At 38.3% G+C, this 70,913-nt stretch overlaps 6 protein-coding genes across 7 annotated transcripts; 1 reads left to right on the top strand and 5 right to left on the bottom strand.

The window, feature by feature from the left end:
* Positions 1–9,549: 9,549 nt before the first annotated feature.
* LOC121987803 (galactinol synthase 1-like) lies at positions 9,550–11,062 on the bottom strand. Its single transcript, XM_042541528.1, has 4 exons — positions 10,667–11,062; positions 10,244–10,570; positions 10,033–10,167; positions 9,550–9,956 (listed from the first exon to the last, which is right to left on the bottom strand). The coding sequence occupies exons 1-4, from the start codon at positions 10,991–10,993 to the stop codon at positions 9,717–9,719; spliced, it is 1,029 nt and encodes a 342-aa protein (XP_042397462.1). The 5' UTR covers positions 10,994–11,062; the 3' UTR covers positions 9,550–9,716.
* A 5,093-nt stretch (positions 11,063–16,155) lies between these two features.
* On the bottom strand, positions 16,156–19,554 carry LOC121987802 (zinc finger CCCH domain-containing protein 3-like). The gene is made up of 6 exons (XM_042541526.1): positions 19,365–19,554; positions 19,213–19,289; positions 19,013–19,091; positions 18,182–18,259; positions 16,427–16,560; positions 16,156–16,333 (listed from the first exon to the last, which is right to left on the bottom strand). Exons 1-5 carry the CDS (start codon positions 19,492–19,494, stop codon positions 16,448–16,450), a joined length of 477 nt encoding a protein of 158 aa, XP_042397460.1. The 5' UTR covers positions 19,495–19,554; the 3' UTR covers positions 16,156–16,333; positions 16,427–16,447.
* A 5,318-nt stretch (positions 19,555–24,872) lies between these two features.
* Positions 24,873–28,874, bottom strand: LOC121985682 (protein ROLLING AND ERECT LEAF 2-like). The gene is made up of 4 exons (XM_042539278.1): positions 27,593–28,874; positions 27,303–27,487; positions 26,005–26,228; positions 24,873–25,903 (listed from the first exon to the last, which is right to left on the bottom strand). Exons 1-4 carry the CDS (start codon positions 28,713–28,715, stop codon positions 25,108–25,110), a joined length of 2,328 nt encoding a protein of 775 aa, XP_042395212.1. The 5' UTR covers positions 28,716–28,874; the 3' UTR covers positions 24,873–25,107.
* A 451-nt stretch (positions 28,875–29,325) lies between these two features.
* Positions 29,326–31,152, bottom strand: LOC121985683 (peptidyl-prolyl cis-trans isomerase FKBP20-2, chloroplastic-like). 2 transcript variants are annotated; one of them, XM_042539280.1, is made up of 7 exons: positions 31,002–31,152; positions 30,859–30,925; positions 30,614–30,753; positions 30,349–30,458; positions 29,810–29,918; positions 29,650–29,726; positions 29,326–29,567 (listed from the first exon to the last, which is right to left on the bottom strand). In XM_042539280.1, the coding sequence occupies exons 1-7, from the start codon at positions 31,057–31,059 to the stop codon at positions 29,448–29,450; spliced, it is 681 nt and encodes a 226-aa protein (XP_042395214.1). In that variant the 5' UTR covers positions 31,060–31,152; the 3' UTR covers positions 29,326–29,447. The 2 variants fall into 2 exon arrangements, with proteins under 2 accessions (XP_042395214.1, XP_042395213.1); XM_042539279.1 differs by having other exon boundaries at positions 30,614–30,925.
* Positions 31,153–33,336: 2,184 nt separating this feature from the next.
* On the top strand, positions 33,337–34,304 carry LOC121986999. The gene is made up of 2 exons (XM_042540919.1): positions 33,337–34,022; positions 34,112–34,304. Exons 1-2 carry the CDS (start codon positions 33,337–33,339, stop codon positions 34,302–34,304), a joined length of 879 nt encoding a protein of 292 aa, XP_042396853.1.
* Positions 34,305–53,297: 18,993 nt separating this feature from the next.
* LOC121986998 lies at positions 53,298–55,667 on the bottom strand. Its single transcript, XM_042540917.1, has 3 exons — positions 54,857–55,667; positions 53,993–54,174; positions 53,298–53,921 (listed from the first exon to the last, which is right to left on the bottom strand). The coding sequence occupies exons 1-3, from the start codon at positions 55,665–55,667 to the stop codon at positions 53,298–53,300; spliced, it is 1,617 nt and encodes a 538-aa protein (XP_042396851.1).
* Between the last annotated feature and the right edge of the window lie 15,246 nt (positions 55,668–70,913).

Below are 70,913 nucleotides of genomic sequence, written 5' to 3'. Positions count from 1 at the left end.
AATGCAAGGACTCAATGACTTCTTGTTTTGCTCTCCCAGCCGATCGATGCGTCTTTGACTCAAACATCATCATCCTGATAGGGATCATGTTTCTTTTCCTACTTGGCCATGTTTTTTGGCATCCAACTCATTCGCTTAACTTCTTCAAGCCCCATTGAAGTCTCTCTAAACCGAAGAAAACGTTAGCAAATTTGTCTCAAGAGTAACCGACACTTGACTGATGAATAAGCTGCTGGCTGCCACTTTGACCAGCCGCCAAGGCGTGCCAAGTTTGTCTAATTAATTAATCAATCAACCACAGAGTAAGCAAAGCTAATGGTTTATGCAACAACTTCGATCAGTTCCTTACAGAAAATTAATCCACAATCTATTCACATTACTTTACCAAAAGCATATATGCAGTTCCACCCTGCATCATCAACAACATTATTTGCTCTCAACTCAATAATATATTGAGGAACTAAAGCATGCAAGAAGATGATTACTGCTCATCTGTCTGCAGTATTTGTGGACTTGATTGGAAGATCAATCTGCTTAGTAAACAGATATGTATATTTTTTTTTCCTATTGGTTGCGTGGATGTCATTATCGAGATAGGTAAAGTGAATTAACGAAGAAGGACAATGAATATATTATATGTGTGTGTGCCTGTATATACACAATCCTACACGCAAGTTAAAGACAATATTCTCAAGTCATCAACACCGACACACCATGATGAGGATGATGACTAGCTGAGAAATGAGCACAAGTAGATGGCAAGTGGATTCCAAAAAGAGAAGAGAGATGGAGATGTTTTTGAAATGTATAGGATTGGAGGAACTGAGCTAGCTAGTCAGGTCGTCTAGATGCAGTGTCAAATGTTTCAACCTTCTGAATCAGCAGATGGACAATTAGGGTTTTCAATACTGAAACCCTAGTTTGCATGATATTAGGCTCGTTGCACGGAGTCGATGACTCCTACGTTGTGCCTTGCTACCTACCATGCAATTGAATATTTCGCTTCGTCCATGTCCGCGTTCATATGTGCGAGGATGGCCGGGAGATTGTTTTAGGGTTCATGGGAGACTAATTAAGGAGCTAAATTTTGACAAAAAAAAAAAAAGGGTTTGGAGGGGTGTTTAAGGGTCAACTTGAATGGTGATGGCATGAAGAATATTGTTGTCTCAAGTTAGTGAGGCACACTGTGCATGGCTTAATAATGGGGAGAAAATTTAAGGTGATGTGGATTGTCTTATTCACTTTAACTTAAAAAGTTTGACAAATTTCGGGTAGCTAGTCGAAGACTATTGGATAAGCTCTTGGAGTTAAAGAAGGTTGGTGGAAAGATATCCAACAACGAATGACTATTTGAACAGCACGAATGAGTGCCAACAATTATGAAGAAATTATCCCAGGGCTTAGTGTGGCGGTGAGTCAGGAATTCAGGGTGTATTTCACGAGTAATCAGGATTTAATTTTCGGATATTGCTAAATGGTCAGAATCTGGTCAGCTAGAATATATGCATGCATGCATATGTATGAATATTTTAGTAATTTCATATGGCCACATTAATTATATGCATGTCCATGCATACATTTTAATTGGGAGATAGAGATTTCTAACTGACCAGATTCTGACCAGCAAGATTTATCTTAATTTTCATGCACTGCACACATGTTAAGAGCCACCATACTTTTTGTATTTATTTAATGGATAAAAGGTGAGATCAGACTATCTACTCTAAAATTAATCAGATTATAAAATCTTTATATCTATATGAAATGTTTCCCAGCTCGTCGCTCGTCCGTGAGTAAAATCTTTCATGAGTGATTTGATTCGGTCAAAATTTAATTTTTTTAATCTCTCATCTACTTTCCTTTTTTTTCTTTTAAATTAAAATAAAATTCTCTCTCCTCTCTCCTATGATTATATACAACAATCATAGTTACTATATAGTAGCTGCTACAACATTATAGCAACTAATACACAGTAGTTGCTAAAACGTTGTAGTTGTAGCAGCTACTATATAGTAACTATTATACGTTGTAGTAGTTACTGTATAGTAACTACTATAACGTTGTAGCAGCTACTGTGTTGGTCCAGTGTGATTGGCTAAAGAGGCAGTGAATAGTCTAAAATAAAATAAAAAAAGACAGCCCGGTGCACGAAGCTCCTGCCATGCGAATTCCCGAGAAAAGATCCATTGTACGCAGTCTTATTCTCTTTTTTGCAGGAGGCTATTTCCTGGATTCGAACTCATGACCTTTTGGTCACATGACAATAATGTTACCGTTGCGCCAAGGCTCCCTTTCGATGAATAGTCTAAAATAAGAGTTAAAAATTTCTCTTGCTTAAAACTTAGCAAGGACACAAATATTTGATAACTAACATAAAATAAAAGATGCAAAGATTTTTATTTGGTTATAACCTAAGTAGTTGTTAATCCAAGACAATTACAAAGTTTCACTAAAAATATTTTCTTTGTTGAAGGCAGAGAAGCCTCTTATACTCTTTGAAAAGCTCGGGTATTAGCTAAAAATTGAGTACAGGAGTTGTTGTCTATTTCTTACTTCTAGGGGTCTTTTTATTACCCTTGAAAAACTCTATTTGAAGCTGGAAGGCGCATTCCCTGCGGCAGATCAACTACTCAGCTGATCTTCTTCGAGTGGGTGATGCTCCAGTCAACTAGAGTTGAGCTCACCCGAACTCAACTCCGACCTTCTCCTCGAGTAGGCTTCCTTCCATGCTAGCTTCTCGTCCCTTGAACGTCGCATACGTCCTTCTCGTCCAACGGTGTACTCTTTCCCAGTATCTCGTCCCTCGAATGCATCGAGTTTGTTGGCTCCTTTTCTATGTCATTCTTCTAACTAGTTGCATATTCCGTTCGACTTCTTGTGTTTATAAGCTCTTGTATACTTAGACACAAGGATCAAAACTTAATTTTAACTTGGTTATCCACATCAAAATTATCATGTGATTACTTACAATTTCTCATTTTTAATGTGAGCAACTCAAGTTTGGATTAAATAAATAATAAAATAGTAAAATAATTACAAATAATAATCATGATATGCCATTAATAAGTATGTAATTTAATAATCATATTAAATTAAAACATTTAATATGAAAAGTAAAATATACCTAGCTAGACTTAATCAATAATTTTTCTCCTTTGATCATATTAAAAATAGAGGTAAAAATTCTAAAAATTACATAAATAGTGACTAATACTTAAAAAATTTTGGAAAATAATTTTTGAAAAGCTGATTTTTTATGATTTAAAAGTAAGTTTTAAAATAAATAATTTTAAAATTATTTTTAATAGCTAAAAAACTTTAAAATTTTGTGTAACTGTTAACTTACTTATCTTATCTTATCTTAAAAAGTGATAAAACTTTCATGAATAAACAAAATTAATCTAAATAGTAATAAATTATTGTATACGAGAGATTTATTTTGAAAAGAAATTAAAATAAAATAGATTTGGAGCTCAAATATTCTTAGATTTGTAGAGACTTTTTCTCAACATGTAAAACCAAAATTATATCTTTATAAAAATTATTTTTTAAACATTAACATTTTGATATTTTTTTTAATATTAAAAATTAATAGTTTGGTAAAAAATTCATAGAAAATAAAATAATAATCGAAAAAGTTTGGAAAAATTTTATAAGACAGATAACATGATGTTTTATTTAAAAAATAAAATTTGTAAAAATAATTCTATAATATTATTTTAATTTCTCAAAAATAATATTTTTTAGAAAATTCAAAAAAATAATACATCAGTCAAAGAATTTTAAAATGTTTTTTACAAATAAATAATGAAATCATTTTTCTTGAAAAATTAAAATCTAGTTAATTTTGAACTGAAATAATGTTAAATAATTTATTTGAAAATATTAGACAATTTTAAACAAAAAAATATTAAATCAAATTAACAATAAAACATGCATAAGGATTTAATCTTGACATGATTTTGTGACCCAATATTAGTTTCTACCTACTTAATTAATTAGAAATTTTCTTGGAATATACTTTTTATTACTTTTTTTATTTGACCCTTATGGAATCTATAATATCAATTTAGACCTTCAGAATTTCTAAAATTTGAAGTAGTAAAATTTGAACATGCAAAATTTTTAAAATTTTCTATTTGTTCTTTCAACTTAACATTTTTAATTTTCAATTTGTCAAAATCCTCTATTAAATATGATTGTACTAAGATTATTTTTATTTCTAAATTTTTCTTTTTTATTTTTAATTTACAACTTACACATGAATTTTATTCCAAAATACACTTGATCAGGTGGTAAGAGACATACCTCACTTACCATGTCAGATCTGAAACTAGATTCTCTCCCTGCATCGCTGCATTCATCTGATATGGCTCCCCCATCATCGATGCTAGCTTCTAAGTTACTTGGTTCTTCGTGACTAGCTATCAGTGCTAGTCCAGCATATGCTTCTATTTCAAACTCGGATGACGAACTTTCGTCCCAAGTGGCCTTGAGATTATTGTGCTTGTTTCGCCTTAGCCCTTTGCCTTTCTCCTTCTTAAGCTCTAGACAGTCTTCTTTTATGTGTCCTTCTTTTTGGTAATGGTAGCATCTAACCTTTCTTTTATTTCTTGGATTATTTATGTTCTGTATTTTTTTAAATTTGTTAGATTTTAAAAAAATAAATTAAATTTCCTTACCATATAAGCTTCTTAGTTTACATGAATATCTGAATCTGACTCGGGTTCATCCTTCTTGGTGGCTCTTAGTGCTAGATTCTAGCTTCTCCTTACTTGTCCCTACACATCTAGATTCATGCAATTCTAAAGTTGAAAAAAGTTTTTCGAAGGTACTTATCTCCAAGTCCTTATAAATGTAGTAGGCGTCTATGATCGAAGTTCACTCTAGGGTTCTAGGAAAAGCGTTGAGCACGTAGCAGACCAAGTCCTGGTTGGTTACCGTTTCGTCAAGATTGACCAGTCCAGTGATCAGCTCCTTGATTTTCGAGTGTAGTTGGGCTACCTTCTCACCTTTTTGTAGACGAATGTTTGTTAGTTGATTCCGAAGAATGTCTCATCATGCGAACTTCGTTTCAAATATGCTTTCATGGAGCTACAGGAATTTTTTCCAAAGTACTTTGGCCGAGGAGTAGCTTTCGATGCAGTTGACTTCTTGAGGCGGTAATACACTTAGTAAGTGATATTCTACTCTGCTATTGGCTACGAAGTCACTTTGTTCCTTCATCGTCCATTGATTTTCTTCTCTCTCTACTCCCTGTTGATCCTTCAGAACTACAAAACTGTATTTTATTATTAACAGAATTTTAAAATATGTTCATAGAAATACCTTCATTCGACATTTTCAGTGTGCGAAAGCCCCTTCGAACTTTGGCGGATTGAGGCTTGGTCTGGCCATCGATTTCGTTGCTCCAGTCGACGGTTAGTCCTTTTGAAGCATCTTTGCTTTGATACCACTTATTGGTTCCAGTGCGACCGGCTAGAGGGGGGTAAATAGCTTGAAATAAGAGTTAGAAATTTCTCTTGCTTGACACAAATATTATATAACTAACATAAAATAAATAAACAACATAAAAAAAATAAACAACATAAAATATAAGAGGTAGAGATTTTTATTTGATTGTAACATAGGTGATTGTTAATCTAAGATAGTTGCAAAGCTCCACTAAAAATATTTCCTTTATTGAATGTGGAGAAGTCTCTTACACTCTTTGAAAAGCTCAGGTATTAGTTAGGAATTGAATACAGAAATTGTTATCTATCTCCTACCTCCAATGGTCTTTTTATAACCCTTGAAAAACTCTATCAAAAGCTAAAAGGTGCCTTCAATTGGATTCAAGGCGCCTTCAATCAGATAAGTTTTATCACCGAAGATAAAACTTTAACTTCAGCCAACGATCATCTGAAGGCGCCTTCAACAGGCTAGAAGACGCCTTCGACATTGTTCATGGAATGCACCTTCCAAGCCATTAAAAGCGTCTTCCCTACGGCAGATCAACTCCTTAGATGATCTTCTTCTCGTGGGTGATGCTCCAATCAACCGAAGTTGAGATCACTAGAACCCAACTTCGGCCTTCTCCTTAAGCAGGCTTCCTTCCCTGCTTCTCATCCCTCAAACGTTGTGCATGTCCTTCTCATCTACCGGTGTATTAATCTTCCATAGCACCTCGTCCCTTGGATGCACCAAGCCCATCGACTCCTTTCCTGTATCATCATTCTCGTTAGCTGCGTCTTCCGCTTAACTTCTTATGTTCCTAAGTTCCTACACACTTAGACACAAGGATCAAATACAACAAGACCTAACTTTAACTTGGTTGACCACATCAAAACTATCACGAGATACTTACACTGTGTAGTTATAGCAGCTACTATATAGTAACTGCTATAATATTATAGCAGCTACTGTGTAGTTGTAGCATCTACTACACAGTAACAGCTACAACGTTGCAGCAGTTATTACTTTATAGTAACTACTGTGTAGTTGTAGCAACTACTACATAATAACTGCTACAACTTGTAGCAACTATTACAAAATACATTATATTGTAGTAGATACTGTGAAGTTATAGCAGCTACTATATAATAGCTACTACAGTTACAACGTTATAGCAGCTATTACATTGTAATAACTACTATATGGTAGCTTTTACACGTTGTAACAACTACACCATTTTTTAAAATAATGCTACAGTGATTGTCGTATGCAATCATAGGAGAGAGAAGAGATAATTTAATTTAATTTTAGAGGAAAGAGAAAAAAGTTGTTATATGCCGATGATAGGGATTAAAAAAAAATGGATTTTGACTATATTAGATCGCCTACATCAGATGTCGCTCACGGCTGCACATGAGGCGTTGAGCAAAATATCATATATATATAGAGAGAGAGAGAGAGAGGGGGGGAGAGAGAGAGAGAGAGGATATTAAAATAATTATGTAGAACTCGGATAGGGTTTTATGTCCATTAGCAAGGCGTGGAACTCGATGATCACATGGCACTTTTTTATATATATTTCCTAAACTAAAAGATTAATTTCCAAATAACAAAAGCATTAATTGTCAAAATTATTCTGATGAAAAAAAAGTACATTAAGTAAATTTAGATTATAAAATGGTCCTAATTAGAAAATTTGACCTAAACTTACCAAAAATTAATCAAAACAGTATCTTGTTGAGAGATTCAAGATAAATGAAGTGTATATTAAATTGAATAAAGCCCTCACACATTCCTACAAAGAACTAGCATGGATGAAAAAAATAAACTATACTAAAACAAAGTAAAAGATAAATTCAATTTGTGTCCTCTCTTTTTTAACTTTTTTCTTTCAATATGGACAAATCATTGAACCCAATCCTATGTAAAGCTAAGCAATAGCCAGGTGAAATAAGGAGAGCGAAGACAAATCAAATGTACAATAAATTAAATATGAGTGCCCAAAAATCCACACTAAAACAAAATAAAAGTCTCTCTGAGATAAGCTCAACTTATCCTCTCATTTATATATGTTTTTTTTTTCCTTCTTGCACAAATTATTGAAGTTGAAAAATGACTTTTGCAAAATAATAATAATAATGATAATTCAATTAACTCTTCTTAAGTCACTTGACCTAAACTTTGCCATTCCAATTCCCTTTTAGGCACCTATAGGTGAAACTCCAATCAAGCCACTTTGACCTACATATAAAATCAATTTACTGATCAATTCAAGCACATTGCATCTTGTTAAGCCATCCAATTTTAAGGTCAAGCCAAGTGACTTGAAATAGACAACTGATGGCCGGTTCAATGCATATGGTCCTTCTTAAGCAATCCAAGTTCAAGCCGAACTAAGTTGCTTGAACGATCGGATTATCCTCTCCAACTTAGTCACACTCAGTCGTCTTAAATCACACAAGCTCAAGGCCTAACCCAATCAATTGGCATGATGTTCGTTTTATCCGATCTATTGTCTTCTCTAAAGCAAGAAACATAGGTTAGAATAGATGGAATTTTTCGAAAAAAAAATCCTACCGGGAAATGAAACAAAGAGGCCAATTGAATTAGACCCATCAGAGCTGCTGCTGCTGTCACTGGAAGCCCAAATTGAACTGCTAAAATGAATCACTTCCAGTAGGAGTTCAAAGGACATTATCATACTTCTCAGTATGGATGGCAATTAAGCTTAAACATCGACATAATTTGCCCCACAGCACTGAAACGCACTCTTCCTCCCATAATTTTGTTTGTAGCTATTTTTCATAATGGGATATATGTGGATGCTTTGAACACACTCGATGTTTACTGGCAGAGTGAGAAATATATGGAAGCTTTGGAAACACTTCAAATCTTCATAAATAGATATCATCAATGGCGATGTTTCAGCGATTTGATTCTTATATGTGACCTCTGCTGTTCTCCTTTTACGCTATCATTGTGCGGCTGTGCAGCCCAATCAATTGCAATTCTGGACCGCAGCCATGCGTTGTTTTTTATGGTCGAGCATGGCCCTCACACCCCTACTCAACTTAATGGTCAGATATAAAAAATTGATCCCGTAATTCCTTAGAGGCACCTCATAATCATATTTTAACTACCATTATAATCAAACATAATTATAGTCAAACATAATTTTACTACAATCATAGTCAAGCATGCATAATTACAGTCAAGCATGCAATAAAATCATTAAATATTTAATCTGTCTTAAAACGGAGAACATATCCTGTCTTAAAACGGAGAACATAACAAATTAGAAATACAGTTCTAGGACTGATTGGAAGTAGACTACTCATTGTCTTATAAAACTAGGATATTAGTGTCTGATCAGAAAGAAGTTTTCAGTTCAAGTCAGTCCTTCACTTAGTAGAGTAGGTAGAATTATACAAATATCTGATATGATATGCTAGAAGTTTTTAAAATATGATTTACCTATTAATCATGTTCTACCGTCAGTGGCACAATTTATAAAAGAATACGATGAGATATCTAGCTAGATCCCCCTTAGACCAACAGGAGACTGCTTGGCGGGGACGAAGGCTGTTCGACGGGGATGTCCTAATTTAGTCAGATTGAACAAAGTTAATTTCCTTCACTCGACTTTCCTGTTATCGGAGGATTACCTTTCATCCGACATGTCATGACGTTCAATCAATCGAGACAATGGTCCGGAAGATTTATTTACCGATGGATGGACTTAGGCTTCTGAATATCTTAACTTTGACCTTTTGACCTCTATGACAATCGCTGTTCTCTGTTTTGACCTATCAGTGAAACCTATTTTCATCACTATATGAGATACTTTTTCAATTGTAAAAGCGAGAACCTAAACTAAATTTGTTGAAACGATTAATTGTTCTTGATAATTTTTTTACGAATTTGAACTTAATTTTCAAATTATTTAAAAATTTTACAATTTCAAACTTCATTTTAATTTTATTTATTTCATCAATTTTATTTTTATTTATTTATCACGAACATGATTTATTTACGGTTCTAAATATTTATTAACGCAACTAAATTTATTGAATTAGCATATTTGAAATTTAAAAGTAGGCCTAGCAACCGATTAAATGAGTTCGGAAATACGACGCCAAATGCATTATTGTGGTGCAAACCAATATTAGTTACAGCAGATTCACATTAGCCTTAATACACAACAAAACACCGTCGACCCCAATAAAAAAGAGGATTAAGGAAAGATAAAAAACGAGGGCATAAATCATAACAAACACACGTCGTCACGCTGCCGAGGGAGCCGCCACGTAGTTAGCCGCCCCGGCCTTCGACAGCGCCGCGAGCAACGGCGCCTGCTTCAGCCCCTCGTCCACCTCCGTCGTCGCAGCGACCATCGCCAAAGCCGGCGGTTTGTAGTCCAGGCTCTCGTCGTTGTATACGCCCCACCATTTCTTCACCAGCGATTTGATGTCCTCCCGATCCATGTTCGCCTCCTTTCCAGTGTACCTCCAGGGCTTCGACCCCTGTAGTTCCATTCCTTCATCAATCGACTGATCGATTAACTCAAATTGATTATTTAAAGAGAAGTAGCATGCATACCGCAGCGCAGTAGTGAACCACTTTGACCTTTTCCAGTTCCACATTCTCCGGATGCCTCCAGAGCATCGCCAACACCAGGTTGTAGATCAGAGGGATTGGCTCGTAGATGTCCTCGAAGAACATGTTTAGGAAATCCTGCAACGACGCCTTAATTATCAGTCTCGATACGATAGCCTATATCCCCGATTTCGATTAAGAAACCCGTTAAAACCTGCTCTGCAAAGGGGGTGGGAGGTGTGATCTTGAGGGTGGCGAGCAGAGACTCGCAGGTGGCGAGGCTGGGCTCGTGCACGAACATGCCGGCGTTGAAATAGAGGGAGGGCGGCGGCCGCCCGAGCTCTCGGGCAGGCCATGCCACCTTGTCGGGGCACTGCTGGCAGTAGCCGATCTCGTACTGCGGCGTGTGGCTCCACGTCTTCTCGCAGAAGCAATCCATCACCGCGTAGAAGCGGCCGTCGGGCAGATCGAACAGGTAATCGATGTTCTCGTACACCTGAATGTCCGCGTCCAGGTACACGATCTTCTTGTACTCCACGAACTGCCCGACGCACGGCGCCATTGACGATCAACTCCCATAATCCAAAACGAAGAAAACAGAGCTAGAGGTTAATTAATTAATTAATTAATTAATTACCTCCCATATGCGGAGCTTGGAGTAGTTGATGACGTAATACGCCATGGCGAACTGGGTCTGGCTCTCCGGCGGGTAAACCGGCTCGATCACACGCACGATGCATCCCTGAGAGACGAGGAGACGGCGGTGGCTCTCCGGCACATCGGGGAGCATGGCCACAACCAACGGGTACGCGGATCCTACCTTCCTCAACCCCTTTGCCAGTCCCACAACGCCCTTCACGTAATCGACGTCTCCGGCCAGGAACGTCACGTACGCCGCCGCCGTCATCGGCGCCTGTTTCATCTTCCCGAGAGGCGACACCTTATCAACTATCTCCCCCGCCATCGCCCGCACCTTCGAAAGAAGAAGACCGAAAGAAGAGCTATCACGATTCGAGAATCGTCACTGTGAGAAGGGAGGGGATCGGGGGCTGCCTAAATAGGCGCGGAGATGCGATGGAAAATGGAAAGCATTAAAGAGGATCACGGGTGGCTTAGCGCCACGTGTCTAGCCATGGAGATCGAACGGATGAGTAGGACGCCAATGGAAGCTTCTCGATAGGTAATATCCATTTAGGGAAACTGGAAATTAAAAGAAGACACCAGATCTCGCGCTGATCCCTCACTCGTAGACCAATTTTAATAACTTGATCCGACCGTTCAAGAGTATGAGATCGGGCAGTCGTCGACTGTCCATCGTCAGATTGGACGGGGAAAAGTTGATGTGGAATACTAGATATAGATAGGTCGTCTATAGGAGTGAACTTGTGGCAATGGAACCAAAAAAGTGACGTTACACGTGTTAGAAGAGTCGAGTAGGCGTTTTGATTAAAAAAAAATCATACATTTTCTTATATTATTTAATATGATTATAAGAATTTTTACTTAAATACAACTTAGAATTAAGGGTTACTTTTAAACCATCCATTACAAATATTCTTGATTTATTCTGATTACTAAATAACAAGTTTTCATAAAACCAAATCGATCAACCTAGACTTAGACATTATCCAATATGATTAATCCTCTTATTGGCCTTTCAACTTCATCATATATATATATATATATATATATATATTATACTATAAGTGTCTTAATTAATCTCTTACCAAATCTACGTTTACTTTTTAAATCTTTCTATTATCTTCAAACTCTTATACGGCAATATATCACTTTATTAATATATCAACAAGATATTATTTTCTCTTGAAACTTAAAAATATGATGAAATTAATGAATAAGAGATGGAAATGGATTAAATTAAAATTTATTTTCATATTTTACTATAAATAAGATTTAACTCTTTAATAATTAATTTTAATAAAATTTAAAATAAAATTATGTTAATATAAAATATATTTGGTCATTATTCTCTTTTTCATAATACCCCTCTCTGTTTTTTTAAAAGAAATGATTTCCTAACCCTCCTTGTTTATCGACAACAATTATCCATGTGCAATATCAACAATCTCTCCTTAAATAAAGAATCACAAGTAATGATATTATATTATCCATTTTAAACCTAAGTCATTATAATTTTACTCTTGAACTATATCTAAAATGTCTTATATCAATAGAAATATTTTTTTTTTATAAATTTTTTATCTTTCCTATGTGTTTTTAATGTGAAATTATATTTACAATTTTATAATACGAACATCAAATTTCTACTAGCACAACGTAAGATCCTAGTCATGACCGACATTACCGCCGTTGCCCTAGTCTTCCATGTTGTCCTCACTTGGTTCCTCGTCGGCCACTTCAACCGCCTCACCGGTACGGTGATATCGCTCAACTTGACTTGGTGGTTCATGGTGGAAGATTAATCTACATACATTTCAAACGGCTCCTTCGAAATATTGATTTTTTATTATTAATATATTATAAATACTAAATTTTAAAATTATGTATATAAAAAAATCTATAAAATTATTCATGAATATATTTTATATATACTATTTTAACGCTTAAATTTTATTTAAATTAATAAATAAATTTATTAATTAATCTCATACCAAATCTATGTTTACTTTTTATCATCAAGGTGACAAAAAACGAATACGCTCGCCCCCAACGGGTCCATCAACCCGTCCCAGAGTCAACACGGAGAAGGTAAATCACGGACGACTACTAGCCTTTGGAACAGTGACTAGCACATAAGGGAGACATTTACCTCGACTTTACCGAGATTCGAACCCTAGACCTCACTCATGATGACAACACCTCATATACTAGCCACTAAATCCATCCGAGGAGATCTTTATGTTATCATCCAGCTCTTTATAGAGCAACGTATCAACATGACATTATTTTCACATAAAATTTAAAAAATACTGGTTAAATTAATAAATAAGAGGGGGAAATAGATTAAATTAAAATTCATTTTTATACTACACTAATAAGCCAACTTTATCTCATTAGGTGAGATTTATTATATGAATCTTTTTTACGCGTTGAGCTCTATCTTTTACTATATATATTATCATTTATATTTAAATAAATTTTATCTTATTTTATAGTTAATAACTAAGTCTTTTTTTAGTGATATTTGTGTTTGTTACAATTTCACATCGCCTAACTTGAGCATTTATTGATCGTCTAAGTACATACCTATATCATTTTAAATGCATCTTTCAGAGTTTTTTCTCAATAGATGTAACTCTGACTCTATCTAATATTTTCATTTCTTATTCTGTCCATCCTCATATGTCGACACATCCACCTTAACATTCTCATCTTTATAACTCACATCTTCTATTTATGTGCTTAAGTTATAATCCAATTAACATTCAGCTTCATATAAAATAGCAAGTCTAACTACAACTTTGTAGAACTTTCCTTTAAGTTTTAGAAGTAATTTACGGTCACATAAAACACCCGACGCTCTTCTCCATTTCAATCATCCTACTTGTATTATATATAAGATTTCTCTCTCAATTAGGGGCGATCATGAATCGAGTTAGTTCAGTTATTGGGATAAAAAAATATCCGACTGTACTAGATCGGATAATGCAATATTAGGATCCTACATCCGACCCTATATTCATCGATTCTTATGTATCAGATATCCGACGGATTGTCAGTTATTTAGATATCCAATGAAATATAAAATATAAATATAAATACAACAAAAAAAATATTTTAAAATGATAATAAACATTACTCATTACACATTGTAGCAGCTAATGCCGATTAGCTGCTACAATGTGTAGTAGCTTATCGACAGTAGCTGCTACAAATAGGGATGATCGCGGATCGGGTTGGTTTGGTTATTGAAATAAAAAATTATCCGACTCTACTAGATCATATAATGCAATATCAAGATCCTACATCTGACCCTATATCTGATAGGATTTTTTCGATTCGGTTTGGGTCAGTATGAGAGGGTTGGTTAGTTTAGCGGGTTGATTACTCACCCCTACTCTCAATCCCTTCATTATTTTATAAAAAGATCCTAAATATTTAATGCTCTCGGGTCCAAAGAACTCTTCATCTCTTATTTTAACAATTATCTCATTACATTTAATATTGCTAAACTTTAATTTATATATTATGTCTTTATTCTACTAAGTCTTAAACTTTTCCCTTCTAGTGTTTCCTACAAAGATTATAGTTTAGTATTTACTCATTCACGTGTTTCATCTTCTAAAATAATAGCATTTGTAAACAAACATATACCATGATATTATATCTTGAATGTGTGCAGTAAATTCGTCTATAATTAATGTCAAAAGATAGAGACTTAGAGTTAATCCTTAATGTAACCCTATGTTTATTAGAAATAATTCAGTGACTTTAAAATCTTTACTCTAATCGTTATATACTCTCACATATCTTTAATTAAATCAATATATGTTATGCTAACACATTTCTTTTCTAGAATTCTGTATATAATTTTTTCTGAACTCTATTATAAGATTTTTCTAAGTCAATGAATATCACGTGTAAATTTTATTTTTTTATTTCTAATATTTTTTTATTAATTATTTAAGAGGATATATATAAAAAAAATTGTACAGAAAACAGCTGATATAAACAAGTTCTTGTTAAAATTTATTTATTTACTTATCCAACTTATGAAAATTTATTTATTATAAATCTTATCAAATTCAAGCAATTACGACACACTACATGATATCATCTTCCAGTAGAAAGAAAAATTTGAGACGGCTGTTGACTGAGGAGCTACTTATAACAACGAGTTACTTGTACTTCTGGATCTATGATATTGTCGCCTTCATAGATTAATTGGACTGAAAGTCTCAAATGAGTTATCAAAATAAAATAAAATTTTATTCGAACTCAATTATCTTTATAAATAATTTTACAATTTTATTTTTCCATAAAATTTATATATATACATACACTAAATTTTAGAAATATGTATATAAAAAATCTAAAAAATTCATGAATATTTTTTATATATACTATTTTAACAATTAAAATTTATAAAAATTAATTAATAAATTTAGTTATACATTAACAATTCGAATTCATTAATATTTAAGTTTATATTTTTTATAATTAAATATAAACGAATTTTATTGAATGAACATCAAATTTATTTATAAACGTCCCATCATTTACGGCCCTAAACCTAAAGCTTGCCGTCTCCCATGGAACGTGTAAAGGTAATTGTAACCGTGCGGAGGAGTGAAAGACATCTTCTCAATTTCTAATAGTATCTACCTCAATTATGTTATTTACAAATTTTATCTTAAATTTTAAATAAAATCTTTCCATAAGCTATTCATCTATTTCCTAAATTTTACATTTATAAATAATATTTCTTTAATTTATGAAATAAATTTTATTCCCTAAACATTATATAAAAGAGAGAAAAAAATAAAAAAAACTGATATATGATATAGTAAAAAATAAATATCTAAATTTAATAAAGTAATTTTTTTAACTCAAATTATATATTTTTAATAAGAAAGCTTATATGATTACTCTAAATCTCAATTTCTAACTGATATCAACTAATTCACGGATAAATTTTTTATAATAAACAATTAACTTAAAAACACTAAAATGATAGGACATCAACTACGAACCCTATTGTCAGCTGAAAATTTTCCATCAGACAATGGCAACTAAAAATAAATAAAAAAAACATAATGCAAATAGTGCCTCCATTAATGCTCAATCAATTTTGACAACAATAAATTTTAATAATCTTATTATTATTATTATTTTAACAAGATAGATTTTGTAATAGTTACCTTTTTTATACATATATATGGAAAAAAATTAACGACTTAAATATATTTATAATACTGAAATTACATTTTGTTTATTTCACACTAGTTTTGTAAGAGGATGCGCAATTATCGATTGCTTTCTGATGTTAACTACTAGATTGTAATTTTTCTCACTTTGTTTTTTCAAAAACATCTCAATATCATCAGTTAATAGTATTATTATTTCCGAATTCTATATTTAAAAATAGCCAATAATGAAATTCAAGATCAATAATTAAATTACCATCCTTGGAAAAAATTGTAATTTGAGTCTTGGTGAGTAAGTCTACCATTCCATATGGTCTTAGTCAGCTAAAGATTTCATTTGAGTATAATTTTATATCTTCTTGGAAAATATTTTATGCAAGCTAAAAAGGAGTTTGCGAACTGCCCGTAGTTGCATAAATGCATACAAAGAAAAAGCCTTCATATTTCCAGGCCACCTGTGATGTCACATTTAACTTAATTTGTATAGATTTGATTGATCAAAAAGTTTTTTTTTTAAAAAAAAAATCATTATAGTTTGTAGATATTACCTCAAATATTCCCTACAAGATTTATCCCCAATCAACAAACGGAAGAGGCTGGCCACCATCTGGAGGTGGTGGTCTCAATGATGGAGGCAAGTTACCCCAGGAAATTCCTGCCTGATTCATGATAGTTGATGTGCCTGCCAAATGACAGCACTAGACAATGTTAAAAGAATTGTTTTTTTTTAAATTTAAAAAAAAAAAACAGATCGACATATAAAAACTAACCATAAGAGGATTAAGCAAAAGAGTGAAGAAACTTAGATGAAAGCTCTTTAGTTTATTGAAAGAAGAAGAATCATCATTGTGTTGCTATTCAAGTAAGCACCAATATAATGTTCATCATGTTCAAGTATACTGGAATAGAGGCTACTCTACTAAGTACTTTTTTGTTGAGCTGTGTATAGTTTGGATAGCTATGTAGTCTAATAATATACTATGAGTGTTAACTTGCTAGATCTAATTGCGACCTAGTGTATGCTGAACCGCTTCACTTCTTGGCTTTATAATTTCCAACTTGATGTTCCTGATCCAAGAGTTTCAGTGTCTAAGAGCAATTATTATAAAATTTCTGCTCTTGTTCAAGATCATAAATCGATGACTATTCTCTTTTAATAACACAAACGAAAGAGAAAAAACTATCATGTTGATGAAAATTTTGAATTGTTCAAGGAATTTCTTAGCAAAAATGACATGTATGAAGCATAAACAACGTTTCAATAGAAGAGAATAAAATATCAAATTTTAAACATTAAAGATGAAAGAAACAAATTCTCAAACCAAAAGTTCTTTGTTGATGCAAATCTAAGCTTTAGCGAACGTGAGCAAACACTATAAATTAAGAACATCACTGAAGGTGTACACTATTCAATGTGGACTCGATCTACATGTACTATAGTGAGGAGCCAATCAAAGAATTTAGAGGGATATCTATTGTCAAAATAGTATTAAAAATAACTCGAGAATGATCAATAAGGCACGGCTAGAATAAGTTATTTAAAAGGAAACAATATTAATACTGCAAATGCATCATCACTGTCCTTATTTTAAGTATTTTCTATCAAACAACTAACCGTAGATATCATATGCTTCAAATCACCTCACCAATTTAGCAAATGGGATTAAGAGGTATTTGCAAGGAATTCTTGATTGAGGCATTTAGTAATAGCACAATCAACTACTACAAGCTCCTTGTCCACAATATTAATTCTGGTTAGATTGGCTGATTTGATAATAAAAACGTACATGCAAGTCTGCCCCAGCATAAGCTCATGGTTGTCAAACAAATAAAGTTTGTGGTTTCTTTTCAGCTGAAATATAGTAACCGAAGCACAGCATAAACAAATTTTTTTTTTTGAGGACATTCATGAAATCACCGTGTTTAAGACAAAATAAAAATAAGGTGTGACGTCACTTAACTCACTTGTCAAGTAGGTTAGTTGGTAAAGGTGAAAAATGTGATAACAGAAACAAATTAGACTGTTTTAAACCACACCAAGGATTTTAGATCCTTCCTTCCTCGTAATGCAAAGGAAAAAAATATCAGGTTGCAAGTTGTCATAACCTGCTAAGCTAGTGTTTCTTCCTCTCTTGCTCTAATCGTTTTGCCTTTTAACTCTCCACTTTTCTATATTTAATTAACCATTTTTCTTCATTCACCGGATGCATTTCCAACTCGGAAGAGCCAGACAGAATTCCACTGATTATATAACCATGACTATCAAAATAAAGGCAAAAACTAAAAAAGCTAAGCAAACTCACCTGATAAATTCTCCCTTAATTGAAAATTAGTAACCGAACTATTCTGAAATGGTAGCATGTCTGGGTGGTAGCTCAGCTCTGCACAATAAGAAGCAATAATAGTAGGATATTAATGACATATCTTGACAAGTGAATGATGCAAAAATTTTGCCAAAGATAAACACTTTTTATTTACATTCTGACCGTGTAAATCTAAAAGCATCTGCAATTAACAGGTGCCAATGACAACCTGACTAGGCTTTCACTGAAACAATCCCTAAATCCCTCAACTAGCACAAATCATGAACAAACAACCTCGAGGCATGTGATTTGAAATGAAAATAGGTATATTAGAGTTAAAGACCTCAGACCATTTTACTCTGTATTGCACCAAAACACATATCAAGAGATTGTTTGACGTCATAGTAATCACAAAAATAAAATTGTCAATACCAGCAAACTTGAAATTAGATTTTTCTTTTTTACTTAGTCTGTACATTGTCAAACAAATAGTTAGGACTCCGTTTTTAATGAGGGCAACAATTTTTGAAAATATGGACGCAATATGATTTACAAAAGAAAAGCTGATCCATTTTCCATGCCACTAACAGTGAAACGCAAACAACCTAGTTGTAAATGAAGTAAAAAAGTAGGGAATTTTCATTAATAACTATATTATTTTTTCCTCGCCAATCTCTAAGCTTTCCACGGTAGAGAAAAATGACGAGATAGGTTTTATTCAAGGCTACAATTTACACGTCTCTTTTGACAAATTTTTCCTCAAGATTCAAACATTTCACGAAAAAAACAACAAGGAAGCGATTGTTTGAAATCGAATTATAGCCAACCAACCTGTCACGTAACGTGCGGGATTGAGCGAATCCTGCTTCGGGTGAAAATACTTGCATGCGTCCCCATACTTGCAAACCCCCTACGAACGCAGAAAGTGAAGCAATTAGTAGAGTTAACAAAGATGTAAGCTCTGATAAAGTGTTCCCGGGAACAAGCAGGTCCGATCTCGCTGTGGATGCTAAGATCGAGAAGGATCTTACAGATCGGACAAAGTGGTGGCAAACCCCCTTAGCCAGGCTTCCATCAGGCTGGAAAAGAGGAGATACTCCATGCGGCTCTGCGAACAAGGACCACGAGTTGTCTGAGGAAATGCTCGAGCGAGGAGGGGGAGGGCATGGAGCAGCAGCGGTACCTTTGAAGGAGTCGTACCAAAGGGCGCGGGCGCGCTGGTGGCTGAGGCCCTGGAGGTGGCGCTTGCGGGCGCCCGGCGTGTCTTGGAACTGCTTATCGCAGTAGTCGCAGTGGTACTTCCCGAGTGGCATCTATTCCCACCGTTCCTTCTTCCTCAAGCGTAGTTCTAAAAGGCTAAAAGCCCTAGACGAAGACCTATTTTTTTATAAAAAATAAAAAATATCTTTAAAAATACCTAAAATTAACCTATTTTTAATAGTTTTGGTGATTTTTGAATTAAAAATTAATTTAAAAAATATTTATTTTCAATTTTTTTTTAAAAAATAACCAAACAAGATTCAAACCTTGTATTAGTAAGCTATGCCGAATCTTCATGTATAGTAATACAATTTGGTAGTTTAGCTACGAAGGGTGGGCATTTTTGTCCAAAATTCAACGAGGGGAGGTTAAACCGTATGACTCACTCACCTCCTTTTCAGCACCGCCACCGTCACCGTCACCGTCACCGTCACCGTCGCCGTCGTGATGCTCTGCCATCGCTTCTCTAGCGGCTGCCTTTTCTTCTTCCATTAGCACTTCATCCATTTCAGCTGCCATGTCTGCCGCCGCAAGAGGCCTCCTCGCCCGCATCCGCCTTCTCTGCTCTGGTGCTAAAACATGCATTTTAGAGGTATTCATTTAAATATAATTTATTTATTGAAATGATCTGAGTTGATAATATCAATTGGTCAGTAAGGACTGATGTTTGTCGAGTGTCGACCGTCGAGTGCCACTATCGAGTGTCGATCATTGAGTGCCGATTGCCGAGGCTTAAGGCCGACCGAGTGTGGAGGCCAACCAAGTGAAAAGGCTGATCGAGCGAAGTTTGAGGTCGACCGAGCGAAGCTTGAGGCCGACCGGGCAAAGCTTAAGGCCGACCAAGCGAAGCTTAAGGCCGGCCGAGTGAGGAGGTCGACTAAGTAAAGAGTCCGACCGAGCGAAGCTTAAGGCCGACCGAGTGAGGAGGCCAACCGAGTGAAGAAGCCGATCGAGCGAAGCTTATGGCCGACTGAGTGAAGAGGTCGACCGAGTTGCAGGGTTTCTGCTCAGCGAGTTGTTGCCGACCGAGTTGCAGGGACCGAGGTCTGCGATGAACGTAGTTTCCTTGAAATAGATTCGTCCCACTTCCGACTGTGCTTCAAGGCTTTCTTGGGTCGCCTGTTTTCCAAAATACAACAACTAACTGTGATTCCCACCAAGCATTGGTGGTCACGACGAACTGAGAGGTATTCGATTACTATCATAAGCACTGAGCCGAGCAAGAGTTGCATGACAAAGTCGGAGGGGGAACGTAAGTGGAGAGCTTCAGCTTTTTGCGTGTGTAACCCTTTTGCTTGTAGTCGCAGCCGTTTTGATTCTGTATTAATCTTTCTTTAATGCATCCGTTACACAAGCAGCAAAACGGTTTACATGACAAAATATTAGTTGTTCCACTTGGGTAAATTTTACCCTGACTGGTCTAGCATTCGGCGCACACATGTCGCGCTTGCACACGAGTCCATTTGGTTCAATGCAATCCGGGCTCTAGATTTATACCCCCTACGTACCCACGCATGAAAGAAAGTCTCTCTCTATGTATTTATTTACATCATCAAAATATATGAATCAACGTAAACCAACTAATATATGAAGAAACTCCTAATATAAAATTAAAGTCTCATTCATAATGAAACTTCTATCTTCTTCCTCTTCTCCTGTCACTCATATTCAACATTTTCACTTCCTAATGGTGCATAAACAACTCACATGGCCCAAACATGGTCTTCATTTTCTCCTAAACATGCATTTTGGAATACCCACATCTTAATCGGGTCAAGACAAACAGACTGATTTCGGATCGACTTGCTTGGATCAAATTTGCACAGAATGGTCGAGGGGATCAGCTGTTAAAATATTGTCGCTTTCATTTTGGGAATATTCAAATCATAATGGTAGCTAAACAGTTCGCACTGACCCAATCTATGGTCATAAGCTGATTCTGAAATCAGCTTTCAACTAAAGCATGCATTTCGGGATGTTCACATCCAAATAATGCCTAAACAACTTATTTTAACTTTATAAAATGATTATAAATCATCTAGTGGGCAGCTTTACATAGGATTGTCAACAAGTTGATATAGAAGTTATCTTGTTACAATATTTTCACCTGAAATGTACATTTTGGAATGTTTATATGATTATATCCTAAAGATCTCTAATAAACTCACTTTTCCCCAAGCAAGCTCTTCTTAGATTCAGTTTATGCAAGATGAATCTGAAATCACCTTGTGACCTGTTTGCCTTTGGTGAAGCAAAAATTAAGATGGAAAGATACGATGGGATTTTTTTTTTTTTTTAAAAAAGAAAGAGTGGAGCCATTTTTTGGTAGTTAAAAATGAATACAGAGGTGCCTTTTCAGTTAATTCAGAACATGAACAGTTTAATTTGGTAAATTACCCGGAAGTTAAGAGTTTAAGAGATGGCAGTTAAAAATTAAGACACTGTTTAATTCGAGAATTAACTGGGGAGAGGGTGAAAATATTGACAAAATGGTTAAGAAGTTGGTCTAGGTTTGGTGCTTTCATAGACAAAATAGGGAAGAATTGAAGACTATATATATATCCCATTGGTCTAGGGTGGTCTTTACTAAGAATTAATGACCGAAACTTGCTCGAGATTTTGAACCTTTTAACCAAATATGTGTATGTATTCTGCTAGTGTTTCTCTAGTAGTGTTTATGATAAGAACACACAATAATTTGTTGATTTTCTCTTTGTCCTCCAAAATAGCTCTTACAACAAAACATGGGAGTGGAAATATGTGATACAATAGGCAAAACATTCCTTTGGCATAAACTTATTTAGGTAAGCTGAGATAAAAACCCTGCCATGGAAGTTGTTAAATTTTATTGGTGGAATTCATAATCGTTTTCTTTATTTTCTTTCATTTTTTTTGTTGGTTAGACAGCAAGGCGCCTCTTTCAAGGCTATGAATTATACTGATAGTAATTTTGGATTACATACAGAAAAGTCTGTTTTTGTTAAATTTTAGTTGTTTTTGCCCTAACCGTTGAATCGTTGCTAGTCAGTGTTTCTGATATACTGAACTGTTGTGCATGCTATACCTTGAGCTCTTAGTAAAAAAAATGCTTGTAGCCTTACTATAAGACTTTTGCGTTGACCTTAATGTGCAACTACAAATTCTTAATTTTGAAGGGATTCTTCAAGTAGCATCAGAGAAATCTCAAGATGCTTCCTTTGCTTTCAGTTCTGTTTTCTTAATGCTTTCCATCAAGCAACATAGACTACTTCTAAGATTGTGATATTTTTGCTATCAAATGAACCAACCCGACTAGTTTGGCTTCCGGTCTCAGGCTAACTGTTGAACCGGACTGTCTGATTCATTCTTGAAACACTGAATCGATTTTGTCTACAAAGAGACATCATTCTTATATAAAAACTTGATGTGCTGTTGAATAAATAGGTTTTTAAAGGCAAGAAAATGCCTGGACGAATGGGTGGAAAGCAGTGTACTGTAAGAATGTCTGGGTATACAAAAAAGACCCGTCAGAAACTTGATGTGGGCGAAAGGCCAGGTAAGCCTGTTACTTATCGATCGCATAGTATAAGCTTATCAGATTATGTACACTCTTCAGAGAAGACATCCAGGCATGATCTTATTCCTGAGAATACAAATGCAGGTTCCTGGTGCCAAAGGAAACTTCGTTTTTATCAAAGATGTAATGTACAAGAAGCCAGAGGTATCTTCACTACCATTTCCAACCCATTTTGGCCCTGTAGATGAAGATCCATCCACGTGGTAAAAAATGAATACGCTCGTCCCCAGTGCCCCTGCCAATCCGGAGAGCAGATCCTCTGGTCCGCAAATTGCGGACCAGGGATGGTCCATTACATAAGGACCCTTGATTTAGATGGACCCCATTTTTAAATAGATGGGGTCTATCCAAATCAAGGGTCCACATCAATGGACCATCTCCTGGTCCGCAATTTACGGACTAGAGGATCCTTACTGGCCAATCCGTCCCAGGATCAACACGGAAGAGTTAAATCATGTGACAAAGAAAGCAAGTGACAAGTGGGGTGGGTTTATACAGGTTACAGGGATTTACACCCGTCAGCCCTGAAATTTGACCTCAAGACCTTATGTACCAATCAACCTACCACTTACCAACTCAACTAAGCCCGTGGGGACAGATGAAGATCCATCCATGCTCGAACCACCAGTTGCCAACCTTGAAGAAGACGATCCTTTTATGGCGGCAGATTAACCATTCCTTCCCCATACCGCGAGGATGCCTAGGATCTTCCTTGTTAATAATTTTATCCTCAGTTTTCAAAGAGTTTGGGTAGTGATTGTTCCTTTATTAAGGTCTTTGGTTCAAGGAGTTTCTTTTTTTGTTTAGTTTCTACGACTGTAAAGGGGGAAAAAGGGGACTACAAATCTCTCTTCCCTATTCACTTTAGATGTAGCGAAAGAGTTATGTAATAATGCCTAACACGATTTTATATGTTATGAAAATTCATTCATGATCTGGAAATGAAGGATTTGTATCTCTTTTTACTCTTATAGTTTTTTTTATATCGAATATAATGTATTTTTTAAATTAATTTACTAATCAAAAAATAAATAACCTGGCATCATAGCTATGATGGTGATAAGGGCTGCCCCCAACTGAGCTCTTGGTCTCAACTCAATAATTGTGATGCTGCTGTTCCCAGACCCACCCACACAGTTCCTAGGGTTTACTTGGCAGGAGGAATCCAGAATATATATATGTCTATATATTCTCTTTTTCTTCCCTTTCTCTCTCTCTACTTTCTCTTCTCTCTTTCTTTTGCCTTTTAATCTCCACCTCACTAGGTAAACATAGCCAACAAAACCTGAGCGCAACTCCACACATGTATGACAATTGCTGCAGCTGGATCTCATTACCTAGAGTTGATAGGTTCCTTGTGTTTTTCTCATTAGAACTTTAAGAATGAAAGTAAACATCGTTCTTTCAAACAGGAAATTAAAGTAAAAAAGATAGACACTTCGCACTTTGAAAGAGAAAATAACTTTAAAAATAAGAAGAATCTTCAACTTACAACGGAGAAAAGGTGCAAGGGGGAATTATTTGGAGATGGATACTGCTTAGGTTGTCCTTTGGAATATAAAAATTCCTGCACATGGCAAACTTGACATATCAGATAAAAATTATGTAATAAAAGACTGAATATTCACTGTTCCTGGAATCATATCTTCAGATCAAACAGTAGCAAGAATGTTAAAGCAGTCCAAGTAGAGTTTATAAGAAACTTTTTGAAAAGGAAAAGGAAAAAGAAGCCTTACAAAGCTTTGGCCTCTGGATTCTTCATATGCATGTTTCTGAGATCAAAGCTTCAAACAAATGCTTCAATTGATCCAAGATCTTAGGCTTAAAAAGGAAGATAAACCATTTACCTGCTACTATCAATTGCCAACAAGATCATAAAAACCTGTGACAGTGAACTTTATTAAAGCACAAAAAGCAGCTCTCATCTGAGGGTACCATTCATCCCCTTGTACATTCCAGAAACGGGCAAAATATATCATGCCAAATTATATCTACATCAACTATTAGCCTAGGACCGCACGATAGAGAAACAATTTTCTGCCTGCCTGTAACTATATCTTCTTGATCACATAAATAATAAAATAGCCCAAAAAGTACAAAGGGAGTTTCATCAAGCCGATCCAGCTCGACGGCAAACACCTTCCATAGCTTCGACAACCATTCTAGAGAACCCCGTCAATGCCTGAAACACACCAGGGAGGCCAGTCTGTATATTGTTAAGGGTCAATGATCTTGTGACCTCAACTGCCTTTGCATGCCTTGTGATCTCCTCTTCGACCTTTCTCCGACATGCTGCAACCTCTGACTTTTTCTCAGCCAATGGATCACGCATGTCAAATACTTGTCCATCATTGTCATGCCCCCCACCAGGAAGCGCAAGACCAACCATTGAGTATGATTGGTAATATTTTTTCTCAATACTTCTCAGTGCTGTGGACTTCTTGTCGAGCTCTTTTGAGTAAGTTTCAGCTCGTTTCTTAATCTTCAACTCTTCTGCCTGCTTTGTGTAAATGACATGGATGACGTTCATGAAACTCTTTACAGCCTCAGAGAGCACAGTATCAGGCAACCTATCTAGAGCTTGCTTCCACTCATCACAGAAGGTGGTGAGTTCATTTGCGATAGGTGAATAATGATCTCTCTGAGGGTTGTCACTGCTGACTTGACGAAGTGTAAGCTTAAGCCAGCCATACAAGGCACGGACATAGTCACGATGATATTTCACAAGTCGGTTGAAGCTTGAATGCCATGCTGAGACAGCAGCCTCAAGGTCACGAGTCGCTAGCCTATGCAAGTTAGATGTTGATTCACCATTAGAAGCACTATTCACAAGACCTCGGACTTGTTGCACAATATGGTTCTGGGTTTCATGAAACTGGTTCACTTTCCTCCACATATTCAAAAGCCTAAAAAATATATGAACTTATTTAGACAGAGCTAAACAGATGTTTTATTAAATCATATAGGCACTGTGCAATGAAATATTGAATAGGAAAGAGAGACTCACGCATAACAGATCTGGACAAGTTGTGGAGCAAGTTCATCATCACGGACTTCAGCTATCGCAGTTGATGTAGTAGTGACAGCTTGAGATGTCACTATGATTAATGACTGTAACTTCTTGATTGAAGCCTTGGTCTTGTCCAGTTTAGCATCCACCTTTCCCTTGCATTCCAGGCTCTGTAATGTCGAAAGTTTCTTCTCATGCTCAATCTTCACGCCTTCTCTAGCCTATAGATCAAAGCGTCATAGGTGCATCCATCAGAACCATAACATCGGCGAAGAAATAACATACACGGAGTGTTCATCGGATGCAGATGCAGATGCATAGGAGATGGTATACTAGAACTGAAATTCATATAAAAGAAGAAAAATATCATACTCATAAAATGGTTTTTATTATAGAGGACAGCCTAGTGCATGAAACTCCTGATAAAGCTTATCTAGTCATTCTTAGGATAAAACCATTTATCACATCATATAGGCCTTTGCCATAACCAGATGTAGGCACACCTGCAGCATAACAAAGTGTGGTAGGATCTTAGAAATATTAATGCTAGAGCACTGTTTTTACTTCTAAATTTCCAACAAAATGTAGGAGATATTGTGTGATCACTTCCTAATACAGCTTATACCCAAAGAATAATTTCAGATGTGTATCAGTAACTGTAAGCAACTAAATAGGAGAAAATCCATAAGTTTTACAGGAAATTTGCACATGCTTCTAGTTCTAATTGGTTGGTTTACCAAACTTTTAAGTCACTTGCTTTATAATGAAAAGATTCTGATCTGGTAAACAGAGCAAGAGAGTTTTACATCAGTGGTTCGAATTTTTTGTTTGACTAAGGTTACTCACCCAGTCTACGATACAATATATGCAGGAAAGGAAGTCGCAAAAAATGGCAAAACTATGAAACGAAATAGTGAGTTTGGGCGCTAAAAAAACTAATTAATAAAAGTGAACCTGAAATGTATTCCAACTTAGTGTCCCATTAACTTGAATCCAGCCACCAACATCTAGGATAAGCCTGAATTACTATCCTTAATGAAACTTACAATTGACAATCTCTTATAACAAAATCAATCAGGAATGAAGAGGCCACACAGTTCTGTCTGTTCCATTTTAGCATAATCTCATAGCTTTAACATGCAACAGAAACAGAACTAACTACCAATTCAACTACATTAGAAAATTAAATGTATGTTTGTCATAATCAATGCTTAAGCAGCAGGAGATGTAGATCACCCGTTGAATCATTCTCAATGACAACATGAAAATGCAATGTTGCTAAAGATGGTTGATACCTTCACCTCCTTGTAGAGCTTAGTCTCCCAAGCCAAGAGCCGCTCCAAAGTAGATCCATGGCTCTTCCCTCGGTCAGACTCTTCCAATGCAGACGTGTCCAGGCTGTACCGAATTGCTAATGGTGGTTTGGACGTCCAGCTTGAGGATAGAGTGCTCAGCACACTGTTCGAGTGGTACACCTTCTCTAAAAGATGAATATAGTCAAGATAATCAATCAACTGAAGCAGTAATTTGACATAGAGGTTTGTATTTGAAAGAAGCATGAGGAATGGCTGCTCTCTCCACTTACTCTTAAGCTGCCGGAAGCTACCATCGAACTGGGCACGGCCAATCTCAAGGAGATCTGAGAAGGCGCTGCCTGCGTCGGCAGCCTTGACGAAGTACTCCTCGAGGGCTGCAGCAATTTCCGCCAGATTGTGGTGGCGCACTGCCAACGTCAACTCAGCGGTGGCGGAGGTGGATGATGTCTCCTCCCGACGGCCTCCATTCCATCTGGCCAACGACGATTCCATCACCAACCTCGGCCGCAGCCGCGACTTCGCCTCCGCGGCCGCAGAAGAAGCGATCTCCGACGGCGTCGCCTGACTAGATGCGAATCCGCTGTACTCAGATCTGGCGGCCATGTTCTCGGATCGGGAAAAGGTATTCCTCTCGTTGTCTACGTCCTCCTCTAGCTCCGGCTCGCTGTCGGATCTGGTGGATGAGCTGGTGGTGCTCCGGTAATGCTCGCCCCAGTCACGGCAGTGGACCTCTTCTTTTCGTTCTCCGTATCCTTCTTCATATCCCGGATCCCGCTCCTCGTCAGATTCGTCCGCTTCTTCTTCCAAGGGAACCTGGCGTTGCAGGCGATTCTTCTCCTCGAGTTCGGCCTTCCTACGCTCGTAGAACTCTGAGTCCGGGGGCGAAGGAGGGTAAAAGTTCTCCCAGTCCCAGGTGGATGAGGACTGGGAGGGGGTGGTAGCGTACGCCCAGTTCACCGGTGGGAACTGGGTGTGTCCGCCAACCGAGGGTATGCGGAAGTGGTTGGCGGAAGAAGCAGCGACAGTGGGAGAAGGGGAGCGGGAGGCCGAAGAGTGATTTTGCTGCTGGTGGCGGCGGAGTTGTGGTATCACCGGCGGCGGTGGCGGCGGTAGAGTAGAGGGAGTCGGAGGGGGAAGTGGGCTGGGCGGGGGTAGGGAGGCGGGGGCGGAGGAGCGGAGGAGGACGGGCTGGGCGTGTTCGGAGACGGCCAGGGGCTCACCCCGAGCGAAGCAGGTGAGGGCGGAGCCAGTAAGGCGGAGCGAACGGAGGTAGTCTGCGTGGGCGGAGGCGAGGTGGTGGCGGGAGTGGACGATCTCCGTCATCAGGCGGCGCCGCTCCTTGCAGCGCCGCACGCAGTCCTCGTTCTCCACCCTCGACGCCGAGCATCCCATTTGCTCTCGCGGTGGCGGCAACCAAACGACCAACGGCAGCGATGCGGAGAGATTTTAAGGGGAGATCAGAACGAAAACACGAATGTCGTACTTCACAGCAACGATAGAGAAAGTTCGATTTGATCAATTAATAGATCAATCAATAAAAAAATCACCACCAAATTATTTACTTATACACAGAAGGTGGGGCGTGAGTAGTAACTGTGACCGTCGGATCGCAGGAAGTCCAGATTTACGGTCGACGCAGCTACGACAGTATCGGTGATCGGACCGTATGGTTGTCTGATTGACTGCGCATGTCGATCACCAAACACCCAACTACTTTGTCATTCTTAATTTCAAGTGATGAAAAGAGTGGGCCATGTTCACCCTATCCAATGAGAGAATAAATCTTCTCCGTTCGCTGCTAAGGTATGACCACATGATCTACCAGTCATATTGTAACGCACTTAAAAAGTTAAAAATATATACATTTTTTTTAAAAGACAAATTCAGTGAGTGCCTCCGCCCAGCATATAATAACGAAGGAGGGCCCATTATCTTGAATGGTAGAAAGAGGGCTTTTATGAGCTCGTCCAATTGTGCAAACCTAGAATCTCTTGCACAAAACTGAACTGTTAAAGTGCTAAAGGTAGAAGTTACCACAGTCTACGAAGGGAGTGAGTTTGCACCATCCTATTGACATTATGAGGATGGCTGGAATTTATTTTGAACAGGAGTGTAATAAATTTCTCAATTACAGACGACATCAGAGTAAAATCCAATTGTTCTTCTCTGGCAATCGTTCACATCGAGAAGTTCTATATCAAAAACTTCAAATTGCTTTGCGCTGAAGAATGTCGAAGGTCCTACCTGCAGTGAACAGATAAATGACAAGTTTTACTGATGATCTACCAAAGGAAGAAAGAAGGGAAGAAATAGATTTGAAACTTACTGGAGGCCCTAGTTCTGGAGGAATAATGATTCTTCTTTTCCCTCCTGGTCTCATGTCCCTTATTCCTTCCTCAAATCCTGCATGGTGGTGACTTTATATTTTTCACTTCACAGTTCACAATTGAAGAGTAAGAAAGGGTTTTCCTAGATGTAGAACTCGCCTGGGACCAATGATTTATTCCCTAGTCGAATTTTAGCAGGTCGGTCTTGCAGGTAAGTGCTGTCAATACGACGGCCTGATTCATTATAACCAACATAGTGAAATGTGACCTGCGATCAAAGAGATTCAAGTAGAAAACTCATTCACATGTCAATGGAATGCAAACACCTCTACTGAGCAGTATGTGGACAAGGGAGTATTCAAGAATACAAGGTTTGTCATTATAGTTCATGAAATCTGTAATTGTTGACATGAATTGGTAGTAGTAGCATCCTAAATAAAGAAGAACAAGAAGAGATAAGAGTCTGGTTGCTGTCAATCTGTGTGCCCGATGGCCCTGATCCATATGCATTCGATAGAGACAAACTAGGTTAATAGTGGTATGAAATTATGATCATCAGCAGTCACCAAAAAATGCCACAACAGAGGTTAAGTGCATCAGCTAAGTTAGTAATTCAAAAGGGCAAATGGCAATTTAGATGGTAAAGATGTGATCATGGATTAAATGTATGAAAAAGTGAAAATTGATATAAGGATAACCTGCTGACCCTCCTTTGGGCAATCACCTTTACCAACCAGTATATCCAGATAGATGAGTCCGGAGTCGGTCCTCACATAGTTATCTGAAGTCACTACTTTAACTTGAAAGGCTGGATTGAATTCAGTTTGTCAAAGTCAGTTTCATATACTTTGTGCAAGCATTTCTTCACATATAAACTGGCTTTAATGAAGTAGCATGTATCAGAGATCTGGATAGATTTGCAGGCTCAGACTTAATTTATTGATGGATTGAAGAGACATTCACCTTCTCTAACGAAATTGGGGAAATCATCAGGAGCATTGTTGGCCGTTTGTATCTTCTTGTTCTGTTCGAGCAGTCGCTTCTCATTGTAAGGGTTGCTACCCTTCACCTTCCCGGAGGCAGAAGAAAGCGCCAGCATAGAGCTGTAGGAAATCAACGAAACCAAAAGAAGATCCCTCCTCCGGCTTCTATCCCTTCGATCGCCTGCCCAGGTACTGCGAGAAACAAAATCGTGTTCAAACCCTAACCTTTGTTCTTGCTCGGACGCTAATATGGAAGTCCTGACAGGAACCGCACTAGCGCCTGGAAAACTTCCTGCGAGCCAAGAAATTGTTGAACTATCAAGTGAGGATCCGACGAGAACGAAAACAAGGCGAAGATTAAAACGCACTGGAAGTTGATGAAGCGAGCACGGAAGAAGGCGAGGAGAAGGGAGAGATGAGGTACATCGTTCCTCTTCCTTGAGCTTCTCGCAGGTCGGTGAACGGATTGGATAGGCGAGGTTTTGAAAACCGGACCGGCAAGGTCGCGGCCCATTTAGAAACCGGTCGACCAGGAGAATCCGGTTCGGTTTAGTATTAATTTTGAGCAATACTGATCAAATTAAAAAGAACGGGCGAAAGAATATTTTCATTATCATCAAAAATGACTATCTACATCATTATTCAATTCATGTCAGTGAAAAGTTCTCTCAAACAGAAAACGGTCGTCGGTGTCGGCCGATGAAGTCGAACTCGCGTCGGCCAACAACTCGAGGAGGAGCAGAAATGCGGGTCCTATCACTGGCTGGAAGAGAGGCCCCGAGGCTGCAGGGCTCGGCGGCGGCTTTAAGAAGGGGAGGAGGTTGCAGAAGGCCGGCCCCTTCGTGGTGGTGGTGCTCGATCCTGGCAAGTCGCTTCTACTTGGTGCTCGTCGCCGTCGTTGTCGATTCGGCCTCGCAAGAGACGGCGATCCGCCACCCCACTTGTTCGCCATTTCCTCCTGCAGTTCGATCACCACAACTTCACCAGCCCTTCTCGGCTGAGGCGGAGGGACTTGCCGGTGCGGAGTAGTGATATAAATTTAAATTAATCAAACATTAAAGATAAAATCAAGTTGAATCAGAAAAGTTTAGCCAACCCACCGATTAATTGACGATCTCGCCGGCGGTCTGCAAGCAGCGGAGGAAAGTGGTGCACTTCCGCAGCCGGGCATCTCCCGATGCGAAACTCGACGATGTGATCAAGCCAACTAAACAAGGTCAATCAAGTTTTTCTTTGCCCGTCATATTTTAAACAACAACAAAACAAGAAATATTCAGTCGAAATAGTACTTCAGCTGTTCAGCATCACATGAAAACACAACAAGGTCAATCAAGTTGCACAAACATCCATAGTCGTGTCAAGAACGTAAAGGAAATTAATGTTGCTAATTGAATTTGAAAGCTTCAGTTCCTCCTCTGCTCAACCCTGCGCGCCCACACTTGTTTCGCGTTGATGGAGAACCTGAACACAGGCGAGTCGTGGAGCACCAGCGCCACGTATCCCTCCCTCTTGAACACCACCCTCGCGCAAAACTGAGCCATGGATGACGAAGCCGCAATCTCCTCAAATACCACTCGCTCCACGCAATCGCCCCATTTCCTGTTCAATTTAAACAATAAAGTAATAGAAAGAATTCTATAAAATTTCTCAATCAAAATCCTTTACTCTGCGAAGTAGACTGCTATCTCATGCTCTGTGAAGGGAGTAGTCGCTAGGAAGGTGAGGATGAGAGAACGCTGGTCCACCGAAGTCTCATCCGTCAAGGAGAAGGGCATGCAGGGCCTCGCTAGCTCCGGCGGCATATGTGGCGGTGCAGTGTTGCGTCGGCGGGCGTCCTCCACCGCCTCCTCATAACGACGGAAGGTGGCGAAGAGGGCGTCGTCCAAGAAAAACCTGCTGGCAGTAAGGGTCTCGGCGATTCGCTCGGCCGCCTCATGGCGATGGAAGTGGAAGAAGCCAAGGTCGATGGGGCGGGTGGTGAGAGAGGCGATGACGGGGATGGCGAGGGCGGACTCCCGCGGAGGGGAGTCGCGGCGGAGGCAGTCGAGGATGAACTCTGCTTCTGCGGTGAGACGGATGAAGGCGAAGGCATTGTTGACGTTGTTTCTGAGGTAAGGGATGACGTTGATGCCGGTGTTGTAGAGCCAGACGAGGAGCGCAACGACGATACGGGAGACATCGGGAGAGATACCGTGGGCAATCAATTGGTCGTAAATATCGCGGTCGACCTTGTGAAAGAGAATAAGATGGTATACGGAATCAAGATAGTTGAATTTGGAAGAAGAAGAAGCCATTGCTGATCTTGATCTCGATCAGCAAGCCATAGCAGGGGCTGAGTTCATATATAGGGTTGGAATGGGCGCGGAGTGAATAGACGCTAGCCTCCATGAAACAGTGCACAGCGAGAGTGGACGTCGGTTCATGGCAGGAACGTCGCAACAGATCGAAGCAGGGATCATGGAATTTGGATTAACGGACCCGATTAATTAATCACAGACTAATTATCATCAATGAGTAGATTAATGGTGATGCAAATTGGGTAAATTGAATTGGTCGATTAAGGCGAGAGGGATTGAACGTGAAGAAGCGCGCTCGTCGGTCGCCAAGAGGCGCGTACAAATTTGGTCGTACCCGTTCACACCTTACAAAATGCATCCCGATGGCTGCTGCTGTTGCTCGAGTTCGTCGATGGTGATCGACTAAATGGCTTCTTCTTCTTCTGCTTCCTCCTCCTCCTCCTCCTCGTTTTTCTACACGCCGGTCAATTTTGTTATTTCGGTCCGCGACCTGCTCCTCTTCCACAAGGCCGACCGCGCCGCCTACGACCGGTTGGTCACCCTCGGCACCTCCCCCACCGTCGCCCGCAATGTCGTCGCCCTACTCATGTGGCTCGAGAACACTGGCATCGACGCCCTCGCCCACCTCCGCCTCCACGCCAGTAACCCCGCCGTCGTTCTCCGCCTCGTCGCTGACGCCGAGGCCATCCTCAATTGCGTTCGCAGCGACGGGCCCCCACGCCAGCCCCCCGCCCTAGGAGCCCTCGGCGCCATCCCCCTCATCGCCTCCCTCGCCTCCCACCCGCTCGACCTCCACTTCTTCCACCGCCACCGCGATGCCGCCGTGCAGGGCCTCACCTACCACCTCATCCGTATCGGCCCGGTAATTTTCCACGACGGCCTGCAAGCCACCTTGACCTCGTACGACGCGGCGGAGGCGGAAGCCCGCAGGCGGAACCTGTCGCCGCCTCCTCTACCGCCGGAGCTGGCGAGGCCCTACATGGACGCCGTCGCGGAGCTGTCGACGGCGGCGGAGGACGAACGATCCATCTTCATCACCTTCTCCAGGGGATATCCTCTGTCCCAAGGGGACATCGAGGAGTACTTCAGTAGGTATATGCGTTCTCACCGATCGATCCTAAATCTGGTGAATTTGAAGCATGATGTATATAGCTAATCATCTGGATGGGTGACAAACGCAGTAAGTGGGGAAAGTGCGTGGAGAAAGTGACGGTGGCGAGGTCGGCGTCGGCGGTGGCGCCGGTGTACGGAAAGGTGGTGTTCAAAAACGTGGCCTATCTGGGACTGGTGCTCAACGGCATGGACCTGGTCAAGTTTACTATAAAGGGAAAGCAGATGTGGGCGCGCAAGTACGAACAGAGAGGGAATAATTGATCCATATCGTCGAACTACTCAACGTGGCTGCATCTTACTTAAATGCAAAAAATAAATATTGTTTGAAGAATTTTCATTGTAAATCTTCGAATTCCTTTGATTCACCAGAATTGAGTTGAGAGATTTAATCTGTTTCGGGTATTTGTGAGATTTTTCTTTTGGATTTTAAAGACCTCTTAGAGCTAATATGATAATCTTAAATTTAATTAACCAAAATATCACATTGACGCTATTTGTTTTTAATTGCAAGTGTATCGTACCGTTAATTCATTTGACACTCAATCTTGTCTAACGACCTTAAGAAGAGAACCCACAGACAAGCCCGAGAGAAGCTTAATAAGAAATGTTTGATTCATCAAAAATTCATTTTCTATTTTATTTCATAATCGCATCTTAACAATTTTTATTCCTGAACGCACACTCTATTATTGCTATAAAAACTGGAAGAGTAATCAAGATAGTAACTCTCTACCTTTTCCATCTTCGATAAGTCTATAAATATTATCAATGTTAAATGACTTTTATATTAGCAACAAGACTCCCAACTTGATTTTTCCCTTTTCTAGTTTCGAGCTCATTTACATATAACAATTCAGTAATTTGGGTGGCATGAGCCAACAAAATGTGAAAAAAAAAATGCTCAACAGGTAATAACACTTTGAGCTGTTGCTACTAATATTAATTGCAGTCAATGAACAGAAGCAACTTGAGGAGCATTTTCCAAAACAATAGAATGTATGAGAGCTCATCCCATTCCACTGGCTCAACGCTCTCCACGGTGGAAAAGTTTCTGTCGTTTACTTCATTAAAATTTTTCGAAAGAAAAGTAACGCAATCCATCAACGGATAATTTTGGAGCCAAAATCGATCACCTCAAAATCGGACGGAAAACAGCGGATGGAAAAAAAATGACGCATGTACCCTTTTTGCATTCACAAAATTACATCATATACTAAAAAAAATGACGCATATAGTCTTTTTAACTCACAAAATTACACTATGTACCATAAAAATGACGCATGCACCCTTTTTTATTTACAAAATTACATCACAAATATTCACCTTCCTCTATCAAGGTAAACAAGTGTGCAAAGGAAAAGATTTCTTCACCCTTTCTTTTCTCTTCCTCCAAAGATAACTTTCTATCGTTGAATTCTTTCTTTTCCTCATCCACACTCTAGAGTAAACATAGCATTAGGAGAATCAGAGAGGTCTCATATCAACGAGCTACCATAGATCCTTTAGTCAATTCAAAGAGAGACTTCTTAATAGGATTTCCAGACTCGACGGGTGGTAGTGGTATAAATGAACCAAGTCACTCATGAGCTATTCGAATCTCGATTTGATAAAAGCTCGTTTAAACTCGTTTAATGAGGCTCATTAAGATAAACAAATCAAGCTCAAGTTTCACAATACTCGACTTGTTAGCTCGTGAACATGTTCGTTAGTAAGCTCATGAATCAACTTTTAAATAAAATAATAATAGTTTTAATATTAATTTATAGATTTTACACTCTACTTATGAAAAATATAGACAAATATATTAAATTTATTTATTAGAATAAAATTATAAATTTTATTAAGAATATTATAATTTTCTCTAAATGTATAATTTAGTTTTTAATAAATATTTAAATTTATAATTTATATTTATTAAGCTCGTTGAGGTCCGATAAAAGTTCGAATAAGTTCGTGAACTATAAATATATTCATTAAATAAATCTCGAGCTCAGCTCTATTATAAACGAGTCAAACTCAAACATTCAAGAGTTTGACTCGACTTGGCTCGATTACACCCCTAGCGAATGGAGCTCATATTTGACTTTTGGACCTGGGGTCATTTTGCTTGTTAATAGCTCTATCAATGGGGTGAGAAGAGTTCATCAAATCATGAGCACATTTCATAGCTTTTTTGTGTAAAGAATTGGGACCACAACCTTCATGAATCAAGAATGAATAATTTTTACCATTATTCACTTTTTTCCAAGATTAAAATCCATCAATGGTGATCGGTGAATGCATTTGTCCCAAAATGTGCACTTGGCATTGTAAAAAAAAAACATTAAAGGCAATATACAGTATTTTTGGAAGGAGAATATTCCAACCAATCAAGAAATGAGCGGAAATCAGATAAGCACACCTAATTTCATCTCTTTTATCTGGCGGATAATCCGATATAGGCTTACATAATCCAGTATCTCGCTCAATATCAAGAATATTGACATGTTGAGCAGTCTTTGGAAATTTTGTTTGAGAAGATTTTGGAATAGAGGCTTGATCATTAGAAACATTGAGAACCATAGGAGAATTATTGTTCGAGTTGATTGACGAGGTCTCTTGGATAGAAGAATTAGCACAAACAATATTTTCAAAAAATCGTTTCTTAAAATAAGAATTATTTTTCCTATTACTCATTGTGACCTGCAGAAATCCAAAAAAAAAAAAAGTTTGATCACATCAATTGAATAGGTCGTGTAAATGGATACATTATAATTTAATACCCCATAAAAATAAAGATAATTAAAGAATGGAAAAACATAAAGCACAAAGTTAAAGAAAGCTAAAGGAGATGAAAAGTCAAAACAGTCAAAGAGATTATTAGGGTCGATTTGTAGATGCAGCGGAATGAAACATGAAATACATTTACAACGCTAACACGAAGGATTTACTCGGTATCTACCTAAAAAAGAGGTGACAAATCCAAAGATCCACACACGACATGCTCTCCACTATGAAAACTACTCATTCTTGGTAACTACCGAAGGCGGAGAAGCCTTATACAACACTCACACAACAAGATACAACACACGCAAGGAGAAAATACAAGAATACAAATGAAAAAACTCTTCTTGCTTGATCTCTTATTGATGAAGACTCCTCTAGACCCTTTGGAAACTGCAATAACACTTCTCTTCTAAGCTCTTAGTTCAGTGGTGAGTAGTAGTGAAGGATCGTGTAAGTGCTACGGAGAAGAAAGCTCGCCACAGCTTTATACTCGACGCTTCTAGGGCTCCCAATCGATTAGGCTTGCTCCCAATCGATTGCCACGTGAGATCCACGTCATCCTAGTCGTTCGTCGCTCACTACCTGCATAACGGTCATATCCCAATCGATTGACCAATAAATTAAGGAGGCTTGAATCGATCGGCTGATCGATTCAGGGTGCCTCTATACTCCCCTGGAAAAGGATTGAATCGATCGCCCGATCGATTCAGTCTTTCTCACGTCGCGCGAGATTTCCAACCCCCCAATTGATCGACTGATCGATTGGCGGTACCTAATCAATTGGATGATTAGGAAACTACGTTGAACGTAGACCTTGGTATCTTAGTCAATGAATTCTTTTCTTGATTCAACGATCGACTCTCTATTCTACTACGCACCGCATTAACTCCGTAACTCGGACCATCGGAAGCTTGGCAGAATCAGCTCCGCTGGCGACCTCAGATTATCCGCTCAAGTCATCTCAATAGATAAGTTAGAATTGATTTTTTGTAATTTCAATTCAGTAATTGTTTCCAATATCTCCGGTAATAAACTATCTAACAATCTTGAAACAAATTTTGATTCTGTTGAGATGGTCATAGAACAAAGTGTTAAGGTGCAACAGACTCAACACATTAAGGTCCGCTCCATCCCAATTGGAACCGTGTCAATCAACCATGGGAAAGACCAGAGAAATTCACTAAATTGAACTTCAAAAGGTGACAACAGAAGATACTCTTCTACTTGTCCAGGCTTAATCTAGCTCGGTTCTTGACCAAGGATCCTCCTAAACGTGCTGAGAATGCTGATGCTCAGACCATCAGTTCAATAGAGGCATGAACTCATCCTGAGTTTCTTTGTCGAAACTACATCCTCAACTGTCTTGCTGACTCGTTGTACGCTGTGTATAATATGAAGAAAATGGTTAAGAAGTTGTGGGAGCCCCTAGACAAAAAGTAGAAGACGGAGAATGCAGGGCTAAGAAGTTCATCGTGGATCGATTCCTAGACTACAAGATGGCTGACTCCAAGATGGTGATCAACCAAATCCAAAAGCTTCAAGTGATCTTGCACGAGATCCACTTAGAAGTTAGAATGGATGGTTCTAAGTGAAATGTTCCGGGTGGCTGCTATCATTGAGAAGTTACCTCACAGCTGGAAGTACTTCAATAACTACCTAAAGCACAAGTGGAAGGAGATGATAAATGATCTTCTATTGAGCTATGGACTGCTAGAGTTCATATAGAGGGAAGATGTGTTAATAACTAATTACTTTTAAATAAGGTGTCTCGAAAGAAAATATATAAAAGCCCTTATGAGTTGTAGAATTGAAGACAATCATCCTATAAATATTTACGAATGTGTGGCCAAAGTTTGGGTGTCTAATCCGAAAAGGATTAAGATAGGACCAAAGACTATTGATTGCATATTTATTAGATATGCATATAATGAAGGGCGCTGGAATTCCGTTCTGTTTAAATTTCCCTATATAAAAATTGTACAAGTACAGAACTTTTCCTAGCAACCCGTATGTTTGATCAGACATGTGTTTGATCAATCAAGCAAGTTCTTGACGGATCAAGCACATCTTGATCGAAGTATAAGATCGCTGGCTTCTTGTGTTGGTATTCCAAAAATGATACAAAGAAAACTAACTAATTACACAGCGGAATTAAACAACTAGTTGTACCTTTTCTTTGTAACTAAAGACCTCTTGATCTTCTGTCGTATTACTCTCCTTTTCTTGGATGTCGTGTGAGCGACGATCTACCAAGACAACACCACCCTCCTTCTCTTCTCGATTTCCAAACCACCGGCTACAAAAGGAGCTCTTAGGATGGGGCACATTCTCTTCTTCTTCCTCTTCTTCAAGTCGTCGGCCACCAATGGATTGCTAGGAAGGGGTGTCGGCCCTAGCTAGGAGAGGAAGGGGGGCGCCGGCCCTAAGCAAGGAGAGGAGGGGGGCGATCCTTGCAAGGTGAGGAAGGGGCGGCCCTAGCAAGGTGAGGAGGGGTGTCGATGTTAGAGTGTATACTAAAAAGCCTAGCTTTTGGTATAAACATTTATCTAGAAATAAGAATCACATTGGTCAAATGTCTACATTTATGATAAATGTAGTTGTTCAATTAATTTATATTGTAGATAACATGGTGAGTGGTGTCACACACAGAGGATCATGTTATCAGTACCTTATAAATTATAAACAGTAGCTCACGGTCATAATGGAAAGGAACAAACTATTGGAAGGTCGTAGTGTAATTAGGTATTAGTTTATCTTAACTATATAATTACACTAGTGCACTTAGAGTGTATTGAGTAGGACCATTAGAGGCCATTTCTTTTATACTGACTTTATAAAGAAACAAAGACCTCAATTATTATGGAAGTGTGTACTCTTAATCCTAATATAATAACAAGCACATATATTTGATATTTATTTCTTTAATTTATCAATGGGTGAGATTTAGTTCGATGAATTAATAAGCCTGATAAGTTGGGAAATGATATCACTTATAGTGTGTGTTGTTGATTATAGAAGGAAACTGTGTCCTAGTGATCTAGGTTGAGAATGTCCCCAAGAGGAGCTCATAAGGATTGTCATGTTAAACCCTGCAGGTGGACTTAGTCCGACATGACGATGAAGTTGAGTGGTACTGCTCTTGGAGCTAGATATTAATTAAGTGAGTTGTCAGTAACTTACTTAATTAGTGGACTTTTGTTATCTTAAACACAGGGAGACTAACACACTCATAATAAGAAGGAGCCCAAAATGTAATTTGGGATTGATGCGGTAGTTCAATAATAATTCTCTAGTGGAATGAATTATTATTGATAAAATTAAGTTGTGTGTTCGGGGCGAGCACGGGATGCTTAATTTTATCGGGAGACCAAAACCAATTCCTCCTCTCGGTCCCTATCGTAGCCTCTAGTATATAGAGATTTATACCCACCGCATACCCACCTTCTTACCCATCCAATGGGGCCGACCAAGCTAGCTTGGAACCCAAGCTAGGGCCGGCCAAGACCAAGTGAATGAGCCATGTAGGTGGCCGGCCAAAGCTTGGGTCCCAAGCTTAGGTGGCCGGCCACTAGAATATTAAAAAAGATTTTTATTAAAATTATTTCTTATGTGGATATCATGATTTTAAAAGAGAGTTTAAAAACTAAAAATTTCCTTTTATAGCTTTCTACAAAAGATTAAGAGAAGAGATTAATCTCTTTCCTTATTTGTAGTTTAAAAGGATGGTTTTAATTTTTGGTAAAAACTTTCCTTATTTGTAAATCATCTAACATGTTTAAAAGAGAGTTTAAAATTTGAAATCTTTCCTTATTTGTTGATTAAAGAGGATTTTAAATTTTAAGAAATCTTTCCTTTTTAACCATGTTCATGATTTAAAAGAGAGTTTAAAATTAAATATTCTCTTTTATAAGTTTCTACAAAAGATTAAGAAAAGATTTGATATCTTTCCTTATTTGTAGATTAAAAGAGATTTTAATTTTTAGAGATAACTTTCTTTTTATCCACATGTTTAAAAGAAAGATTTTAATTTATTAAATTTCCTTTTTATAAACCAATCATAAAGGGATTAAAATTATTGGAGAAATTTTTTATAAATTTCTGGAGACAAATTAGGAAGTTTTAATTAATTAAAACTCTCCTTGTTTGTAGCTTTTATATGGCCGACCAAATAAAATTGAGAAAGAAAATTATTTTTAATTAAATAAATTTTCCTTTTCAATGGCAAAAGAAGTAAGGAAGTTTTTATTAAAATTTCCTTATTTGCCAAGATCAAGGATTATAAAAGAGGGGGTAGAGGAGGCTTCAAGGCTAACGAATCTATTCTATTTTTCTCCCTCTTTTCCTTGGTGGTGTGGCCGGCCCTTCCTTCTTCTCTTATTCTTCTCTTTGTGGTCGAACCTCTTCATGCTCATGGAGTTTTAATTGGTGGCCGGATCTAGCTTGAGGAAGAAGGAGAGAAAGTCTACATCCCTTGGAGCTTGGTTGGTGGAAAAGATCTTCATCTTTTGGAAGCTTTGTGCTTGGCCGAAATTTGAAGAAAGGAGAAGGTGCTTTGGTGGTTTCTCATCTCGGAAGATCGTTGCCCACACAACGTCCAAGGTTAGAAGAGGAATACGGTAGAAGATCAAGAGGTTTTTCTAAAAGGTATAACTAGTATTTTTTCTTTCCGCATCATACTAGTTATTTTTGGAAATAATACTAAATACAAGAGGCATATGATTCTAGAGTTTCGAATTTGTTTTCGATATAGTGTTCTTTTGTTTTCCTTTTCCTTGTGATTTGATTGTTCTTTTCGGTTAACCTAAAGTTATTTTAGGAAATTAAATATTAGCTTTCCATAAAAGGTTTTGTCTAGTCGGTGGTGGTTGCTCCCATATTCAAGAAGGTCATGTGCCTCGCTACGTCAGTACTGGGAACCAATTATGGAAATTAATATTTAATAGAATTAATAACTTAAGGTGACTTGGGTCGAACGTGTTAAGCTCCGCAGGAGATCCAAGTCAAAACCTAAAAGAACAAATAGATTAAGTTTTGAATCAAGCGTGTTAAGTTCCGCAGGCGATCCAAAATTTAATTTAAAAGAACACATGGTATCTAGGAAAAGGTTCAGACCTTTGTACAAAATTTTTGTACAGTGGAACCTCTAGGTTTTCCGAGTAGTAACCAACAGTCGACCCTATCAAAGGAAGAGGGGTGCTGACCACAAGGAGAGAAGAGGATTGTGGAGAATTAGAAAAAATAACACCTACTCCTTTTTATAGGCCACCACCTACTCCTTTTTATAGGCTTGCCGTCGGTTACAAGGAAAGAAAAAATAACAGAATTTTGTTTAGAAAAAAATCTAAATCAAAACCAAGTCAAATCAAACTAAGTTAAGTTAAACCAAATCAAGTTAATTTAAACCAAACCAAGTTAAGTTAAACCAAACCAAGTTGTGAATGGGTGGATGCGAGGCTTTATATAGAAGCTACAACAAGGACCTAGAAGTGGAATTGGTTTAAGTCTCCTGATGGGCTTGGGCTTCCTGTGTTCGGCCCGAACACCCAACCCAAGTCCATCAATAATAACTCATACCACTAAAAAATTATTATTGAATTACCGCACCAATCTCATATTACAATATGGGCTCCTTCTTATCATGAGTGCGTTAATCTCTCCGTGTTTAAGATATCGTATGTTCAGTAATTAAATGAGTTACTGACAACTCAATTAATTAACATCTGATTCTAAGAGTAGTACCACTCAACTTTATTATCATGTCGGACTAAGTCCACCTGCAGGGTTTACATGATAATCCTTAAGAGCTCCTCAAGGGGACATCATCAGCCTAAATAATTAGGACACATATTCCTTCTATAATCAATAACACACCATATGAATAATACTATCTCCCAACTCATCGGGCCTATTGATTTAACAAATAAATCTCACCCATTGATAAGTTAAAGAAATAAATACTAAGTATACGTACTTTTTATTATATCGACATTAAGAGGACGCACATCCATAATAACATAGGTTCTGTTCTTTTATATAGTCAGTACAAATCAAACAACCTCAAATGGTTCTACTCAATATACACATAGTGAACTAGTGAAATTTTATAGTCAAAACAGACTAATACTAAATTACACTACAACCGTTCCTATGGTTTGTCCTAATCTATCTTGGTTGTGAGCTACTATTTATAATTTATAAGAGACCGATAACATGATCTTCTATGTGATACTATATACCATGTTATCTACAATATAAATTAAATGGACAACTGCATTGATATATATATAAATATAAAATACAAACATTTGATCAAAGTGATTCTTATTTCAAAATATTTCAAAACAGATGTGCATACAAAAGCTAGACTTATAGTATACATCCCAACAATCTCCCACTTATACTAAAAGACTATGCTATCATAAATACTGTCATACATCTGATTCTCATCCCCTGAACATGCCTATCAAAAGCTCTCACGGGAAGAGCCTTAGTGAAAGGATCTGCCAGGTTATCTATTGATGTAATCTTGGCGACAACAACCTCTCCTCGTTTTACGATGTCTCGTAATAGGTGATACTTGCGCTCAATGTGTTTATTTGCTTTATGGGATCGTGGTTCCTTCGAGTTTGCTACTGTATTACTATTGTCACAATAAATTATTATAACTTTGGGCAAACCAGAAATCACATCTAAGTCCATCAAGAAGTTTCTGAGTCATACAGCTTCTTTAGCTGTCTCAGAGGCTGCCACATACTCAGCTTCCATGGTGGAGTCTGAAACGCATTTTTGCATAACATTCCTCCATGCCATGCTTCACCTCCCAAAGTAAACACATACCCCGAGGTTGATTTATTACTGTCCCTATCTGATTAGAAGTCCGAATCCATATAACACACAGGGAGCAAATCATCTGCCTAGTAAACCAGCATATAATCTCTAGTCATTTTCAGGAACTTTAATATATGCTTTATGACAGTCCAATGTCTTGGTCCTGGGTTACTTTGATATCTGCTAACCATGGCCACGACAAAATATATATCCGATCTCGTACATAGCATCGCATACATTAGGATTCCTACAGCTGAAGCATAAAGAACTGCCTTCATCTCCTCTATCTTCTTTGATGTCTTAGGATACATCTCTTTAGATAAAGGTACTCCCTGCCGAAAAGGTAGAAAACCTTTTTGGAGTTTTACATGCTAAAACGAGCTAGGATAGTATCGATGTATGAAGCTTGGGATAAACACAACATCCTTTTCTTACGATCCCTTATTACTTTGATCCCAAGAATATGCTCATATTCTCCCAAGTCCTTCATATCAAATTGCTTTGACATCCATACCCTTACGTCTGACAACACTTTGACATTGTTGTCAATGAGCAAAATATCATCTACGTATAGTACAAGAAATATCACCATGTTTTCTTCACTTTTCTTATATATGTTGGAACCGCAACGTTGTTTTAGTGTGATCAACAAGTTAAGTTAGGTTCTGTGTGTTTCTAACCTTGTGTCTAAGTGTGCAGGAACTTAGGAGCACAGGTAGTCGAGCGGAAGACACAGCTAACGAGAAGACGGCACGCGGTGCGTTCGAGGTACGAGGCGCTGCGGAATAGTACACCGGCGGACGAGAAGGAAGCGTGCGGTGGTTCCGAGGGAAGAAAGCCAGAGCGGAAGATTGCTCGGAGAGCAAGAGACGCAGCTAGCGAGAAGGTCGGCACGGGGTGCGACCGAGGGATGAAGACTGCAGATGAGTACGCTGGCGGACGAGAAGGAAACACGCAGTGATTCCGAGGGACAAGAAGCCGGAGCGGAAGCCCGCTCTAAAAGACCGGAACTTGTGTTCGGGTGAGCCCTTTGTTGGTTAATCCTAGGAAAACGTACCGGTTCCACTGTACAAAATTTTTTTGTACAAGTGTCGAATATTTTCTTAAATAACCTATTGTGTTCTTTAGAAGTTAAATTAGGAATCGCAGACGGAACTTAACATCATTGATTCCAAATTTAACTTATCTGTTCTTAATGGTTTAAATTTGAATCGCAAGCGGAACTTAACACTATTGATTCAAATCCACATATGTTATTAATTTCATTAAATATTAATTTTCAAAATTGACTTCCAGGACTGCATGGCGAGGCACATGGCCTTCTTGGATATGGGAGCAACCACCACCGCCTAGTCAAAGCCTTTTAAGGAAAGCTAATATTTAATTTCCTTAAATAATTCTAGGTTAACCAAAAAGAACAATCGAATCACAAATTCGAAAAAGAAGAAAACACAAACTCGAAAAATAAATTCGATAAAGTAGATCTAATTGCCTCTTGTATTTAGAATTCTTACAAAGAAAATAACTAGTATGATGCGGAAGAAAATTACTAGTTATACCTTCTCTTTGTAAGCTAATGATCTCGAGATCTTCTGTCGTATTCCTCGCCTCGCCTTGGACGTCGTGTGGGCGACGATCCTCCAAGATTAACACCACCCAAAAGCTTCTTCCTCTTCTTTTAAAATCCGGCCACCACCACCACTAAGGATAAGAGAGCAAAAGGGAAAAGAGAAGGGAGAGGGTCTGCCACACCAAGAGAGCCTCCAAGCAAGAGAATAAGAGTTGTGTCTTATGAAGCCCCCTCACCCCTTCTTTTATATTACTTGCCCAAGACAAATAAGGAGAAACTTTTTACAAAAAATAAAATCATCCAAGAGTTTTTTCCTTTTTCTTTTTTATTTTTTTTTCCTCTTGATTGAATCAATCATCAATTTTAATTTTGTGATGATTTTTAATTAATTTATGATGGCCGGCCACTTGCTTGGGCACCAAGCAAGGTGGTCAGCCACCTCATCAAGAGGAATAAGGAAATATATTTTTTAAAAATTTTACAAGAAGTAATCCTCTTATAAAATTTACAAGCTCTCTTTCCTAAAGTAGGAGTTAAAAAAGGAAAGTTCTAAAAATTAAAACCATGTTTTAAAATTTAAAACTTCTCTTATAAAATTTCCTTTTTTAACATGATGATAGAAAATTTTAATTTTAAAACTTATCTTCCTTTTTTTCTTAAACCATGAGGATGGTTAAAAAAGGAAAGTTTTAAAACTTTTAAAACTCTCTATTAAAACATGTGACCTAATTCAAATAAAGAAAGTTTTAAAAATTAAAATCTCTCTTTTAAAACTTATAGTTTTCTACAAAGAGAATATTTTAAAAATTCAAAACAACCCTCCCTTTTTGATTTATTGTGGTCGGCCCCTTCATGCTTGGTCACCAAGCAAAGGGTCGGCCCCTATAGTAGAGGATGTGGCCGACCCTTGCTTAGTCACCAAGCATTAGACCGGCCCACTTTTTGGACACCAAGAAGAGCCTTACATTTTGATGGACTTGAGGCTATAATGAGGCTACGACAGTGATCTAGAGGAGAAATTAGTTTTGGCCTTCCGATGAGCTTGAGTATCCCGTGCTCGCCCCAAACACACAACTCAAGTTCATCGATAATAACTCATTCCACTAGAGAGTTATTACCGCACTACTGCACCAATATCAAATTACATTATGAACTCCTTCTTATTATGAGTGTGTTAGTCTCCCTGTATTTAAGATTACGAATGTCCACTAATTAAGTAAGTTACTGACAAATCACTTAATTAATATCTAGCTCCCAGAGTAGTACCACTCAACTTCATTGACATGTGGGACTAAGTCCACATGTGAACACGTGGTTTATTATTTCCTTAAAAACAAATTTACTTATGAGCACGTGGTTCATTATATAGTCCTTTTCTAAAAAATCAGTCATTGATGCTAACAATGACCTTCTGATTTTTAAGACTATAAACCTACTTTTGTTTATCTAGGATAACTTACAAACAAGTGAACTCCTATCCAACTTATCATTGTCTCTCTTTAACATATGTGCTGGATTACCCGAATCCGAATATGCTTCAAAATAGGTTTTCACCTATTCAGCAATTCTATATGAGTAGAGAGTTCTAACTTGGAAGGTACTATGTTCACTTTCATTTTCAGAGTTTATCCTTAAAACAAATTTGGTAATTTTCTGAATAACTCATCATCTATCTAATTATTTTATAAGAGTCCTTTACCTTCTTTCTACTACACCATTCTGTTGGGGTGTACCAGGTGCAGTTAGTTGGGATTGAATCCCTACTTTTGATAAGTGACTCCTAAATTCTCCCAAGAGGTACTTGCCACTACGATCTTACCATAGTGACATTTACTTTAACATTTCTCCGCATCAGCCTTGTACTCTTTGAACTAATCAAAGTACTTAATCTTGCGGTACATTAAGTAAATTTATTTGTATCTTGAATAGTTGTCTATAAAATAGACGAAATATTCAATACTACCTCTTGTCTGGATAGTCATAGGATCACACAAATCAGAATGAACCGATTTCAACATATCTTTGACTCCATACCCCTTGGACTTAAAAGCTTCTTGGTTATTTTCCTTCCAAGTAAGACTCACAGGTTGGAAAGATTTCCACTACCAATGAATCCTACTTAAGTATAACCTAGCTTTAGGTGCCAAAGATATAATTGGTTCATTTCCGAAGGTTGCTTTCTCTTAAAATTAGAAGATGTGTTACTAATTTCCATTTGTTGCATCATGGGAGTTATTGGATTATAAATTGTCAACCATCATACCAGAATAGATAACTTTCCTATTTTTCTTGATAACAACTTTGTTATCAAAATAGACACAATATCTATAATAGTTTAGAAACTGAAATCAGGTTCTTTCTAAACTTGGTACGTAAAGATAATTACTTAAAATCCATATTTTATTCTTATCAAAGGATAAACATCTCCCACTGCAACAGCTACCACTTTTACAGTAGTGCCCATGTGGACGGTGATTTACCTTTCATTTAGTTGTCGGGTTTCCTGGAACCCTGCAATGAATTGCAGACATGATTAATGGCATCTTGTATCTACACTCCAAGTTCTGGTAGATAACACCACTAGGCATGTTTCAACTAATGAATTAAATACACCTAAATTGTTCTTAGTTCTAAGAAGACAGTCTACCTTAATGTCCAAGTCCTATTTCCAATCATTACAATTGGGACTACTAAGTCTTTTCTATAGTATGACTACTAGGGATTGACAAACATCCTAAGAATCTCAAAAATATTTGGTCAAGATCAACTCCTTAAAATCTCCATGAATTTTTTGTACACAAAATCGAAGAGGAGATTTTATTCATTAATTTTATTATCTCGTCAACTTTACTTTATAATGAATAAAATTAATAGTTGATCTGCCTTTGATCAAATATTTGGTCAAAACTCTTTGAATTTAAAATAACATTGATTCCTCAAACAATATTATTTAAATTTACCAACACCTCAAACACCGTGAATTTTGCATGCCACGTTAGTGTGGACGTATACAAATTCATCATTTGTAAGAGGAGGATTTTACCCATTGACTATCTTGTCAATATAACTTTTTGACAAATAAAATTACCTCAAACACCATGAATCTTGTATGCCACGTTAGTGTGGACGTATACAAATTCAAACATTTGTAAGAGGGGTTTATTAATTTTATTATATTGCCAATCTAGTTTTATGACAAATCAATAGTTGATTTCCTTTTGGTCACACAAGTGATAGTAGTGACTCCGTTGGGGAGGATACTATTAAATGTGTCTAAGTGTATACCATTACTTGACATTAAGTCCATTAATAAGATTATGCCCCTTCCGTTGGGGAAGATCACACGCTCTTAATTAACTTCCTATAGTCATCCAAAAATGGAAGTCTGTTCTAGTGATTCACAAACAAGCTCATCCGTTATGGAGGAAGGCACTCAGAGCCAACGCGCAAGCTTGTTTGCATCACTTACAAACCAGTAATGGAGACCATGGGATTTACTTAAAAATTCCTCTCCCACTTAGTTATTTATAAATGAGGAATTTTAACTATGCTAGCCTACTAAATATGCATACTAACAAGCACACACAACACAGCATAAAAAGCAATAAATAGAAAAACTAATTTTCAACTATTATGGCTTTTATCTATTTCTGTCCTCCGTGTGTCACCAACCCTAGCTGCTGCCATCTTTGGCCACTGCCACCGGGTCTAGTTGTCGCATCCATCTTGCTCCTTGTTCCGCTGTGCCTCTGGTCCTTAAAAGGTTCCACGCCTTGCAAGACTCGATCCGCGACATAAATAGAATTTTACATTTTTCGATCCTATATTCCTCGAAGGAATGTACATGTATCTAGATCAAAAAATAAAATCCTAATAAAACTAAATACAGCTCCTGCTGTATTTTATAATACAATCATGCACACACAATAAAATGCCCTTGACATGTCCAAGGGTCCAATCACACACATAATAACTATAAGTCATAATAGTTGGATCCTGCATCCACAAAGTTAGCACATCCTACTATTAATCTGCCTAAATTATGTATGACATGTGCATAATTAAACTAATACCAAATACACAGAGGCAATACCCAAGCTCTGATACCAATTGTTGGTTGCTACTCGGAAAACCTAGAGGTTCCACTGTACAAAAATTTTGTACAAAGGTCTGAACCTTTTCCTAGCTACCATGTGTTCTTTTAAATTAAATTTTGGATCGCCTGCGGAACTTAACACGTTTGATCCAAAACTTAATCTATTTGTTCTTTAAGGTTTAGACTTGGATCTTCTGCGGAACTTAACACGTTTGATCCAAATCACCTAAGTTATTAATTCCATTAAATATTAATTTCCATAATTAGTTCCCAGTACTGACGTGGCGAGGCACATGGCCTTCTTGGATATGGGAACAACCACCACCGACTAGACAAAACCTTTTATGGAAAGCTAATATTTAATTTCCTAAAATAACTTTAGGTCAACCAAAAAGAACAATCAAATCACAAGGAAAAGAAAAATAAAAGAACACAACTTGAAAACATATTCGAAATACTAGAATCGTAAGCCTCTTGTATTTGGTATTATTTCCATAAATAACTAGCATGATGCGGAAAGGAAAAATTACTAGTTATACCTTCTAAAAAGACCTCTTGATCTTCTACCGTATTCCTCTTCTAACCTCGGACGTTGTGTGGGCAACGATCTTCCGAGATGAGAACCACCAAGCATCTTCTTCTTCCTTGCAAGTTTCGGCCACCACAATTCTCCAAGAGAAGTAGAGGTCCGGCCACCACCACCAAGCTCCAAGGGATGCAAGAAACAAAACCACCTTTCTCTCCTTCTTCTCCTAGCTAGAACCGGCCACCATCAAGAGCTCCAAGAGAGGTTGCCACCGGCCATAAGAAGAAGAGAAGAGGAAGAAGCTAGGGCCGGCCACCAAGGAGGAAAAGAGAGGAGAAGAATAATAGAGTTGATCACCCGTGAAGGCACCTCTACCCCCTCTTTTATAATCCTTGGTCTTGACAAATAAGGAAATTTTAATAAAAAATTCCTTAATTCTTTTGTCATAAAAAAGAAAAATTATTTTAATTAAAAAATAATTTTCTTCTTTTAATAATAATGGCCGACCACTTCTAATTCCCCAAAACAAGGAAAATTTAATTCACACAAGAATTAAAACTTCCTAATTTGTTTCTAGAAATTTATAAAAATTTCTCCAATAATTTTTATCCCTTCATGATTGGTTAATAAAAAGGAAATTTTATAAATTAAAATTCTTCTTCTAAACATGTGGATAATTTCCAAAAGGAAAGTTATCTCTAAAAATTAAAATCTCTTTTCAATCTACAAATAAGGAAAGATATCAAATCTTTTCTTAATCTTTTGTAGAAACTAATAAAAGAGAATATTTAATTTTTAAACTTCTCTTTTAAATTATTATCATGGTTAAAAAGGAAAGTTTTTCTTAAAAATAAAATCTCCTTTCAATCTACAAATAAGGAAAGATTTCAAATCTTTTCTTAATCTTTTAGAAAGCTTTAAAAGGAAAGATTTAATTTTTAAACTCTCTTTAAAACTATGATATCCACATAAGAAATAATTTTAATAAAAATCCTTTTAATATGATGTGGACACTAAACTTGGGCTCAAGCTATTGGCCGACCACCTTAAGGCCAACCTTTAGGCTTGGCCCCAAGCTTGAGCTTCAAGCTTAGGCCGACCCCTATTGGTTGGGTAAGAAGGTGGGTATGTGGTGAGTATAAATTTCTATATACAAGAGGCTACGATAGGGACCGAGAGGAGGAATTGGTTTTGGTCTCCGATGAAATTAAGCTTCCGTGTTCGCCCGAACACACAACTTAATTCCATCAATAATAATTCATTCCACTAAAGAACTATTATTGAACTATCGCACCAATCCCAAATTACATTTTGGGCTCCTTCTTATTATGAGTGTGTTAGTCTCCCTGTGTTTAAGATGTCAAATGTCCACTAATTAAGCGAGTTACTGACAACTCATTTAATTAATATCTTAGTCCAAGAGTAGTACCACTCAACCTTATCGTCATGTCGGACTAAGTCCACCTGCAGGGTTTAACATGACAATCCTTATGAGCTCCTCTTGAGGACATTCTCAACCTAGATAACTAGGACACAGTTTCCTTCTATAATCAACAATACACACTATAAGTGATATCATTTCCCAACTTATCGGGCTTATTGATTCATCGAACTAAATCTCACCCATTGATAAATTAAAGAAATAAATATCAAATATATGTGCTTGTTATTATATTAGGATTAAGAGCACACACTTCCATAATAACTGAGGTCTTTGTTCCTTTATAAAGTCAGTATAAAAGAAACGACCTCTAATGGTCCTACTCAATACACTCTAAGTGTACTAGTGTAATTATATAGTTAAGATAAACTAATACCTAATTACACTACGACCTTCCAATGGTTTGTTCCTTTCCATTATGGTCGTGAGTTACTGTTTATAATTTATAAGGTACTGATAACATGATCCTCTGTGTGTGACACCACACACCATGTTATCTACAATATAAATTAATTGAACAACTACATTTATCATAAATGTAGACATTTGACCAATGTGATTCTTATTTCTAGATAAATGTTTATACCAAAAGCTAGGCTTTTAGTATACACTCTAACAAGGGCGTCCCGATCAAGGCTATAAATATAGCCTTGGTCCAGAAGCTTTTAATCAATTTAGAACTGAAGCAATTCATTCCACACTTGTACACTCTCTGTAGTTTAGATTTTGTTTTCTACGCTTCAATGTTGTAAGAGGCTTCTCCGCCTAAAGGAGTATTTAGTGCGCTTCATCTTCCTTGGATTAACAATCTCCCCGGTTGTAACCAAGTCAAATCTGTTGTCTCATTTTTATGATTTACTTTCTGCTTACTTTAATTTACAAGTGTTAGTTTAAGAGTTCGAGAAGGGTGTTTCTTTTGCTTTATTTTTTGCAGGCTATCCAACCCCCCTTCTAGCCAGCCGCAACGGTCCTACAGTATACACAAGACTCATCCGGACACTGAATGAATCCATAAGACTGGATCACTTTATCAAATCGGATGTTCCAAGATCTCGAAGCTTGCTTCAGTCCATAAATGGAGCGATTGAACTTACATACAAGATGCTCTTTGCCCTTCGGAATGAATCCCTCTGGTTGCTTCATATAGATATTTTCTTCAAGACTTCCGTTAAGGAAAATTGTCTTGACATCTATTTGCCAAACCTTATAATTCATATGAGCACTGGTGATGTCGTCAATCTTTCCTTCAGCTTCTCAAAACTTTTCTTGCACTGGTCTGTCCACTCATATCTTACCCCCTTCTTAGTTAGCGAGGTCAGAGGCAGAGCAATCCGGGAAAAGTTCTGGATGCACCTCCAATAATAGCCTGCCAACCCCAAGAAACTCCAAATCTCGGTAGCATTCTTTGGTGTACCCCAATTCCAGATTGCCGCAACCTTGGTCGGATCCACTTTTATCCCTTTCCATGAGACAATGTGCCCTAAAAATGGTATCTGATTCAACCAAAAGTCACACTTGATAAATTTTGCGTACAACCGATGATCATTCAATGTTTGGAGCACCGTGGTCAAATGCAGACGATGCTCTTGGTAACTTCGAGAGTAAATTAGTATATCATCAATGAAGACAATAACGAACTGGTCCAAGTAAGAGTGAAAGACTCGATTCATCAAATCTATGAATGTTGTTGGGGCATTAGTAAGTCCAAATGGTATAATCAAGAACTCGTAGTGCTCGTATCGGGTTCTAAATGTTGTTTTGTGCACATCCTTCTCCTTCACCTTCACCTTCATCTGATGATATCTTGATCTCAAGTCGATTTTTGAAAACACTGTTGTTCTTTGTAATTGGTCGAACAGGTCATCGATCATAGGCAATGGATACTTGTTCTTAATTGTAACTCGATTCAGCTCCCGGTAATCGATGCATAGACGCATAGTCCCATCTTTCTTGCGTACAAACAACACCGGTACTCCCCATGGTGACATGCTTGGTCGAATAAATCCCTTATCCAGTAATTCCTGCAACTACTCCTTTAATTGCTTCATTTCGATTAGCGCCAGTCGATATGGTGCTTTTGACACCGGTGTAGTTCCTGGTACCAATTCTATTCCGAACTCCACCTCCCGAATCGGGGGTAGCCCTCCAACATCCTCTGGAAACACTTCTGGAAAGTCTCGCGCTACCTCCACTTCCTCTAAACTTGGTCGCCGAGTCTCTGATTTAACCGTGGTATTAACTAAGAGGCCCTTACACCCCTTGTTTAGCATTCGTCGAGCTTTACACATTAAAATCATGTGAGGAAAGGTCAGTCTTGGTACTGCATGAAAAATGAAGAATTCCTCGGTAGGTAGCTTCAACCTAACGGTCTGTTGTTTACAATCGATGACTGCCTCGTGCTGAGTCAGCCAATCCATTCCGAGGATTACAACAAATTCCACCATATCTAGTACAATAAGTTTTACACCCACGATACGATTTTGCATCATCATCTGACAGTTTCTTACCACCCTGTTACTATGTAATTCCTCCCCAGAAGGCAAAGAAACACTATATCCCTTAATCATTTGTGCAGGTGTAATTCCTAATTTTGCAATGTAAGCTGCAGATATAAATGAATGGGCGGCACCATTAATGTATGAGCTGGTATACTAGCAACAAGAATCATACATGTGATAATAGCCGTGTCTAGATCCACCTGCTCTTGAGTCATGAAAAATACCCTTCCTTTGGTTGGCTCCTTGAGCTGAGGACAGTCCCTAGCAAAATGTCCTGTCTTCTTACACATATAGCAAACATCGGTACCCATCAAATATTGTCCAGCATGAATTTTCTCGGACTTGAGGCATCGAACTTTGTTCTCAACCTTGGAAGCAATACCTTCAGTTGGTTGTGATTGTTGGTCTTGCAAGGTTGTAAATATAGTCTCACATTGAAAACACATGGGAAAGATCATGGGTTTATAAAGAAAAGATATCTTCATTGGTATGAGGCCTTTTGGGTAGAGCCCAAGAGCAAAACAATGAGGGCTTAGGCCCAAAGTGGACAATATCATACATTGTGGAGATATCTAAATTCTTTTCGATCCAACAATTGGTATCAGAGCCCGGACTACCAGAAGGTTTAACCGCCGACTGTGCATAAGATCTATGGTCTGATTGAGCCATGTGGGTACAATATTGACCTCGAACAAAGAAAGTGTGACATCCTATGTTCGGATCAAGAGGACTAGACACTAGGCAGGAAGTCCTAGTTGCGGCTAGGCAAGAAAATCCTAGTAGGTCTGGTGGACCGAGGGGCAGGAAGACCTGGTGGGTCGAGGATCAGACATGGGAAGCCTGTGGTCCTTTATTTGAGGGGGGGATTGTTGGTGTTGTAAGGTTGCAAACATAGTCCCACATTGAAAACACATGGGAAAGATCATGAATTTATAATAAAAAAAAAAGATATCTCCATTAGTATGAGACCTTTTGGGTAGAGCCCAAGAGCAAAACTATGAGGACTTAGGCCTAAAGTGGACAATATCATATATTGTGAAGATATCTAAGTTCTTTTCGATCTAACAGTGATTTCAGAAATTACTGACGTGGTTGTGTCTGTTTAGGCGGTTGCTTGCCCTGATGCTGGCTAGAAAATGACTTCTTCTTGCCCGACTCTTGTTGATCCCTTCCCTGATAACTTAATCTTTTGTTCTGGGCTTCCTTGATCATGTCGTTTCTGTCCCTTTCAGACATCAGTGCTTGGTCAACTGCCTCCCTGAAGGTGGTGACCCGGCTTAGTCTGACATCATGGCGAATGACAGCTCTCAATCCCTCTGTAAAGTGCTTCAGCTCCTCGACCGATTGGCTGGCAATCATGGGTACAAAGTAGCGTCCCCTCTTGAACCTCCTGACGTACTCAGCCACCGTCAAATCTCCCTGGCACAGTTCTAAGAACTCCCTTGTCAGTCGAGTTCTGTTGTCAGTAGTGAAGTATTTCCCGTAGAATACCTCCTTGAAATCAGCCCATGTCAATGTAGCCACATCAACTGTCAACCGTGCACCTTCCCACCATACTCGTGTATCATCTCGCAGCATAAATATTGTGCACTTGACCTTGTCTACATCTGTAAGCTGCATGAAGTCGTATATCATCTCCAGAGATCGAATCCATCCTTTTGCAATGATCGGATCCGTGGTGCCCTTAAACTCCGTTGGTCCAAGTTCTCGAAATTGCTTGTAGACCGGGTGTGCACTCGGGGTAGGACGTCTAGGTGTGCTCTCCTGTTCTCTAGCCTGCAATAGTTGCTGAATCTGCTCCCCATGAATACGATTCTGCTCCCGTAGAAGTGCTGTAAGTCCCTCTAGGAACTGGTTGTTCTGACCACCAATCTCACCGTTGTTCCTTCGACCAGCCATAACCTGTACATTTCCGGTTTAATCTCATTCATGCCTCATAAATACATATCAGTATGTCAATCATAGTATGACTAAGTTATCATATTAAATAAAGAACTATAATAATATAAATCTTACAAACTTGCTGGCTGAAGTGGTCGAGTTCCTGACGAGATGGCTTGCGCATGCTGTCCCTTAGGAGTGTGCTCTGATACTAACTAAAACATCCCGCGACTACCTCTCAAGTTTCTTTTTTTTTTACTACTCTCTCATCAATATTATTTGGACGATCATAATGCAGTACCAACAAGGAAACTATCATAACCAATAGAAATGACCATATCACTAAAGGTTTACCGAATAAGAATAGTAATTCCCAAAACATTCCCCTCTTATAAAATAAAGAAACAAAGTCCCTTGCGATGAATCCAATATGCTCTGCACTCTTGGACAGCGGATAGTATCATGCATCCATCCCGCCTCCTCGTCTACTCCGTCCAAGGGCCTTCCGTTATATTCTGAGAATCATCCTCACCTGTAATGTAGACATCATGAGTCTACGGCCTAGCAAACACAACCCAAAATGTTTAACAGGACATCCATGAAGTAGTAAGATTAGCAACTAGAAACCAAATAAAGAAAACAAAACACAACCCAATTACGATATAAGAAAGAGAGATATAACATGCACAAGTGATCCTACGTAGCTAATAGGGTGAATATGTCACATAGCCTGTAACCACAATTAGAGTCATTCAACAGTCACATGAACCTAGAGGTACCTCCTAGAAAACATGCAGTTACATAGCCGAAGCTAACAATAAATTACAGTAACAGTCATAATTTACGGTATCAGTCATTTGGAAGAGCCCTCCCCGAAGCTCATCCCGGGTCACCCAACCCGTACTGTCACCACATATGCTCATATTCATCTAACTAGCCACGTAAGAAATCATAACCTTTCTGTCAACCTCTTCAACATAATTCTTTCATATCATACCTCACATAATTAAATAATCTATAAGAGTAAACTACCTAAATCTAGACAGTGCTTATTCAGTGAAACATGTTGAGGAAGTAATGAAATTGCATTTATTATGAAAATACCACATCTCAATTTATCAATAAAGAAACGTCAGCAACTTAACACTAACCAATCTTTATCCTCAATTCCTGCATACAATCCTCTGTTCAATCCATTACTTTACTCAGGTAAAGGAAACAATGGAAAATAAACTACCATAAACTATAGAGCATACAGTTTCATAAAAACATCAACTGAAATCCAGATAGTGACCGACACAAAGACTCAAGGAAACCCTCAAAGAATCCGGTAATTATCCAGGTGAGTAGAAAACACCTCAATTTGATAAACTCAATTCCAAACAAATCTGCAATGATCCGACCACACAAAAGAACAGCATTCCAAAATTAAATGCATAGTCACACTACCAATCCCCAAGAGTAGAATCTGTAGCCAACACAAGATCAAAACTCACACAGTTCTTATTGTTATTGCCTACAATCAAATAAACAATTGCAGACTCCATAAAACTCAACAAGAACTTCGATAATTCCACAACCATCTTATGGTTTTGATGGTTATCCCACAACAGAAAATCCGCATCAGAAGCCAATCCCGTTCCCACCATTTGAAACCACAGATCTTCAAACCGAAATACTCCCCTCTTCGTGGACGGTTACACACCAAATCTGAGCAAACTTTCTGTTGGAAAACGTTGAATGGAAACGCGACTTGTGGGTTGTAGTCCCACAACGAAAGAGCGGCTTTACGACTAAATCGAGCAAAAGAAGTGAGAATTCAGGGCCCGAAATGCTCATACAAACTGATCGGGACATGAGATGTCCACGTAAGTTTGCCAAGTAAGGCCATGTGTCTCTTTCATTTTTGGAAAAGGTCATGTGTCTCTTTCATTTGCTCAATGACATTGCTCAATGACACATGTAAAACCACGTGTATCACTTGGAAGCAAAGCCACACGTTTGGCTTGCATGCATGCCACCTATGGTTGCATGATTCATTGGCTTGCCTTGCTAACAAGAAGTCACGTTGTGGCTTGGAAACTAAGCTATGGTGTGGTCTTGTGAAGCAGCCACGTTGTGGTTTGCTTGGCAAACATGCAAGCCACGAGCTTGCAATACTCTTGTCTATATAAGGTGGAGAAGACTTAAAGCGGAGAAGAGTATGAGTGCTTTGTGATCGTTTTCCACCATTCTTGTCTAAGAGCAAAACAATTTGAGAGCAAGAATCCCCTCTAAGTACTCTTTCTTTTCTACTGTGCATCTTTTGCCCAGTAGATATCTGTGAGAGTTTTCATGTATAGTTCAGATCGTCATGATAACCAGTGCTCAGTTGTGCTCGTGATCCTGTCGTTTTATCCTGGGAAAAAGACGTCCACCTAATCCTCTGAGCACGGCGGAGGGAACAAATCTGTTTTAAGGAAACAACACTCTGCTGGACTCGACATCCACTCAGTGTTCATGTTGCAGCTCTCGGCATCCAGTCGATATCTAGGAAGCATCAAACTTCGACTCTCGATGAAGAACGGGCAACAACTCACGGTGTCCGCTCGAGAAGGCGACGTATCACCTCGGTGCAAGTTCGGCTTGCTATAGCCGACAACTTGAGATTATCTGCTCAAGCCTACTTGTTTGTAAGTCGTATTTGTGCATCTAGCACAAACTCAGAAGTGTGAAGCAGAGCTTCTGACGATTGTAACGGATATACAACCCAACAAAACTTAAAACAGATTCGTCTTGTTGCCATGGCGGCAGAAAATGTTGAGATGCAACAGGTTCAACATGTGTCGGCCTCTTCCGCCCCGATTGGGAATGTGTCAATCAATCATGAGGAAAAGCCAGAAAAGTTCACAGGAGTGAATTTCAAGCGGTGGCAGCAGAAGATGTTCTTCTACTTAACCACGCTAGGTCTGGCACGTATCTTGACCGAGGAAACTCCCAAGGTTGTTAAGGGTGTATATGAGTTGAACACCCTCCTTCTGATCGACAAATGGAACGATTCTGAGTTCCTCTGTCGAAACTATTAGGATCCTACGTACTCGGCTAGAGAGGGGGGTGTGAATAGCCGCCCCAAATCACTCGTTTCTTCCTACAATTCGTTAGCGCAGCGGAAAAATAAACTAGAAACGAAAGGAAGAATATCAAACCTTAACACAGCGATGTACGAGGTTCGGAGATGATGCTCCTACTCCTCGGCGTGTCCGTAAGGTGGACGAACCCAATCAATCCGTCGGTGGATGAGTCCCCGAAAAATTGGCTAATAAAAACTCTCCTTCTGGGTGGAGAAACCTCGCCACAGAAACTTCTTGCAACAGCAAGAAAAGAGTACAAGGAAAACAAGAAATAAAGTACAATACAAATGTAAACTTTCTTGCCTTCTCTTCGACTGGAAGAAGCGCAGCAACTGTTGGTGACCCATAGGAAGCTCACGCGAAGCTTCAAAGCAGCTCAACAAAGCTCAGCAGCAAGCTTGTGGAAGGAGGAAGAAGGAAGAAGAAGAAGAAGGAGGCTCGCGGCGACCCTCCTTTATAACTGCGAAAGCGAAGAAACACGAAGAAATCTGGCGTTGCAATGGAGCAAGTCTGCAACAATGGCGCGGAGCGGACGACCAATGGCGGTCAGGCCGAGTCTTAACCTCGCTTCATTGGTCTGGTCCATGGACCGATCGAACCTCTGATCGGTCGACCGAACCGGGGTCCCGATCGGTCCCCGGACCGATCAGCCCCTCTTGCGCCTCGCTCTGATTCGAGGCTCGATCGGTCACCGGGCCGATCCAGTTAACGCATGATCGATCTGGTGACCGATCGGTCACCGGCCGATCGAGAATATTCTCGATATCGGATCGATCACGGATCGATCCAGCTCATGGATTTCGCCCAAACCAAGTCCAAACCAACATCCGGTCAATCTTGACTGTTGGTACATTCGCCTAGCATCCGGTCACTCCCTTGACTGCTAGGACTCCCTTATGTCGGTCAATCCCTTTGACCCACTTAAACCTTTCTCTCCGTACCAAGTATCCGGTCACTCCTGACCTACTTGGACTTCCCATCACCGGATGTCCGATCACCCTTGATCCATCTGGATTTTCCTGCGACTTCACTCACCGGGACTTGCACCTAGCTTCACTCACTAGGGTTTCACAGCTTCCTCACCAGGATTTCCAATCTGGCTTCACTCACGGGACTTTCCACCGCCTAACATCCATTAGGACTTTCCCTTACTTAGCTCACTCACCAGGACTTTCCACACTGCCTAACATCCCAGTTAGGACTTTCCCTCGTGCCAAGCTCCCTGCTTGGACTTTTCCAGTGCCAAGTCTCCATACTTGGACTTTTCCCGTGCCAAGTCTCCCTGCTTGGACTTTTCCAGTGCCAAGTCTCCATACTTGGACTTTTCCAGTGCCAAGCTCCCTGCTTGGACTTTTCCGTTGCCAAGTCTCCATACTTGGACTTTTTCCTGAATCAGGTCAACCAGGTCAACCTTGACCTACGGTTGCACCAATAATCTCCCAATCATCTATTCTTGTCTCACATCAAGAATAGAACTCTCTCACGAGTGTCAAACATCAACATGCAACTCAACTAGGTCAACCTTGACCTAAGGTTGCACCAAGTCAAACATCAAAATACAACTCGAGTCGGGTCAACCAGGTCAACCTTGACCTAAGGTTGCACCAACAATCTCCCCCTTTTTGATGTTTGACAAAACCCATATTCAAGTTAGGTTAACCCGATAACCTAACTTAGGTTTTCCAACCATCTTCCAATGTCCAATGTTCTTTCCTTGAACATTCTCTGGACATTCTCCCCTTAGGTTAATCCGATAACCTAACTTGGGTTCTCCAATAATTCTCCCCCTTTTTGACACACATCAAAAAGAATTCCAATGTTCTTCCTCGAACATTCCTTGACATTCTTCCCCTAGCTTAGGTTAACCCGATAACCTAACTTGGGTTCTCCAATAATTCTCCAATAAACACTCTCCCCTTTTTGACACACATCAAAAAGAAAAAGGAGGGTATCAAGGTCAAGAATTTCTTCCTAATGAAAGTCCCATACCTTTCATTGAAACTCTTAATTTCCCCCTTGATACTAAACTCAACAATCAACTTAGTGATAATCCCATATCACTAATCCTCAAAAGTCTTAAGGAGTAAAAACTCCCCCTAAAAGTCAACTCCCCCTTGACAATTAGGTAAAACTCCCCCTGAAGGTCAACTCCCCCTTTGACCATTGCACCAACAATGTCTTTGAGAGTTCCAAACCTTTAGAAACCCGAAACACCACTTCCATAACTGAAATTTCAGACAACAACTGAAAAATCAGAGATTCGGCACGCCCTGATCGGTCCCCAGACCGATCAGCCCTTTGTTGGAGTGTATACTGAGAGCCTAAGCTTTGTAAACATTCATTATGAATAAAGAATCACATTTGGTCTAATTATCTACATTTGTTTGTAGTTGTTCATTTAATTTATATTGTAGATAACATAGTATGTGGTGTCACATACAGAAGATGATGTTATCAGTACCTTATAAAATTATAAACAGTAGCTCACGACCAGAATGGAAAGGAACAAACCATTAGAAGGTCGTAGTGTAATTAGGTATTAGTTTATCTTGACTATATAATTACACTAGTACACTCAGAGTGTATTGAGTAGGACCATTTGAGGTCGTTTCTTTTATACTGACTTTATAAAGGAACAAAGACCTCAGTTATTATGGAAGTGTGTGCTCTTAATCCTAATATAATAACAAGCACATATGTTTGATATTTATTTCTTTAATTTATCAATGGGTGAGATTTAGTTCGATGAATCAATAAACCCGATAAGTTGGGAAATGGTATCACTCATAGTGTGTGTTGTTGATTATAGAAGGAAACTGTGTCCTAGTGATGCTAGGTTGATAATGTCCTCAAGAGGAGCTCATAAAGATTGTCATGTTAAACCCTGCAGGTGGACTTAGTCCGACATGATAATAAGGTTGAGTGGTACTACTCTTGGACTTAGATATTAATTAAATGAGTTGTCGTTAACTCACTTAATTAGTGGACATTCGATATCTTAAACAGGAGACTAACACACTCATAATAAGAAGGAGCCAAAAAATGTAATTTGGGATTGGTGCGGTAGTTCAATGATAGTTCTCTAGTGGAATGAATTATCATTGATAAAATTAAGTTGTGTGTTAAGCGAACACGGGATTAATTTTATCGGAGACAAACCAATTCCTCCTCTCGGTCCCTATCGTAGCCTCTTATTTATAAGTACTATACCCACATATACCCACCTTTTATACCCACCTAAAGGGGCCCAAGCTAGCTTGGGAACCAAGCTAGGGCCGGCTAAGCTTGGTTTACCGGCCCTAACTTGAACCCAAGCTAGTAGGGCCGGCCATAATTAAATAAAAAAGAAATTTAATTTTAGATTTTATTATTATGTGGAAGATATATTTTAAAGAGAATTAAAATTAAAATATCTCTCTTGTAAAAGTTTTACAGATTAAAGAAAGAGATTAGATCTCTTTCCTTATTTGTAGATTGGAGAGTTTTTTATTTTCTCTTTAAAATTATTCACATGTTAATAAAATTAAAATTATAGATATTTCCTTTTATTAACCATGAAGAGATTTTTAAAGAGAAATTTTATTTTTTAAAATTTCTAGAAACAAATAAGGAAAGTTTTAATTGTTGATTAAAACTTGTCCAATTTGTTTCCTTTTGATTGTGGCCGGCCATTACAAGTTGATTGGGAAATTTTATTTTATTTTTCTCAATTAATTCATGTCAAGGAAAATTAAGGAAATTTTATTGTAATTAAATTTCCTAATTTGCCTAGGCTAAGGAATATAAAAGAAGGGGTGAGGGTGCCTTCAAGAGACACAACATCTATTATTCCTCTCCATCTTTTGTTCCTTGGTGTGGCCGGCCATCATCTCCTTCTCTTCCTCTTGTGGTGGCCGAACCTCTCCCTCTCCCTTGGAGTTCTTGTGGTGGCCGGATACTACTCGGAGAAGAAGAAGAAGAAGGAGAGAAAGCTAGCATCTCTTGGAGCTTGGTTAGTATTTTGTTTTTCCTCCTTGGTGAAGTTTCCCTTTGTGGCCGAATCTTGCTTGGAGGAGAAGAAGGTGGTTTGTGGTTTCTCATCTTGGAAGATCGTTGCCCACACAACGTCCGAGGTTAGAAGAGGAATACGGTAGAAGATCAAGAGGTTTTTCTACAAGGTATAACTAGTAATTTCTATTTCCGCATCATGCTAGTTATTTATGGAAATAATACCAAATACAAGAGGCTTACGTTCTAGTATTTCGAATATGGTTTTTCGAAGTTGTGTTCTTTTGTTTCTTTCTTTTCCTTGTGATTTGATTGTTCTCTTTGGTTAACCTAAAGTTATTTTAGGAAATTAAATATTAGCTTTCTATTAAAGGTTTTGTCTAGTCGGTGGTGGTTGCTCCCATATCCAAGAAGGCCATGTGCCTCGCCACGTCAGTACTGGGAACCTTTTATGGAAATTGATATTTAATGGAATTAATAACTTAAGGAGACTTGGGTCGAACGTGTTAAGTTCCGCAGGAGATCCAAGTCAAAACCTAAAAGAACAAATAGATTAAGTTTTGGATCAAGCGTGTTAAGTTCATGAGATCCAAAATTTAATTTAAAAGAACACATGGTAGCTAGGAAAGGTTCGGACCTTTGTACAAAATTTTTATACAGTGGAACCTATAGGCTTTCAGAGTAGCAACCAACAATTGGTATCGAGCTAGGGTTTTGCCTCTGTGTATTTGGTATTTAGTTTAATTATGCACATGTCATACATAATTTAGGCGAGTTAATAGTAGGATGTGCTAACTCTATGGATGCGAGGATCCAACTATTATGGCTTTTAGTTAATTATGTGTGTGATTGGACTCTTGGACATGTCAAGGGCAGTTTATGTGTGTGTGCGTGATTGTAGTAAAATACAGCAGGGGCTGTATTGAGTTTTATTAGGCTTTTATTTTTGGTCTAGATACATGTACATTCCTTTTATGGAATATAGGATCAAAATGTAAAATTCTATTTATGTCACGGATCGAATCTTGCAAGCGTGGAACCTTCTAAGGACCAGAGGCGCAGCGGAACTCGGAGCAAGATGGATGCGACAGTTAGACCCGATGGCGGTGGCCAAATATGGCAGCAGCTTGGATGACAACACACGGAGGACAATTAAAGATAAAAGCCATAATAGTTGAAAATTAGATTTTCTATCTATGGCTTTTATATTGTCCTGTGTGTGCATGTTAGTTTACAAGTTTAGTAGGCTAGCATAGTTAAAATTCCTCATTTATAAATAACTAAGTGGGAGAGGGAGTTTTAAGTAAATCCCATGGTCTCCATTCTTGGTTTGTAAGTGATGCAAACAAGCTTGCGTTGGCTCGAGTGCCTTCCTCCATAGCGGATGAGCTTGTTTGCGGACCACTAGAACAGACTTCCATTTATGGATGACTATAGGAAGTTAATTAAGCGTGTGATCTTCCCCAGCGGAAGGGCATAATCTTATTAATGGACTTAGTGTCAAGTAATGGTGTACACTTAGACACATCTAATAGTATCCTCCCAATCAGTCACTGCTATTATTTGTGTGACCAAATAATACCAACTATTAATTTTATTTGTCAAAAAGTTAGGTTGACAAGATAATAAAATTAATGGGTTAAAACCCTCCTTTTACAAATGTTGAATTTGTATACGTCCACACTAACGTGGCATACAAAATTCACGGTGGTTTAAGGTGTTGGTTAATTTAAAATAGTATTGTTTGAGGAATCAATATTATTCTAAATTTAGAGTTCTGACCAAAAGTTATTTGTGATTCTTAGGATGACTTTCAACCCACTGTCCATCATACTTCAACAAAATAGACTTACTGGACCAAATTACATAGATTGGAAAAGAAACCTGGATATTGTTCTTACTGCTGAAAGCTATAAATTTGTACTGACTGAGCATTGCCCTGATGCACCCACTGGTGAATCTACCCAAGAGGAGATTGAATATCATAGGAAATGGGTAAAAGCGGATGAGATGGCGCGGTGTTACATTTTGGCTTCAATGTCAAATGTATTGCAACATCAGCATAAAGATTTACCAACAGCTTATGATATTATGAACAATCTCAAGGAACTCTTTGGTCATCGGGATAGGGCTTCTAGACAAGAAGCTATGAGAAAGATAATGACACCACCATGCAAGAGGGTACTCCAAAGGATCATATCCTAAACATGATGGCTTATCTGGAAATAGAGATCCTTGGAGGAGAAATTGATGGGAAACCCGGATCGATATGATCCTCCAAACCCTACCTAGAAGTTTTGACAGTTCCGCTTGAACTATAATATGAATAAAAGGATTTATTCATTAGGGGAACTCTTGACGGAACTTCAGCAGAAGGGTTATTTCGTCACAATGCTCAAATTCACTATGTTGAAAATGGTTCTACTTCTAAACCGAAAGGTAAGAAGAAGAAGAAACAAACTGGTTCAGCAAAGAAAGTGAATAAATCTCGAGTACGGATTTAAAGAAGAAGCCGAAAGGCAAGTGCTTCATCTGCAAGCAGGCGGGACATTGGAAGGCGGACTATCCTCGTAAGAACCAAAACAAAGGTATATCTCATACTCTAGTTGTTGAAACATGTTTAGCGGTGTTATCTACCAACACCTGGTGTGTAGATACGGGAGCCATTGATCATGTCTGCAATTCCTTGCAGGGGTTCCAGGAACTATCTGAAGGGGAGATTACCGTCTACATGGGCAATGCTACTAAGGTGGCAGCTGTTGCAGTGGGAGACGTCTACTTATCTTTTAGTAGAAATAGAAATTTGGTTTTAAGAAATTGTCTTTATGTACCCAGTTTTAGAAAGAATTTAATTTCAGTTTCTAAACTGTTTTTAGATGGATATTCAGTTTCTTTCAGTAACGATGTAGTTATTAAAAGAAATAAAGTGATTATCTGTTCTGGTGCATTAGTTGGCAATTTGTATATTTTAAATCCAAATTCTTCCACAAAGCAAAACATGGAAATTTATAATTCATCTTCTAATTCTAATAAGAGAAAAGAACCTTCAGAAATGAACCAAGCATATCTTTGGCATCTAAGGCTTGGTCATATTAACTTAAGTAGGATTCAGAGGCTTATAGCTGATGGACTTTTAAGTTCATTAGAGTTGGAAAATTTTCCAACTTGTGAATCTTGCTTAGAAGGTAAAATGACCAAGAGGCCGTTCAAGGCCAAGGGTATAGAGCCAAAGAAGTGTTAGAGTTGGTTCACTCTGATTTGTGTGGTCTGTCGAGGCAAGAGGAGGTTTTGAATATTTTGTCTCTTTCATGGACGATTATTCAAGATATGGATACATTTACCTAATGCAAGTCCGGAGTGCTTTGATAAGTTCAAAGAATACAAGGCGGATGTGGAGAAACGACTAGGTAAAAGTATCAAGACACTACTGATCGGATCGTGGTGGCGAATACCTCTTAGGAGAGTTTAGGAATTACTTATCGAGGCCGGATTCAATCCCAATTATCCCTGGAACACCCCAGCAGAATGGTGTAGCGAGCGAAGGAATAGGACTCTTATGGAGATGGTTAGATCAATGATGAGTTATTCAGATTACCAAATTCGTTTTGGGGATATGCTCGGAAACAGATATGTTCGAACTTAGTACCTTCTAAATCAGTTTCTTCTACTCCCATAGAATTGTGGAATGGGCGAAACCCGCCTAAGACATATTCGGATATGGGGTAGTCCGGCACATGTCCTGAAAACCAGATCTTGATAAGTTAGAATCTCGTATGAAGTTCGCGTGTTTGTAGGATATCCCAAAGGAACGAAGGTGGTTTATTTTATAGTCCTAAAGACGGAAGGTCATTGTTAGCACCAATGCCCGTTTTAGAAGAAGACTATATAATGGATCACAAGCCCGATAGTAAAGTTGTTTTAGAAGAACTTAGAGAGGACATGTCTACTTGATTACCAACGATACAAGATGAAGTACCACAAGAGGCAACACGTGTCACACATGATACACAACCACGGTGCCTCGTCGTAGTGGGAGGGTTGTAATCCAACTGAAAGATTCATGTTTTGGGAGAGTCTTGGACTTGATCCGGGTAAACATGAACCTGATCCCTGGATATATGAAGCACTCCAAGATATAGATCGAGATCTTGGCAAAAGGCAATGAATTCGAAATAGAGTCCATGTACTCTAATAAGGTGTGGGAGCTTGTAGAACCACCGATGGTGTAAAAGCCGTTGGATGCAAGTGGATCTACAAAGGAAAAGAGGGATGAGACGGGAAGGTAGAAACCTTCAAAGCTAGGCTTGTTGCGAAAGGGTACACTCAGAAAGAGGGAATCGATTATGAGGAAACCTTTTCACGGTAGCCATGCTTAAGTCTATCCGGATACTCTTATCCATTCTTTCATATGGATTATGAGATTTGGCAAATGGATGTCAAGACGACTTTCCTTAATGGAAGTCTTGAAGAGAACATCCATATGAAGCAACCGAAGGATTTATTGAAAAAGGCAAAGAGCATCTAGTATGCAAGCTCAATCGGTCAATTTATGGACTAAAGCAAGCTTAAGGTCTTGGAACATCCGGTTTAATGAAGTAATCCAATCATATGGATTTATTCAAAGTCCGGATGAGTCTTGTGTATATAAGAAGTGTACGGAAACGTGGTGGTATTTCTTGTACTATCGTAGATGATATTTTGTTAATTGGCAACAATGTCAAGGTATTATCAGACGTAAGGGTATGGTTGTCCAAACAATTTGATATGAAGGACTTAGGAGAATGTGCACACATTCTTGGGATCAAAGTTATAAGGGATCGCAAGAAAAGAATGTTGTGTCTATCCCAAGCTTCATATATAGATACAATCCTTGCTCGTTTTAGCATGCAAGACTCCAAGAAAGGTTTCTTACCTTTTAGACATGGAGTAGCTCTATCTAAAGAGATGTCTCCAAAGACATCAAAAGAGATAGAGGACATGAAAGCGGTTCCTTATGCTTCGGCTGTAGGAAGCTTAATGTATGCAATCTATGTACGAGACACGATATCTGTTTTTGTAGGCATGGTCAGAATATCGAGTAACCTGGACAGGACATTGGACTACGGTAAAGCATATATTAAAGTACCTGAGAAGGACTAGGGATTATATGCTAGTTTACCAAGCAGATGATTTGCTCCCTGTGGGTTACACGGATTCAGATTTCCAATCAGATAGGGATAACAGTAAGTCTACATCAGGCTATGTGTTTACTTTAGGAGGTGGAGCCATTTCATGGAGGAGTGTTAAGCAGAAATGCGTTTCGGACTCAACCATGGAAGCTGAGTATGTAGCAGCCTCTGAGGCAGCTAAAGAAGCAGTATGGCTCAGGAACTTTCTAATGGACTTAGATATGATTCCTGGTTTGCCCAAAATCATCACAATTTATTGTGATAATAGCGGTGCAGTTGCAAACTCGAAGGAACCACGAGCCCATAAGGCAAGTAAACATATAGAGCGCAAGTACCACCTGATACGAGATATTGTGAAGCGAAGAGAAGTTGTCATCGCCAAGATTGCATCAGCAGATAACCTGGCAGATCCTTTCACTAAGGCCCTTTCGGTGAAAGCTTTCGATCGGCATGTGGAGGAATGGGAATCAGATGTATGGTAGAAGATATGACAGCTTAGTCATTAGTATAAGTGGGAGATTGTTGGAGTGTATACTGAAAGCCTAAGCTTTGTAAACATTCATTATGAATAAAGAATCACATTTGGTCAAATTGTCTACATTTGTTTGTAGTTGTTCATTTAATTTATATTGTAGATAACATAGTATGTGGTGTCACATACAGAAGATGATGTTATCAGTACCTTATAAATTATAAACGGTAGCTCACGCCCAGAATGGAAAGGAACAAACCATTAGAAGGTCGTAGTGTAATTAGGTATTAGTTTATCTTGACTATATAATTACACTAGTACACTCAGAGTGTATTGAGTAGGACCATTTGAGGTCGTTTCTTTTATACTGACTTTATAAAGGAACAAAGACCTCAGTTATTATGGAAGTGTGTGCTCTTAATCCTAATATAATAACAAGCACATATGTTTGATATTTATTTCTTTAATTTATCAATGGGTGAGATTTAGTTCGATGAATCAATAAACCCGATAAGTTGGGAAATGGTATCACTCATAGTGTGTGTTGTTGATTATAGAAGGAAACTGTGTCCTAGTGATGCTAGGTTGATAATGTCCTCAAGAGGAGCTCATAAAGATTGTCATGTTAAACCCTGCAGGTGGACTTAGTCCGACATGATAATAAGGTTGAGTGGTACTACTCTTGGACTTAGATATTAATTAAATGAGTTGTCAGTAACTCACTTAATTAGTGGACATTCGATATCTTAAACACAGGGAGACTAACACACTCATAATAAGAAGGAGCCCAAAAATGTAATTTGGGATTGGTGCGGTAGTTCAATGATAGTTCTCTAGTGGAATGAATTATCATTGATAAAATTAAGTTGTGTGTTCGGGGCGAACACGGGATGCTTAATTTTATCGGGAGACCAAAACCAATTCCTCCTCTCGGTCCCTATCGTAGCCTCTTATTTATAGAGTACTATACCCACATATACCCACCTTTTATACCCACCTAAAGGGGGCCGGCCAAGCTAGCTTGGGAACCAAGCTAGGGCCGGCCTAAGCTTGGGTTTAAGGTGGCCGGCCCTAGCTTGAACCCAAGCTAGTAGGGCCGGCCATAATTAAATAAAAAAAAGAAATTTAATTTTAGATTTTATTATTATGTGGAAGATATATTTTAAAGAGAATTAAAATTAAAATATCTCTCTTGTAAAAGTTTTACAAAAGATTAAAGAAAGAGATTAGATCTCTTTCCTTATTTGTAGATTGGAGAGTTTTTTATTTTCTCTTTAAAATTATTCACATGTTAATAAAATTAAAATTATAGATATTTCCTTTTATTAACCATGAAGAGATTTTTAAAGAGAAATTTTATTTTTTTAAAATTTCTAGAAACAAATAAGGAAAGTTTTAATTGTTGATTAAAACTTGTCCAATTTGTTTCCTTTTGATTGTGGCCGGCCATTACAAGTTGATTGGGAAATTTTATTTTATTTTTCTCAATTAATTCATGTCAAGGAAAATTAAGGAAATTTTATTGTAATTAAATTTCCTAATTTGCCTAGGCTAAGGAATATAAAAGAAGGGGTGAGGGTGCCTTCAAGAGACACAACATCTATTATTCCTCTCCATCTTTTGTTCCTTGGTGTGGCCGGCCATCATCTCCTTCTCTTCCTCTTGTGGTGGCCGAACCTCTCCCTCTCCCTTGGAGTTCTTGTGGTGGCCGGATACTACTCGGAGAAGAAGAAGAAGAAGGAGAGAAAGCTAGCATCTCTTGGAGCTTGGTTAGTATTTTGTTTTTCCTCCTTGGTGAAGTTTCCCTTTGTGGCCGAATCTTGCTTGGAGGAGAAGAAGGTGGTTTGTGGTTTCTCATCTTGGAAGATCGTTGCCCACACAACGTCCGAGGTTAGAAGAGGAATACGGTAGAAGATCAAGAGGTTTTTCTACAAGGTATAACTAGTAATTTCTATTTCCGCATCATGCTAGTTATTTATGGAAATAATACCAAATACAAGAGGCTTACGTTCTAGTATTTCGAATATGGTTTTTCGAAGTTGTGTTCTTTTGTTTCTTTCTTTTCCTTGTGATTTGATTGTTCTCTTTGGTTAACCTAAAGTTATTTTAGGAAATTAAATATTAGCTTTCTATTAAAGGTTTTGTCTAGTCGGTGGTGGTTGCTCCCATATCCAAGAAGGCCATGTGCCTCGCCACGTCAGTACTGGGAACCTTTTATGGAAATTGATATTTAATGGAATTAATAACTTAAGGAGACTTGGGTCGAACGTGTTAAGTTCCGCAGGAGATCCAAGTCAAAACCTAAAAGAACAAATAGATTAAGTTTTGGATCAAACGTGTTAAGTTCCGCAGGAGATCCAAAATTTAATTTAAAAGAACACATGGTAGCTAGGAAAAGGTTCAGACCTTTGTACAAAATTTTTGTACAGTGGAACCTATAGGCTTTCCGAGTAGCAACCAACACCCTTCACCAGATCGCACTCGTGCTACTGGAACTCACTGGATCGATCTGCAGACCGATCCACAA

The sequence above is a fragment of the Zingiber officinale genome, chromosome 5B (genome assembly GCF_018446385.1).
Source record: "Zingiber officinale cultivar Zhangliang chromosome 5B, Zo_v1.1, whole genome shotgun sequence".
In the NCBI taxonomy this organism is placed as follows: Eukaryota; Viridiplantae; Streptophyta; class Magnoliopsida; order Zingiberales; family Zingiberaceae; genus Zingiber; species Zingiber officinale.
This window is presented reverse-complemented; position numbering and strand designations above follow the sequence as displayed.

What these genes read in the sequence shown, in the direction of transcription:
- LOC121987803 (XM_042541528.1), bottom strand. Translation starts at nt 10,993, where the DNA reads ATGGCGGGGGAGATAGTTGATAAGGTGTCGCCTCTCGGGAAGATGAAA. An exon ending in CCAAGCTCCGCATATGGGAG is followed by an intron (nt 10,571 to 10,666) that starts GTAATTAATTAA and finishes TGCGTCGGGCAG; the next exon opens with TTCGTGGAGTACAAGAAGAT. An exon ending in CCACCCCCTTTGCAGAGCAG is followed by an intron (nt 10,168 to 10,243) that starts GTTTTAACGGGT and finishes GCGTCGTTGCAG; the next exon opens with GATTTCCTAAACATGTTCTT.
- LOC121987802 (XM_042541526.1), bottom strand. Translation starts at nt 19,494, where the DNA reads ATGCCACTCGGGAAGTACCACTGCGACTACTGCGATAAGCAGTTCCAA. An exon ending in TTGGTACGACTCCTTCAAAG is followed by an intron (nt 19,290 to 19,364) that starts GTACCGCTGCTG and finishes CCTTGTTCGCAG; the next exon opens with AGCCGCATGGAGTATCTCCT. An exon ending in TCCCGCACGTTACGTGACAG is followed by an intron (nt 18,260 to 19,012) that starts GTTGGTTGGCTA and finishes CTTATTGTGCAG; the next exon opens with AGCTGAGCTACCACCCAGAC.
- LOC121986999 (XM_042540919.1), top strand. Translation starts at nt 33,337, where the DNA reads ATGGCTTCTTCTTCTTCTGCTTCCTCCTCCTCCTCCTCCTCGTTTTTC. An exon ending in ATCGAGGAGTACTTCAGTAG is followed by an intron (nt 34,023 to 34,111) that starts GTATATGCGTTC and finishes TGACAAACGCAG; the next exon opens with TAAGTGGGGAAAGTGCGTGG.
- LOC121985682 (XM_042539278.1), bottom strand. Translation starts at nt 28,715, where the DNA reads ATGGGATGCTCGGCGTCGAGGGTGGAGAACGAGGACTGCGTGCGGCGC. An exon ending in TAGCTTCCGGCAGCTTAAGA is followed by an intron (nt 27,488 to 27,592) that starts GTAAGTGGAGAG and finishes TTCATCTTTTAG; the next exon opens with AGAAGGTGTACCACTCGAAC. An exon ending in CTTGTCCAGATCTGTTATGC is followed by an intron (nt 25,904 to 26,004) that starts GTGAGTCTCTCT and finishes TATATTTTTTAG; the next exon opens with GCTTTTGAATATGTGGAGGA.
- LOC121986998 (XM_042540917.1), bottom strand. Translation starts at nt 55,667, where the DNA reads ATGGCTGGTCGAAGGAACAACGGTGAGATTGGTGGTCAGAACAACCAG. An exon ending in GCCTAAACAGACACAACCAC is followed by an intron (nt 54,175 to 54,856) that starts GTCAGTAATTTC and finishes CAACCTTGCAAG; the next exon opens with ACCAACAATCACAACCAACT. An exon ending in AGGAGCCAACCAAAGGAAGG is followed by an intron (nt 53,922 to 53,992) that starts GTATTTTTCATG and finishes TCTTGTTGCTAG; the next exon opens with TATACCAGCTCATACATTAA.
- LOC121985683 (XM_042539279.1), bottom strand. Translation starts at nt 31,059, where the DNA reads ATGTACCTCATCTCTCCCTTCTCCTCGCCTTCTTCCGTGCTCGCTTCA. An exon ending in GCCCAAAGGAGGGTCAGCAG is followed by an intron (nt 29,919 to 30,348) that starts GTTATCCTTATA and finishes CTTTGATCGCAG; the next exon opens with GTCACATTTCACTATGTTGG. An exon ending in GAATAAATCATTGGTCCCAG is followed by an intron (nt 29,727 to 29,809) that starts GCGAGTTCTACA and finishes ACCACCATGCAG; the next exon opens with GATTTGAGGAAGGAATAAGG.